The sequence below is a fragment of the Vicia villosa genome, linkage group LG5, assembly GCF_029867415.1.
Source record: "Vicia villosa cultivar HV-30 ecotype Madison, WI linkage group LG5, Vvil1.0, whole genome shotgun sequence".
NCBI classification, from domain to species: domain Eukaryota; kingdom Viridiplantae; phylum Streptophyta; class Magnoliopsida; order Fabales; family Fabaceae; genus Vicia; species Vicia villosa.
In genome coordinates this window covers 150,632,886-150,704,974 of record NC_081184.1, presented here as the reverse complement: position 1 = coordinate 150,704,974, position 72,089 = coordinate 150,632,886, and the positions used below count along the sequence as shown (strand labels likewise).

The 72,089-nt window shown below is 31.6% G+C and overlaps 7 protein-coding genes across 8 annotated transcripts; 1 reads left to right on the top strand and 6 right to left on the bottom strand.

Annotated features, from left to right (window-relative positions):
• Positions 1-30,542: 30,542 nt before the first annotated feature.
• Positions 30,543-31,912, bottom strand: LOC131603177 (2-oxoglutarate-dependent dioxygenase 19-like). The gene is made up of 3 exons (XM_058875451.1): positions 31,367-31,912; positions 30,961-31,288; positions 30,543-30,875 (listed from the first exon to the last, which is right to left on the bottom strand). The coding sequence occupies exons 1-3, from the start codon at positions 31,885-31,887 to the stop codon at positions 30,630-30,632; spliced, it is 1,095 nt and encodes a 364-aa protein (XP_058731434.1). The 5' UTR covers positions 31,888-31,912; the 3' UTR covers positions 30,543-30,629.
• Positions 31,913-32,170: 258 nt separating this feature from the next.
• On the bottom strand, positions 32,171-33,501 carry LOC131603178 (E3 ubiquitin-protein ligase RING1-like). Its single transcript, XM_058875452.1, has one exon. It carries the CDS (start codon positions 33,359-33,361, stop codon positions 32,339-32,341), a length of 1,023 nt encoding a protein of 340 aa, XP_058731435.1. The 5' UTR covers positions 33,362-33,501; the 3' UTR covers positions 32,171-32,338.
• A 3,861-nt stretch (positions 33,502-37,362) lies between these two features.
• On the top strand, positions 37,363-38,735 carry LOC131607776 (uncharacterized). Of its 2 annotated transcripts, XM_058879735.1 has the most exons (5): positions 37,373-37,709; positions 37,788-37,850; positions 37,998-38,080; positions 38,201-38,403; positions 38,537-38,735. In XM_058879735.1, exons 1-5 carry the CDS (start codon positions 37,504-37,506, stop codon positions 38,636-38,638), a joined length of 657 nt encoding a protein of 218 aa, XP_058735718.1. In that variant the 5' UTR covers positions 37,373-37,503; the 3' UTR covers positions 38,639-38,735. The 2 variants fall into 2 exon arrangements, with proteins under 2 accessions (XP_058735719.1, XP_058735718.1); XM_058879736.1 differs by lacking the exon at positions 37,788-37,850 and having other exon boundaries at positions 37,363-37,709.
• Positions 38,736-38,805: 70 nt separating this feature from the next.
• Positions 38,806-39,517, bottom strand: LOC131607777 (classical arabinogalactan protein 1-like). The gene has a single exon (XM_058879737.1). The coding sequence runs from the start codon at positions 39,312-39,314 to the stop codon at positions 38,949-38,951; it is 366 nt and encodes a 121-aa protein (XP_058735720.1). The 5' UTR covers positions 39,315-39,517; the 3' UTR covers positions 38,806-38,948.
• Positions 39,518-50,730: 11,213 nt separating this feature from the next.
• LOC131607775 (classical arabinogalactan protein 4-like) lies at positions 50,731-51,144 on the bottom strand. The gene has a single exon (XM_058879733.1). It carries the CDS (start codon positions 51,090-51,092, stop codon positions 50,814-50,816), a length of 279 nt encoding a protein of 92 aa, XP_058735716.1. The 5' UTR covers positions 51,093-51,144; the 3' UTR covers positions 50,731-50,813.
• A 5,689-nt stretch (positions 51,145-56,833) lies between these two features.
• On the bottom strand, positions 56,834-57,512 carry LOC131603175 (classical arabinogalactan protein 1-like). Its single transcript, XM_058875449.1, has one exon. The coding sequence runs from the start codon at positions 57,413-57,415 to the stop codon at positions 57,005-57,007; it is 411 nt and encodes a 136-aa protein (XP_058731432.1). The 5' UTR covers positions 57,416-57,512; the 3' UTR covers positions 56,834-57,004.
• Positions 57,513-60,955: 3,443 nt separating this feature from the next.
• On the bottom strand, positions 60,956-61,638 carry LOC131603176 (classical arabinogalactan protein 1-like). Its single transcript, XM_058875450.1, has one exon. The coding sequence runs from the start codon at positions 61,541-61,543 to the stop codon at positions 61,136-61,138; it is 408 nt and encodes a 135-aa protein (XP_058731433.1). The 5' UTR covers positions 61,544-61,638; the 3' UTR covers positions 60,956-61,135.
• Between the last annotated feature and the right edge of the window lie 10,451 nt (positions 61,639-72,089).

Below are 72,089 nucleotides of genomic sequence, written 5' to 3'. Positions count from 1 at the left end.
AAAATAAGAAAGAAATTTCATTTATAAAGATATGTAAAGAGAATATAATAAAAAATTTAAAACTCTCTCAAGTCTTAAATGAACATCTCTTTACCTCATTATCCTTCTTAAACGCTTATTTTTTTTTCTTTGCTTTAGTTGGCTTTTGGAAGTTCCAATACTTTTGCCACCCTTTTGCTTTTCTCCTTCAAACCATCTATGATGTGGTTTCATGAGCATATTCAAGATGGGAAAAAGAGTGAGAGTGAGTATATTTGAGAAATAAGGATGGGTCACTCAAATGAATTAATGGACTAAAATTCTGAATAACCGTAAGATCAAAACTTATGTTTGAATATAATTGTGAAAAAATTGTAAATAAATAAATTTTAATTTATTTAATTAAATTGTTTCCAAAAACTTATCTTTTTCAAGAATATTTTTTGTTTATTTTAATAAAAAAATTGAATGGAAATTATATTTAATTTGATATCTCCATCTTATTTTCTTCATAACAAATAATTATTAAAAATTGTTTTTATATTTTTTTTCATGAAATTTATTCAAAAGAAAATAAAAAAAAGTCATATATTAAATTATTATGTTTTTATTAATTGAATAAATATAAATGTTTTTTTATAATTTGAGATGAAGGGAATATGATATTGAAAAATCATATTTTTCCACTACTTTGTACATCAAACTACACTCAATTAAAATAATTTAATAGAAAACTTTATATGAATACAAATAAATGAGTAATTGAAAAAAATCTCGGTCTTTCAAGCCTACATAGGTTATAGTCTATTGTTCAAAATTATCATATATATATATATATATATATATATATATATATATATATATATATATATATATATATATATATATATATATATATATATATATATATATATATATATATATATATATATATATATATATATATATATATATATATATATATATATATATATATATATATATATATATATATATATATATATTCTCAATGCAATAAATTAATTATATTCCTCATATTTCATATATATATTTCATATATAAAGACAAAGATAATTAAATAAATAATTGATGTATTTAATTTATAAATAAATGAGTATATCAATTATTCAATAAATTTAAAAATAATATTTGTTTATATATGAGAAGGAGGATTATATATATATATATATATATATATATATATATATATATATATATATATATATATATATATATATATATATATATATATATATATATATATATATATATATTTGTAGTAGTTTTTAAAGTATTCATTAACCTTTGTCTATTGTAATTTGTGTATTTAAAATCTAACTTCAAAAATTATACTTTCAACAGAAAAAGGCATATTATTTCATCACTCTTATATATACATGTGTGTTAGCTAGAACTCAAAGTTTTATATTCATATTTTAATGGTCAAACTCAACAACTCATAAAAGTATTGAACACAATAAAGACAACATGTATGTTGGAAAATAGACCGTCAATCATGATTTTGAACTCCAAAAATGCTTCAACTCAAATAGTCACTCATAACCTATATACACTTTGATGAAGAAGAACAAAATGGAAAGGTTTCATGCTTACCGTACGTGCATTGATTTACACGGAGAAGTTTTTGATTCTTGGTGTAGAGGAATGATATAACTTTAACGTGATAAAAAAGGATGATGTTCTTCACAATTTACTTATTGATTGAGGATGTTCCATTATATGCAATGCAAGAGTTCAAATGAGCTGAAGAAAAATGTGAGTAATTGCCGTTATGACTGAATTTTTTTTAGAAAGAAAGAGAAATGAGTTTTTCAAGTTTTGGTGTGAGTTATTTAAGAGATATAAATACATGGTGAAAAAAAAAAGGAAGATTTAGAAACAAGAAAATGGTAATTCTCACAAGGATGAATGGAGACTTCTAGATAGAAGTTGAGAGAAAAAAAATATTAATGATGTCTCAATATTCATTTTATTTAATATGAAATACGGACACTGATATTAATATGCTGAAATTTGATCTTAAAAATGAATAAATTAAACATAATTTCACATGTGAGTGTTGGTAACATGATACTAATAAAAATACACTTTTACTCTTTTTTTTTTAGAAGTGTCGTTGACAGAGAGATTAAATTGTACTTTTATCAAATGATTAAATTGTTTCTTTATAAATTTTCTTATCTACTCTTTCTTAATATGGCATGTAAATATAAAAATATTCTAGTGTTAAAATTATCCTCTTTTTTTTTTTAATTCAAAGATTCATTTATTCATTCAATTTAGAATTTTATTAATTTAATATATAATTTGTTTTATTGTTTAATATTAAATATAATTTTTTTAAAATGAAATTTTCTCTTATAATTTGTTTTATCTTTCTCACTAACTATTATTTTTCTGTTCTCGATTTTTAGAATTTTAAAATAATAAAAAATTACAAATTTTTGTTTTTTTTAATTATTGTAATATATATTATGAAATAAGTTTTTCTATTTGATCTTAAGCCTAATATCAAAATGCTTTATTTTACAAAAGTTTTACTCATTCTATTTTTTAATTCAATAAAAATATCCATTGCAAATTTTGATAATAATAATAATATTAATAATAATAATAATAATAATAGGAAATTTTTGAAAATTAATTCAAAATTAAATGAAGTATTTAGATAACGGGATCAATGTATTCTTAATAATTTTATAACAATTTTTAAGATAATTATAGTAGAAAAATTAACGGATCGAATATTTTTTTTTAAAATCATATATTTATATAAAAAATAACATAGTTTTAAATTAAAAAATAAAAATTATTTTATATAGTGATAATTCATATAATAATACTACATATATTTATTTTTGTCAAAATTCTAAAAACCGAGAACAAAAAAACTTTCCTAGAATTAAGTTCTTTGATATTATGTGTAAGATTAAATAGAAATTTTATTTTCTTAATATACATTAGAATAATAAAATAAAAAACAAAATTTCTAATTTTTTTGTTTAAGTTAAAATTCTAAAAATCGAGAACAGAAAAATAATAATAAATGAGAGAGATAAAACAAATTCAAAAAGAAAATCTCATTTAAAAAACAAATTGCATTTAATATTAAATAAGTAAACATATTATATCATTAAATTGAACAAATTCCAAGTTATATGAGAATGTGAGAATTTAATAACAATGATTAGATTTATATTTAATGGTAAGAATTAAAAGATATTTTTAAAATTTGATTAATGATTTTTCTTTGCTTTTAATTGCACATGATTTAGTGAAAACAATAATTTAATCTCAACATTTTCTTTTTAAATTGGATGGTTCTTATTCATTTTCATATTCTCATTTAATTTATTCATTTTCACCAAATATAATATATATATATATATATATATATATATATATATATATATATATATATATATATATGAGGAGGGATATATTTATTCCAAGAGTCCAAATCTGGACCATTGATTCTTCTCGATCTAATGGTTAAAAATAATAAGTAATTTTTATTTTAAAATTTAATGGTTCAGATTCATTCTCACATTCTCATATAAATATATCATTCTCATATGATATTTCATATATATATATATATATATATATATATATATATATTATATATATATATATATATATATATATATATATATATATATATATATAAGGAAGGATATTCTTACTCAAATAGTAAATTAATATAAGTTATTACACATCTTTACCATTTATTCATTTTAATTTAATGGTTAAAAATGATAAGTAATTAAATATGAAGGGAGAAAGCGATTACTTAATTTCAAATATTAGATTAAAAAAAATAATTGTTAAGATGTAGGGTAAGTTATATATATATATATATATATATATATATATATATATATATATATATATATATATATATATATATATATATATATATATATATATATATATATATATATATATATATATGACTCTTATTTTAGCTAATAATAACTTATTACAATTAATCATGCTTTATAAATGGACAAAATGTATAATTTTCTTTTACACGGTATGTAAATTTCTCTTATTTTCACTCATTAAATAATATTTAAGTATATTAGTCATATTTTTATTGAAAAATAGTAAAAATTACACCTTAAAAATTATACCTAAATTTTGTCCTTTTACGATTTGAGTTGTTGACGTTTTTAAATAATGATTTATAAAAACTGAATATTTTTTGCGTGAAATTAGAAAAATTATTTTTTTTTGGAACCGAATGAGATCACAACAGGTGGCAGAGTGTTTTCTAATTTTTTTTAATATAATAATTATAGATGTTTGGACGTTGGTTGTTTTGGTACTTGCTCATAATGATAGATTATTGGACTGTGGTTGTTTTGGTACTTGCTTATAATAATTTTGTCAATCGAGCTTATGTGAAATTATGTATTATTAGAGAAGTATGATGATTGGAAGTTTATACTTTTCACTTGATGAAGAGACTTGATGTCTAGTTCCCTTTTCATTTGGTCCGTTGTAGTGGGAGACAAGAAAAATAGTACCAGCCTATAACCTAAAAACATAAAATTAAAAGTTGATTAACCCTACAACCTTTATATTACTGTGGGCACAATATTTAGAAACAAGCTTTGGACACACATCCATAAAAAAAACAAATTTAAATTATATATATTTTTAAATATTTAAATAATATTTAACCTTATGTGAATATACCTAAACACTACTAGAAAAATAGTATTTAGTGTCGGTCGTACATCGACACTAAAGGGATAAAAATTGACACTACAAGTTGTTTAGTGTCGGATTAGCTTCGATGTCGGGGCAGGCTAAACGGTTCGAAGTTAACATGTTAGTGTCGGCCTGTAAGGCCGTGCCTAAGTTAGTGCCGGTTAAACCGAGTCTACATTGAGGCTAATCTTCAGTCCACACTAAAGAACTAAAGTCCACCAAAACATTAGTGTCGGCTAGACGGAGGCTAGAGTCAATTTTTCAAAAGTCAACAAAATCGATAGTGTCTGTTAGATCGAGGCTAAAGTCAAATTTACAAAAGTCAATAAAATGCTTGGCTTTTGCTTGGCCGAGGCTAAAGTCAACTTTTCAAAAGTTAACAAAACCTGTAGTGTCGGAGTTTTCGAGGCTAAAGTCAAATTTATAAAAGTCAATAAAACTTGTAGCTTCGGCTCCGTTGAGGCTAAAGTCAACTACCTTTAGTGTCGGCTTGGCCGATGCTAAAGTCAAATTTATAAATGTAGCTTCGACTTGATCGAGGCTAAAGTCAACTTTTCAAAAGTCAATAAAACGCACAGCTTTAATTATCCATATATGCTTATCCATATAAAAGGCCAAATGTGATAGATATTCCTAAGAGGAAATTCAACACAAACTATATTATCATGTGATATATATGATCCAGTGAATCTGTGATACAAATTTTTGAACATTTGAAACAGATTTTGATTAAGGTTATGATATATGATAATTTATACCCTTTTCTCTTGCATGTGAGCAAGAACTAACTAAATATTAAATCTTTATGGAGAACAATACAATCTCATCGTGATTATTAGAAAAAATGTTTAAAAAATAAGAAGAACATGTATTTTATATTAACTTAATTGTAAATAAATATTTATCTTTGAATTATATGAAAATAAATGGGTTACCTATTTTTTTACTTAAACTTCACTAAACAAATACAAAGGTTAATTTTTTTATAAATAAAAAAAATTCTTAGGTACCCATAGTAAGTACGGTATCGATACAGACAAATTAATTAAATTTTGAATTTATTCTAAAATAAAATAATGCAAAAGATGACATTACACTAAATAATCTTGTTTGATTGGATGGGAATACAGATACCTAACTAAATTCTAGCTTCAAGTATAATCAATTCTAGAGACAGAATCAATTCTACTTTTGTCAAACCAAACATCTTAAAATCACACAGAATTGATTCTACACCTCTAAAATTGCTTTTGGTCTTTTCAAAAGCCAAACTAAACATACACTTAATATCGGAAGTTGAACCTACAACTTTTTGTATTCAATTAACTATTTATTTACTACTTAACCTTCAATGACTTTCTCCTATCTGTTTTATTAATTTCAATTATATATATAAAAAATTACATTATATTTCTCTAAAATATTATCCATTTCTTACTTCAATAACACTTTATAATAACAATGATATTTATAATAAACCCTTTGCACGGGTAATTTCCAAGTGTTTTTTTTATTAAAGTATACAGTATTTACAATAATTTTTTATTAAAACTATATACAACTAAGTGACTCTGGGGAACCAAGCGAGAGTGGTTGTAGATATTATGAGCACATTCAGTAGGGCTTCTCATGAAAATATTGCCTAATATTTTCATCTGATAGTGAATTATTAATATGTAAGGATGCAGAATATTCACTTGATAAGTCACACTCATTTGGATCTTCTCTTTTGGTGCTTCCGTTTGGTTGAGTTACATTAGATAATTATGGTATATAGAAAATTTAGATAATTATGATATCTTCTAAAAAGAAATGTAACTCATGATGATAATTCTATATACATTGCTTGTAAAAATTGCGGATCGACTTCAAATCGACGTCACCACGTAAATGAAGTATTGTTCGCTTTGAATCTTTGTATGAATTTTCATACTTTTTATAAAATATTTTTAGCCCACATTTTTAAATAATGTTGAAATTTTAAATAATGTATAAACTTTGTTATTGTACCCAAAGAAAATGTATTTTATAACTGGAAAGATTATGCCAAGTTTGCCAACTAAAATTGTACATATAATGTTTTGTTGTATCTGAGATTGATAACATTATCACCAATCTGTCATGTGTGTAAGTAAGGACAATAAAGTTTTTTGATTAGATATTAAATAGCCACAACTCAAAAAACCAACTGCATGATGCTTTTGTTTCCTAACAGCAATGCGGATAAGAAAGGTAGGGTAGGTATGAGAGAACAGCCTATTATTACATTATTCATCAATATACGCATATTATATTATCATAAGTTTACAATAAAAACAACTATTGTATAGTAGTTTTTTAACGACTAGGGGTGTTCGCGGACCGGTTTGCTTTGGTTTTAGGAGTATTTGATATATAAATCGATTAAAATTAAATGGATTGGATTTGAAATTTTTTGCGATAAAGCCCTAATCGAACCGATTTGAGAAACAAAGGGTTGGTTTGAGTTGGATTGATCGGGTAGATAAAAGATGCAAAAATATTTTGATCGGGTAGAGAATTGAAAATCCGATGCCTGAATTAATTGTCATTGAATTTTATTGGTTTGGTTTGTTCTTGCCCGAAATGGAAAATGTCCAACCCAAACATTATGGTTTGGTTCAGATTATGGTTTGGTTCGGATTTACCCGAAACAATGAACACTCCTATTAACGACCAATGTTATCTTGACATCAATTTTGACACTAAATATTTATACTGTATATGATGTTTGCTATATTTATATGATGAACAGTATATTTTTATTAATATAATTTTTTTAATGTTTATTTTTAAAATTTATTTTATAATAAAAATATATGATTGTATCGCTAACCAATTTTATAATTATATTAATTATAAAAATATATCTCATTAATCACCTTTACTATTCCATTGACTAATAAAATATATAGTATTAACCATGTTAAACTAAATTATAAATACATTAATCGATTTTTAAATTTTATTAATCAACTTTATTTTACTATTTTATATTTTTGTATGTTTGCTCATTAACCAAGTTATAAACTGTATTAACTAATTTTATACAAACTACTCTCTCAGTCTCATAATAGGTGTCCTCTTTGAAATTTTCACATTTTAAAAAATGATTAATTATGTTTATTTCAATGATAAAATGAATGTCATTTATTAAAATAACCTTATTAATAATTGGTAGTGCAGTAGTTAAATGAATCAAAACACAATAAATAAGGACAAGTTAATGGAAAAATATAATAAATATAACATTGGTATTGTAAATGAATAAATAATTTGAGACAAATAAAAATAGAAAAAAGAACATCTATTGTGAGACGAAGGAAGTATTAACCAGAGTCTAAAACGTTATACATATTAATTTTTTATGTCAGAATATATATTAATCAAATTTTAAACTGTATTAACTTAATTTTAATATTTTATTAACCAAAATAATTTTAAAAATAAAATAAAAAATATATTACAAAAATTAAAATAATAATAAAAACATCGTTCACATATTTGTGAACATTATATTGCATATAAATGTAAAAAAGTTGTGTCGATATCATTTCTCTCGTAGGAATATGGCAAGGTATGTGAGTTAGGTTCAAAATATTTTGTACTATGGTTAAGAGGTATTGTTCTTAGTTACAGTAGGCAAAAACATATCTGATTTTTGGATGAATTTTGGTGATAATGGGGAATATGCTCATGATGAGTTATATTTTTCGAAATCAAATATTTTGGTGTCACAAATTTATTTGTTGCATTTATGCATTCAATATATTTTTTTATAATTAGATTAAAATTGAATAGTCTAAATTTATAGATAAATTTTAATTTATATTAAATAAAAAATATTTAACTTAAAAATATAACTGTTTGAACTTGATTCTACTACTGAAAAAAAAGGCAAAATACCCTTTTAGTCCCGTATCTTTAAGGCGGGGTTCATTTTGGTCCCTCAATTTTAAAAATGACCGTTTTGATCCCTCAACTTTTTAAAATGTATCAGGTTAGTCCTTTCCGTCCAAATTTTACTAACGACGTCAATTTTTTGCTGACGTGTAACCTTTAATTATTGTAAGAGACTTAGCAACGGAAAAACAGACGCTACATTTATTTTCTTGAGTTTTAATTTGACTCTTCATCTTCTTCCCCAAAACTAAACAGATTTTAAATCTACATATTACATTACCAACTATTATTAAAATTCATTGTTCATTACCAAATGCAGCCTCGAGTTCAATATTCCTTAGAAGTTCGTTTGCTTCTTCATCAGTTTCAACAACAATAACTTCTCCTTGTTGAATTCATATCCAATCTCTATAACAAACAAACACATTCACTTCAATTGTCAAGGAAATACAAGCGAAAGCAATAGCGAATTTTTCATGCCCAAAAAGCACAGTATGTATATTTCATACCCAGGTACACTATTTTTCATTCCCAAAAACACCTATGCTATACCCTAATTCTTGATTCAAACGATTTACCTAATTTCAAATTAATTAGTTAATCATAACTTAAATAAATTCCTGAATATTCAAGATCCGGTGCGGCTTTCGTTGCTTTTTATCAGGGGATTCTTCATCTCTGAAATGGATCTTCCACAACGATCTAAGTTTGATGAGGTTTTTAAGCAACTTAAGATTTAAGCTGAGGGGCGCGAATGGAGGAGTTAAAGAAATCGAATCTGGATTCTGGTGGTTATGAATATGAGGAAGAATCAGGTTTTATGGAAAGGAGATGGAATTGAAGGGAATAGGAATGGCAGTGGATCTGAAGGGATGGAAGGAAGATGAATGATTGTTTTGTTTGAAGGACAAAGAAATAAAGGAAGCGCAGCTTTTCCATTGTAACCTGATTTCATATCACTTTGAGAAGTTTTCGAACCCAAAAGATGTTGTTGGTGTTCTTTGAGAAGTGCAACTTTAGATAGATGATGTTGGTGGTGTTAGTTGATGATGTTCTTTTGGATTTTATTTCAGTTGCTGTTGATGAATTTGTTATGGGTTTCAATGGGTCTGTATTTAAAAATTTGAGGAATAAGATGAACAACACTAATTAAAACCCAGAAAGTATTTTAGCGACAGATTTTTCCAATGCTAATTCCATCACAAAAATTGGTCAAATCCACCTGGCATTCCACGTCACTGCCACGTAGTTTATTAACAGACTTTGCCTAACAGAGTAGACGGAAAGGACCAATATTTTTCTGTTTGTATAGTTAAGGGACTAAAATGGTCATTTTTTTAGTTAAAGGATTAAAATGAACCCTGACTATAAGTTAAGGGACTAAAAAGGGTATTTTGCCGAAAAAAATTAAGGGTGTGTTTATTTGAAAGTTTCAAATTATATTTCTTGGAATAGTATTCTCGGAATTATTGTTCCTAGGATTATTATTCCCACTTACGTGTTTGGTAGAAACTAAGGTTTCCTAGAAATAATTGTAATTTTATTTAATTTAAAATTATAAAAAAAATAAAAATAAATGTGATTAGTAGTGAAAAGTTATAGTTAGGTTGAAGTTATTCCTATGAGAATGTTATATTTCCACCCTTTAAACCTTGGAACAATGAAAGAGATGATTATTCTAAACTTGGGTTGAATGCTTTTTGTAGTTGGCAAGAATGGTTTCTGGCACAACGGTATGGTACTAATGTGGAGAATAGGTCTCTCATTCAAAGGTGGGAACCACCGGAGGAAGGTAGTATCAAATGTAACGTGGATGCGGGTTATAATAATTCTCGAGGTACTACTAATCGAGGCTGGTGCATGAGAGACCATATGGGGAGATTTATGTTTGCAGGTGCAGCTTGGGATGTTGGTCATTATCCGATTCTTGAAGCGGAAGCTTTGGCTCTTAAAGAAGCTATTCAAAGAGCCATTGATTTGCATGTGCAAAATGTTATTTTTGAAAGCGATTCCCAAAGAACGGTACAAGCTATTCGTAGTAACTACCAAGGTGTCTCAGAGTTTAGCTGCATAATTTCTTCTATTCATAGTTTGTTGTTTAATTTTCCTAACTTCGAGGTGAAGTTTGTTAAACGCCAAGCGAACTCGGTTGCTCACTCTATAGCAAAGGCGGCCGATTCTTGGACTAGGCGTAGTTTATTTGATATGATACCTCTTTGTATTGAACAACTTTTACTTCATGATATGAATTGATTTTCTGTTTGTCAAAAAAAAAAACCTAGGAATAAAAATAAAAGAATCATGTGTAGATAAGATTTCTTGGAATAAAAAGTTCCTTAATATAATTGGTTTTTTCTTTACCCATCTCCCTATGGGGGTCATCCCATCGAAAACCCCATTTTACCCCTGCTTCGGAAATGCATTTCCGAAATTTTTTTTTTTTTAAATTTTTCCAGACTTCGGAAGTGTATTTCCCAAAAAATCCCAAAAATTGAGATTTTGATTAATTCGGAGATTCATCTCCGAAAAAACAAAAAAAATCTATAAATCCCAAAAATTAAATTTAGGATATTAATTAATTCATATATCATAAATTTGATATAATTTATGAGTAATGAATAATAATAATTATATATTTTGATATAATTTACGAATAATAATTATTATATATTTCTATTCAGATTCATATTTTAAGATTTAAAATAATTTTAATTAAAAAAATTAAAATAATTTCACTTACAAAATGAGTTATAATTTTTTATTTATATATTTATATATTTATAATAATTATTATATATTTACAAAAAAAATGAGTGTTTTAATTTATATATTTATATAATAATTATAATGATTATTATATATTTATAAAAATTATTATATATTTATATATTTATATAATAATTATTATAAATATATTTATATAATAATTATAAAAATTAAAAAAATGAGTGTTTTAATTTATAATAATTATTATATATTTATATATTATATATTATATATTTATATATTTCACTTACAAAATTAATAATTATTATCATATATTTATAAATTTCTATTCTGATTCATAATTAAAAATGAGTTATAATTTTTTATTTAGTTTAAAAAAATTAAAAAAAGATTTTGTCTTAATTTTAATGAATAAATTTTATATTTAATTCTATATAATTCAAAATTTACTTATGAAATTAAAATGTTTTTGATTTATATAAGTTAGTAAAATAATTTTTAACTTTAAAACTGTTTAGGAAATTTTAATTCACCTTGATTTTATTGATTCACCTTGATTTTATACCTATTAATTGTATTGATTCACCTTGATTTTAATTTTTTAATAACTATTGAATTCTTTCAGAAGTGTATATCCAAAACATTCCAAGACCAATTTGGTCTTGGAATATTTCGGATATGCATCTCCGAAGACACCCCTCTCCCAAAAGGATGTTTTCGGAAATGCATCTCCGAAAACCCAAAAAAGGGGTGTTTTCAGAAATGCATCTCCGAAAACACTTTTTTTTCGTGTTTTCGAAAGTGCATTTCTGAAATAAGACAAATTTCAAAAAAAATAAAGCGTTTCGGAAATTCATTTTCGAAGTAAGGGTATTTTGGGTTTTTCACCAGAGATGACCAAGAAAATAAGGAGGTGGATAAAGAAATTCTCAAATAATTTTTTTAAACTTGAGCTATTGTAGTGAAAAAAAGCCAAATTAATTATTCATAATTACTATAATCATTTTATACTATTTGTTATTTTGTTTCTATTCTCAATACAAGACTTAACTTTGAGAAAACAGTCACTTTATTGAAAGCAAATCGATTTAAGTGTAACGTGTGGATAGAGAGGAATACAAGTACAAATTATTGATGATGGATGAAAATTGGATGTTGTATCTGCCAACTGTGTTCCACACGTTCATTTGCCTATTGGCCAAACATCGTACATTGATCCGAGTTGGGATCTCTCCATTTCTCAAAAGAAATGGAGAGGTCCATTACTAATGTTTTTATTGTATAAAAATCTAATTACACAAATATATGTCACACTTTTCAAAAATTTATGTATATTATACATCAATACTTTAGTAATGGAGTTCTCCATTTCTTTTGAGAAATGGAGAGGATCCCAACTCCATTGATCCCTTCACTTCAAGATGTTATGAGTTGGGGTGGGATTTGTCGTCAACTAAAAACATTCTAAAAGATGTTGTGACTCATGAGAAATGCCCGATTTTTTTACCTATATGCCACCTTTTTGAAACAAAAATACCACAATGTCACAAGTTGAAAAAAATTTCCCAATGTGCCACCTTTTTTCTTTGATTCGGCTAAGGGTTGGTCGAAAAAGTGTTTTTTTTTCTCTAGTTTGGGTTCGGCCAGGGGTTCCTTAACTAGGACTTTTTTTTTATTATTTTTTTTATGTTTTTGAATTATTAATTAATTTTTTAATATTAATAATTATTTTTCTAATCTATTAAATGATTAAAATATATTATTAAATATTAAATAAATTTAATAATAAAATAAATAAATGGAATAATATTTTTTTAAATAAACTAATTAATAAATTATTTTATTAAATTATTTTAATAATTAAATAATACGGTAGGTGCATCTATTGGCCAATCCGTTGAAACAAATATACGAGTAAGACATAAGTTGGACGACCGAATAAAGAAGATGCATGAATGTGTATGTTCGGCCAATAGATGGCCGAGCGCATATATTTTATATATTTTTTTTGACAAGGAATTACATAAATAACTCGTCAACATGGGTAATAATCTAATTTTATGCATAATACATGTGTCAATTACTCTTTGTCATGTGCTTGACATATTTTGGCCGAACATACACATTCACGAATCTTCTTCATTCGCTCATCCAACCTATGTCTTATTCGTATATTTGTTTCAATGGATCGGCCAATAGATGCACCTACCGTATTATTTAATTATTAAAATAATTTAATAAAATATCTTATTAATTAATTTATTTAAAAAATATTATTTCATTTATTTTTTAATTATTAAATTTATTTAATAATTAAATAATATATTTTAGTCAGTTAATAGAATAAAAAATAATTATTAATATTAAAAAATCAATTAAATCAATTAATAATTCAAAAAACAAAAAAAAAACAAAAAAAAAGTCTTAGTTAAGGGTCGGCTAACCCCTGGCCGAACCCAAACTAGAGAAAAAAAAACACTTTTTCGGTCAACCCTTGGCCGAACCAAAACAAAAAAGGTGGCACATTAGGAAACTTTTTTCAACTTGTGGCATTGTGGTATTTTTGTTTCAAAAATGTGGCATATATGTAAAAAAATCCTACAGTTGTCTATAATAGAATCATGTTATCTTACGTTGGAATTTAGATTGTGCCCATCACTGACAACTTTTATACAATCTAGCTTGAAGATGAGTTTTGTAAGACATGATGTCAAGATAGTACATTGAAATGTGTTAAAAAGTCCAACACGGAATAATACTGTGACTTAAACATGTGTTTATAAGTGAGACAATTCTCATACAGCTTTATAGAGTTGAGTTAGGTTCAACCATATTTTTTAGCATGGTATCAAGAGTGTTGTTTAAGATCCGGTGGGCCACCTATTATGGTTTCCGTTATTGGGTCACCCATCATTTATTTTCACGCTCCAATTGTCTAGTCCTAGGTGTGATTATAAGTGGTGACAATTTTCACCCTACTAATTGATTTTGTAGAGTTGAGTTAAGCCCAACAACATTTCTTAAGAAAATGTTTGATACAATCATTAAGCTTAACTTGAGTCGAAGATAAGTTTTGTAAAACATGTTGTCAATATATTAATCATATAAATATAAACACAAAGTATTTAAAAGCGTTTCTCAATTCTTTTAAATATCTCTAAAAATATTTCAATTTTAAGAACAAAGAATCATAAGAACATTCTCATTTGTCTTCCAATTTTGATGATAAGTTTCTTGTCTTAGAAAACTCCCAAGTGGCGCTTGTATATATGTAAGTCATACCCAAAAAAAAAGTTGAAAAATGTTTTTTACAAGTTTTGGGAAAAACACATTGCATTTCTTGAAATGCATTATGTTTTGACAAAAAAGTTTGAACACATGTGCTTCCTGCGAACACATTAGGTTCTACGTAAAATAGTTCGCGAGAACTAAGTGCGTTCGTAGGGAATATGTTCGTCCAAACTAACTATTTTTTTTTAGAATTTTAAAGACAAACTCCATAATTCTCCACCTTTATTTTAAAATGAATGGTGATGTCAATTTACTCATCCACCACTTCGGTGCTCTCTTCAAAGTTTGAGTAAATATTCAACAAACTTGATCAAGTCCAAGAAATACTTGAACATTGACCTAAACACTTACATTCATTTGTATTCAATCACACTTTCCTACTTAGGTAATCTCACAAGTTCACAAGCATAGTTCTCCATCACTTGATTCAACTCATAACTTATCTTTGTAATTAAATTATTTGCTTGGTGATGATACATGACCAATAACAATAAATAGCGTATCCGATTTTATATAGTGTAGCTTTAGACAAGGAAATAACAGTCAGTGACTCATTTAGGAAGGAGGAAGGGGACGTGGTTTGGATCAATAGATGGGTGACTAATTTGAACGAAGACAGTCTAAGATTAAAGGAGAAAATCGGACTTAAGATACAAAACTTGACTTTGAGGGAAATTGTGTCAGATAAGTGGATTTGGGCCAAAAATGTTTATACGGTTAAGAATGCTTACATGGCGATAGTGGATGGTTCTCTCAATTATGACAACAAAGAGAGGAAGTTGGCGGCTGAGTGGAGCAAAGTTGTACCGTTAAAAGTGTCAGTGTTGGTATGGAGGACTTGGCAAAACAAAATTCCATTCGAATGTGAAAAAGAGAAAAGTGTGGCCCACATCCTTTTTGAATGACTGTTAGCCTCATCAACGTGGAATAATATTCTGAGATGGCTAAATATTTTTGGTGTTTTTCACAATTCTGCTATACAGATTTTTTTCCATTTTGCAGGGCTTTGCAATGGTGGAATGAGCCTAAGGGAGAAGCTTCACGTCATTTGGTATGTGTGTATTTGGACTATTTGGAGGAGATGTAATGGTAAAATTTTCAGAAACAACGAAAGCCGTGAAGATGTTCTCATCAACGATATTCATTTGTCATCTTGGAGGTGGTTAAAGAGTAAGGTTAGAGGGTTTCAGCTCTCCCTTTACCAGTGGATTTCTAATCTAAAAAAATGTTTAAGATGATTAAACTGATTGGGCTCGAGATGATTTCATAGTTTAAAAAATTGTGGACGAGTTTTTTTTGGCTATTTTGGCGTATCAGTTTCTGGCGGATAGGCTGTTTTGCAAGGGTTGGATTGCTGAGTTACATGTTGTTGGTTTATTTTGTGGCTGTTGTGACATTGTCGTTAGTTGCTGTTAACTTGCAAAATTCATCGTCGTATAAATGGTGTGAGTTTGGCTGGTCCTGACTGATGCAGACTCTGAATAGGCTACATTTTTTTACTTTTCATTTGTGATCTGCTTGTATGACTTTTTTCAATATGTGTTCAGTGTAAGAGGTGGTTGTATTGTCATTATAGCAATTGTGTGGCTTTTGTTGTTCTGTAGTAGTGACTGCCTTGTTTTCTATTGGTAACATAGGTTGTAATGCAATATGGACCTGATGTGTTTTGGCTGAGGCATCTCTTATACCCTCTAGTTGTTTATAAATTTAATACCTTTGGCTAAAAAAACAAATACCATTTAAAATATGTTATTGGTTGAATATGGTTAGCAAGAATCTATATTGGGGTTTGTAATAGAACCCAAAAAAAATTGAAAACATTTTAATCCAAGTAAAAGCATGGAGAATAACTTTTTTTTGAATATATGCTCTATTTGTTGTTTATTGTACACTCCCAAGAACCATAAAATAGTGAAGTTCAAACGATATGCAATCAAGTAGTTTAATTTTATTTAGTTCAAATGAAATATTCAAATTTAATCAAATTAAATCACAAATCATATAAGATAAAACTATTAACAAGTTTGTGTAAATATAACTTCATTTAACCAATCATATATGTTCTAAATCACATTTTTCTATGAAAGTGATAAATCCTAAAGCATGGTGTTTCTATGCTAAAAAGTAAAGATGGGGAAGATATAAGTTATATAACATTTATTCTGGTTCGAGACCTCTCATCCTTGCAGTAACACTTAATTTAGTCTTTGATGAGAATTAATCAGATAGAATGTTATTCATTGAATAAGATTCAAGATGAGTGTAGTAATAATGAAGATTAGAGAATGTATCTTTCTCTTATGTGTAGACTAATTTTATAAATTATATTAAGTAGAATGGATTTGAGATGAATTAGACCTTTGTCACTTGGGTCTTTGGCCAGGCCAGGATAATTCTCCCAAGGCTTTGTTGGGCACTAAAGCAGCTAGAGAAAGCCTTAAGTGATGTTGGTCATCTTCTGAGATGTTGTCTGATGTAAAATCAAACTAAAACGTCTGAAATATGTTAAAAAATAGTGGGGAACGAGCGTTAAATGCAGCCCCATCATTGAAATATTTTGTAGTCTTCTTCTGACACGTGTGTTGAAGCGACATGTTCGGACGCGGTTTGGTTATAGTATACTCGAATGTGCTCCCATTTGCATGTATCCACAACGGAAAATCTAGTCGTTGATCATGTGACTTCTTTCCCTAATTGGTCTGAATTTATTAAGTGCAGTTGTCTATAAATACGAGGAATTGAGCGTTTGGAATTTTTTTGTGATTTTTGGCATTCAAATTTACGGTCACTTTCCCAGGAAACGTCATCATTCTCTCTTCTTTGAGATTATTAATTGAAGTGATCCACAATGCTTTGCTCAAAGTCTTTGACTTTCTTCTTTTTCTCTGGTATATCAATATCTCGCAGCTAGATACCTTCCTCAACTCAACTTTTCTTTCAACATTTCTCATTTCCTAGACATGATGGGAGTGTTAGTTGGGATTTTCGACATACCTCAAATCTCAGCATAACAAAAAGAAGATTGAAGAAACACTTTGTAGAATTTGGATAATTCTATTGGTGCTTTTCGACAGACATGTTAGAGAGTTATCGACATGATTTTTTTAATGAAAGTGTCAAAGTTCATATGCATGTAGTAGTTTTTGGAATGCGGAACATGGTTAAATAACTACTGTTTGCCCTTATCTGCATTGGAAGACACGTGAAAGTAAGTTTGAAGGAGAAACACATGTAAATGAAGACGTATCAATTTTTGGAGAAGGACCGTTCGTTACAGTTATTTAGATTTCTGTATAAATAGGGATTAATTTTAATGTGTTGAATTTACTACAGAACTCGATATACTCAAAGTATCAGTGTGAAGTGAGAAACGAGTTTGATCGAGTGCAATGTATGTATGAAAACACCATTTTATTTATTTCATAGTCTTTTACCTCAAAATTACTTTTTTGCATTTACTTTCGGCCCTTTTAACTCTGACCGCTATCGAAGCCTTTTTACAGTTCCTGCACCTTTTATTTTATTTCCTTTATTCTTTTCTCAAGATTTCGCATACATTGAAATTTTTGTCCTTTTATACAAAATCATACAAACTCCATACGACTTTCGCACATATTCCTAGGATCATCTAGTTTCCTAGAAAGCGTATGAGTGGGGTCAAAGCATGCTGAAAAAACCCGTGTTGGTTTGCGGGGTCAGTCGATAATCCTGAAAGTAGTATGGGGCATTACATATATCACAACCTTCCATTTTGAGAATTATAACGGTCATATTTATTTAAACTAATTGATTAGATTAATCAATTAAATAGTTAATGAGGACAATGAATTATTTCCTTAGTGAGTGATCTTAACTAATATATAAGGGGTGACTTCTTCCCTTGAAATCACGCCACTTTTCAACATTTTCATATTTGTTTCGTCTCTTTAAGTTTTCTCCTTCTCTCGCTAAAAAATTTCTTTCTTCACTTATGTTGCCTTAGTGTTTTGGAGTGAAAATTTAGTTGTGAGGAAAATATCATTTTGTAAGTGATTGTGTTGGACATTGATAGTCTTAAGAGTACGATACCTTTAAGAAATTAAATTGTATTTTTGAAGTAAGTAGTTTTAACCATAATTTTAATTCTTTATTCTCCCTCCTATAATGTTTAAGCATTGGAGTACTAACTTTGTCGGTCAACTCCCTCTCCACCGTGTTGAAAGCTTAGAACCACCATGATTCTAATAGTATAGTAATTTTATTATTCGCTATTAAACTAATAGAGTTCTATTAAGAGAGCACCTCATTTATTCAACTTTTTGTTAGACGTTCTATTAAAGATACTATTATCTAAACATAATTAGTTTAATTAAAATTAAGATGATAAATGTTTAATTTAAATATGTTTTAGCATTTACTCTATCCATCCCTCCACACATGTTATACCGTTTTTTTTTATTAGGCTAACACATATATGTATTTTATGAAACTTTTGATATACTTCATAATAAATCTCTCTCTCTATTTTTTATTGCCTTAATGTTTTAGAGTGAAATTTTATTTGTGAGGAAAATATCATTTTGTAAATGATTGTGTTGGTTATTGGTAATCTTAAGAGTACTGTTATGAATTCAATGCAAATAACGAAGTATAAAACAAGGAAAGAATAAAGAACAAGGAAGAAGAAGAACACAATAATTGGTTATAACTGCTATTCTTTTACTTTCTCTTAGAAAACAAGATTACAAGTTTACAAGAATAACAAATAACCTCTCTCACCCTAAATTAGGATTTGTAGTATGCAATGATGAGAGACTAGTATGTTATTTATAATAAAACCTAACATACTAACTAATGGGCTTTTCCCACAAGGCCCATTACACAAGCTAACTTAATATACAAGCTAACTTAACAAATTAGGGTTTAAACACTAAAACCTAATTTAACATGATAACAACTCTAGCATCTTCGACACCTGCATGCTAGACCCATCTTCGACTACAACATGCACAATTCGACACCAGCATGTGAAAAACCTTCCGACTTCATGCTTAACCCTGTCGAATTGTCGAACCAGGAAGCTACCCTTCGACCATACTAAAGTTTGATCCAATATCTCACAATCATGCTAATCTTATTTTTATGCTTTGAATGTATTTATAGGGTTGCAAGACTCATAACTAAATACATCCAAGGAAGCACTCAAAAGCAAAAATAAGCAAACATGGTTGGAAGGAGTGAATGATGAAATGCATTCTCTGATGAAGAACCATAATTATGAGCTTGTGATACTACCTAAGAAGTAAATAGTGGTTGGATACAAGTGGATCTTTATAAAAAAGGTGTTCCAGGGGTTGGAGAGTCAAGATTTAAGACAAGAATTGTAGCAACATGAGTTACTGAAGTGGCTTGACTGATTATTATAAGATCTTTTTATAGGTGGTAAAACATTGTTTTATAAGGGTAATTATGGAAATTGTGAATCAATATGATCTTATGAATATTAAAATAACTTTAGGTTGATCAATTGAAAAACATTTTGGACGATTTTCTGGATGCAAACTATATAAGTAATGTGAACACTAGAAAATTTTTATCAAATTTTTTGTTTATGTTATTTGGAAAAACTATAAGTTAGAAAAAAAATTAACAATTGATAATCGCTTTAATCTATAGTAAAGTGGAATATATTTCCTTTGTTGAAGGGGTCTAAGAAAACATATGGTTGTGAGGCATGATTGAAGATTTAGAGATCACTCAAGAATATATGAAAATATATTGTGATAGTTAAAATGTCATTCATTTGGTAAATCATCAATGGAGAGCTTGTTGTGCATGATCCTCCAAGATAGCAAAGACTAAGAAGAAGCAATAACATGACTCCACATTATGTCTCCCCAACTGCTGTTCTGTAGAACTTGCTCATGAAAAAGATAGGGATTTTTAAAGTTGAGATCACTTGAGGAAGAATGGTTCCAGAAGTTGATACCACCTTAAGGATATCATTTTGATTCTCAAATGAAAGAAACGATGTCATCTTTATTCTCAAATAAAGATTTGCTGCTAACATTTGTACCTCTGCAGCAAAAGATCATGATATCATCTTGATTCTCAAATGAAAGAAACGAAAATACTTTTATCCTTAAGCCATCTAAGGATTCAAACCTTGACAGTAAACAACTATGATGTAAACATACTAGTTTAGAACTGTAAGTATCAGATATGCCTAAGAGGGGGGGTGAATTAGGTACTTTATAACTTTTTCGATTTTATGGTGTAAAGTGATTATTTTTATGGTTTATGGTAATGTTATTAAAGGATGTAAAGTGCAGAAAAATAAATGACACAAGGATATATCCTGGTTCCCCTTACAAACCGAGAGAACTCCAGTCCCCTTACGCAGTAAGAGATTCTAATATAGTTGGTATCTTGTACAAGCCTAACCAAACACCAAGAACAATCCTCTTGGACCAAGAACAATCCTCTTGGATTTTTCACTAAGACCACTTATGAGAACAATCCTCTCAAAGTGTCTAACTTGTTTCCAACAATCCTGGATAACAAGAATACAACAAGTATTTGATTTTGTATAAGAGTTTGAATAGTAGAACAATGTATCAATCACTTGATTGATCTTCTCTTTCACATAAAACAATTCACAAGGATAAGTTAGTGCTCAATGTATATGAATGTATGAGAATATTTTTCTGAAAAGATATGTAGCAATGCAGAAAATTTCTCAATGAAATTTGAACAAAAAGGAACACTTTGTTTGAAAATATTTGAGAGATAAAGGTTGTGAATATTATGAAAGAGGTAAAGAATAAAATCTGAAAAGTATAGAATATATAGGTGACTTTACACCTTTTAGAATGGTTGCATATTGATGAAACAATGCAATGATTAAAGACTTGAAAGACAAATTCGTTTGGATTCAAAACAGCCTGAAAAAGTGCCACTGGTTCAGATGTAACCGGTTACCTAAAGCATGTAACCGGTTACATGATTACGTTATGCCCAGAAAATTCAAATTCACGACCATGTAACCGGTTACCTAAATGATGTAACCGGTTACATCATGTTGAAAAACATTAATAACAAATGTGAAACGCTACTGCCAGCAATGTAACCGGTTACATGTTTTTGGTAACCGGTTACATCATACTAAAGATGTTTAAAAACATATTTTAAAAGGGCTAAGACTTTATGGTATGCATTTGTATGAAACTTTGATAATGCATTTGTATGAAAGTATATATTTTGAGCACTAAACGATATCAATGTAAAAGAGTTTTAGTTTTGTACCAACATTTTAAGATCAATCAAACCAAGTCTTTAATCTTCATGAAAGTTGTAAGTCTTGATGTTCTATCCATTTATCTTTGCTCATCCTTTTTGAAATATGTTGTCTTCATCAAAACTAAGTCTTTAAGTAATTATGGAGAAGCTTGAAAATACATTCTCCCCCTTTTTGATGATGACAACCAATGTGTTTGACAACCAATGTGTATTTGAACTTTGTATATTTTTGGTCATTTGTACAAGCTCCCCCTATCTTGATAGCTCCCCCTATCTTGATAGCTCTTGATAGCCTTCTTTTATATAGGGCTGCATAATTTTATGAATACAAACAATATACAACAAATACAATATGTCTCTTCTCCCTCTTTGGAATTATCAAAAAGGATGGGGAAAAAGATCAAAGTGAAGAGATAATTATATAGAAAACACACAACTAATTGATATAGAGATAATTATATAGAAAAACACACAGCTTATAAAGCAAGACAAAGTCATACATAGGAAGCAAGAGTACTATATTGTTTTTGAACATAAGAACTTAAAGATAGATATACGACATAGAACATAATACGAAACATAATATAAGACACAAAGAAATTTTCCTAAGCTTGATCTTCATCCATTTCTTCTTCATTGTCTTCCTCATTTTCTCCTTGGTTTTGGTTTTGGTTGGCAAGAGCGGCAAGGAATTCGGAACGGAGATTGTCAAAGCGAGTGTTGAGGTTGAGGTTGATGCGTTCTTCCATACTACGCATAGAATGGTAAAGAAACTCATTTGTGTAACCACCTTCCGGAATAGGATTTGGATTTGGAACCATATTAGGATGAGGAGGAGGAGGTTGCTCAATGTGCTTATAGATTCCATCAATATCCTTAAAAATTCTCATTTTCTTGTTTGCGGCCTTGACACTTATTTCACAAGCTCTAGCGGTCATCTCAACAAAAGGTTCTCGATTCAATGGAACCTCACAATATTCCAAAATGCGGGAAATAAGATGAGCATACGGAAGACTACCTCGAAGATTTCGTTGATGAAGCATGTAATGCATAACCACATACGCCCAATTAACTTTGATGCGGTTTTTAATTGCAAAGATGAGCTGCATATCAATATCACTAATTTGGGAATGGTTAGAGTGTTTTGGGAGCAGAATATAGGCAATCAAGTAGTGTAGCATACGGTCACTAACGGAAAGTGTAGCGGAATAAAGATGAACACGGTCCGAGGACGCGTTCCGACTTGCTAGTTCCTGCTCAGAGACACGACTAATGGTGAAATAGTAAGCATACTTTTCATAATTTTCAAACCCTGCTTCATCACATACAACATTATGTCGAATACGGACACCTTCGGTGGGTAAGCCTAGACAATTTCCAAATTCCTCTAAGCTTAAAACAATGTCAGTTTTCTTAACGATAGCAGTTAAAGTGCAGTCCCTAGAGATTGAAAGTTTAGCATAAAAGTCCTTGGCTAGGTCAGGATACACAACAGCAGAGGTTTCAATAAAGTCCTTAATGCCTTGAAACCTTAGTAAAGGATGAAAATGGAAGCTATTGGAAGGAAAGGATTCAAGGTTACCGTATTTTACAGAGGTGAGAGCTCTATTCCGGAATGGAAATTGGATCCTCCTCTGCATCAAAGTGGGTTGAGGAGCTTCTTCATCCGAATTGATTGGAGGGTTTGAAGTACCTTCTCCCATTTTTGCTTTGCCTTTGGAGTCTCTTTTTGAAGGTGCCATTGATGGAGCTTGGAGGAGTTAGGGTTTTGGAAGGAGGGAGAGATGTTTCACGTTTTGTGTTGAAGAGGTGTGAAAAAGTGATTATAATTGGCTTATTTGGTAAAGGAGTAAATAAAAGTGATTATATAGTAGATAAATATAAGTGGGTAATTTAAGAGTGATGTGGGTATTTGGTGAAATGTGAGTGGGTATTAAAGATATGTTGAATATTTGACCAATGAAGAGGAGATGAATGTAAGACCAAACAATAAATGTATTTAAACTAAAATTAAAAAAGCAATTAATAAAATACATGAATTCTGCAGAACAAGGAAAACAAAAACGCAGTGATGTAACCGGTTACCTACTTCATGTAACCGGTTACATGATGTCAAACATGAATAAAAATAAAAAAGAAAAGAAAGTTTCAGTAATGTAACCGGTTACCTATTTCATGTAACCGGTTACATGATGCAAAAATGTGTAAACAGAAACGAGAAGGAGTAAACATTCAGTAATGTAACCGGTTACTTACCTGAGGTAACCGGTTACATGAGCAAAAAAGCTAAAAATTCTAATTTTGAAATTAGTTTAACACATGTAACACATATTTAAATCATGTAATATTTTCACATAATGAATTTGTGAAACTTTTTAAAAGTAGAGAGAGTTGGTAGCATGCACCTTGAATGATGATCTTGATTTTAAAAAATTTCAAATGTCATTTTCGTCTAAAATGCCTAGATCCCTTCGAATCTTGAAGAACGATTCTTTTGCAAGTGGTTTCGTAAAGATGTCTGCTAATTGATTATGAGTATCAACAAACGTGACTTCAACATCTCCTTTAAGCACATGATCGCGAAGAAAATGATGTCGAATGTCTATGTGTTTGGTTCTTGAATGCATGACCGGATTCTTTGTAATATTGATAGCACTTGTATTGTCGCATCGAAGAGGAATGCATCCGAGATCAAGTCCGTAGTCACGAAGTTGTTGCTTAAGCCAAAGAATTTGTGCACAACAACTACCCGCTGCTATGTATTCTGCTTCGGCCGTGCTAAGAGCAACACATGCTTGCTTTTTACAAGCCCATGATACTAATGCATTTCCAAGAATGTGACAAGTGCCACTTGTGCTTTTACGATCAGTTTTACAACCTGCATAATCCGCGTCAGAATAACCAATTAAATCGCAGACACTACCTTTAGGATACCATAAGCCAACGTTGGTCGTTCCTTTGAGATACTTCATGATCCTTTTAACCGCCATAAGATGTGATTCCTTTGGATTTGCTTGAAAGCGAGCACAAAGACAAACACTAAACATTATGTCAGGACGGCTTGCCGTCAAATACAATAAAGAACCAATCATACCTCGATACTTGGTAATATCAATTGGAGTACCGGATTCATCTTGATCAACATATGTACCGGATCCCATTGGAGTATTCATTGCTTTACAATTGTCCATATCAAACTTCTTCAATAGTTCTTTACAATATTTGGATTGATTGATAAAGATTCCATCTTTGAGTTGCTTAATTTGTAGTCCAAGAAAGTAGTTCATCTTTCCCATCATAGACATCTCGAATTCTCCTTGCATCATCAATGATAATTCCTCACACATTTCTTTGTTAGTCGATCCAAAAATGATATCATCAACATAGACTTGAACCAATAAAGTGTTACTCTTGATTTTCTTAATGAACAAAGTTTTATCAACCTTACTCTTTTCGAAACCCTTTTCACACAAAAAATTGCTAAGTCTATCATACTATGCTCTAGGTGCTTGCTTTAAGCCATAAAGAGCCTTTCTCAACTTATAGACATGTGTAGGATTCTTGAAGTCTTCAAATCCCGGGGGTTGTTTGACATAGACTTCTTCATTGATGTAGCCATTCAAGAATGCGCTCTTGACGTCCATTTGATAAAGCTGAAAATTTAATGAACATGCATAAGCAAGTAAGAGACGAATAGCTTCTAACCTTGCAACCGGAGCAAATGTTTCTTCAAAGTCGATTCCTTCTTCTTGATTGTAACCTTGGGCCACCAATCTTGCTTTGTTTCGAACAATTATACCATTCTCATCAAGTTTGTTCTTAAACACCCATCGAGTACCTATGATGTGTTTATTATTTGGTCTAGGAACAAGTTCCCAAACTTGATTTCTCTCGAATTGATTTAATTCTTCTTGCATTGCATTTATCCATTGATCGTCTCCTAAGGCTTCATCAACTTTGGAAGGTTCAATTTGAGAAACAAAAGCCATGTGTAAGCAAGCATCTTTGAGATTTAATCTTGTTGCAACTCCTTGGCTAATATCACCAATAACTTTATCAATAGGATGATCTCTATGAGTTCTCCATTCTTTTGGTAGATCATTGGTGTTAGATTCTTGTTGTACACTTTCTTGTTGAATACTTTCTTGTTGAACTTCCGGTACCTTCACAATTGTATCATTTGAAGGTTCTTCCGAGGGTAAATCTAAAGGATCATCATCATCACAACCAACTATTTCCTCTTTGGAGGTGTTAGTCTCATCGAAAGATACATGCATGGATTCTTCAATAGCTAAAGTTCTTTTATTATAAATTCTATATGCTTTACTAGAAAGAGAATAACCAAGAAATATACCTTCGTCGGATTTCTCATCAAACTTACCAAGGTTGTCTTTGTCATTGTTGAGAACAAAGCACTTGCATCCAAAAATGTGAAAGTGAGCAATGTTTGGCTTTCTTCCTTTGAAGAGTTCATATGGAGTCTTCTTTAAGATAGGTCTAATGATTACTCGATTTCCAACATAACATGCCGTACTAACCGCATCCGCCCAAAAGTATTTAGGAAGATTTGCATCACTAAGCATTGTTCTTGCAAGTTCTACTAGAAACCTATTTTTCCTTTCAACTACTCCATTTTGTTGTGGAGTTCTTGGTGCTGAAAAATTATGAGAGATACCATGTTCTTCAAAAAATTCTTCAAATGATGCATTTTGAAACTCTCCACCATGATCACTTCTTATGGATACAATCTTTAATGATTTTTCATTTTGGATTTGTTTTGCATACTTCTTAAAGGCTTTAAAAGCATCACTTTTCTGCACAAGAAACAAAGTCCAAGAATATCTAGAATAATCATCAACAATAACTAAAGCGTATACATTACCTCTGAAGCTTCTTGTCCTTGATGGACCAAATAGATCCATATGCAATAATTGAAGTGGTCTTGTTGTAGTCACCACATTCTTTGGTTTGAAATATGATTTGGTTTGCTTTCCCTTTTGACATGCATCACATAATTTATCTTTGACAAACTTTATCTTAGGTAAGCCAATAACAAGATCATGTTTGGTTAACTTATTTAAATGATCCATATGAATATGGGCTGCTCTTTTATGCCATAACCATGATTCATTATTGTTTACCAAAAGACATTTTTCTTTCAAAGATAAATCATTTAAAGAAATCATAAAAATGTTATTAATTCTTGTACCTTTGAGCTTTACCTCATTGGTGACTTCATCGATGATCAAGCATTCCTCCTTAGTGAATTTGATCTTGAAGCCTTTGTCACAAAGTTGGCTAATACTTAGAAGATTATGCTTTAGTCCTTCAACATAAAGAACATCTTCAATTGATGTGAAAGGTGGTGCACCAACTTTGCCTTTGCCAAGAATTCTTCCTTTATTGTTGTCTCCATAAGTGACAAAACCCTTGGCCTTTAACCTTAGATCTGAAAATTGGTTTAGGTCACCCGTCATATGCTTTGAACAACCACTATCTAGATACCATAGGTTTGAGGTGGTCTTCAAGCATGCCTACAAAACAAATTAAGTTTTGTTAGGTACCCAAATGGCTTTGGGTCCATCATAGTTAGTTCCTTTCTTCACCCATACATAATGTCCACTAGGAACACTAAAGTTCCTTACATAACAAGCATTGGGTGTGTGACCAATAATACCACAATAAAAACAAGTAGGTTCAAAGTTACTTCTATATCTAGGAGGATAAGATTTCTTCTTAACAAAGTTCTTCCTTTTAGGATAATGTTGCATTACTTTAGGCTTGATCACTTTCTCTTGAATTGGTTGGTTACTAGCCTTGACAAAGATAGTCTTGTTGGATTTTGGTTTATCAAATTTAGAGAAACCAAGTCCGCTCTTATCATTGGAGTATCTTTGTGTGCTAAGAACATTTTCCAATCCAATTTGCCCTTTTTCATATCTTTCTAAAACACGTTTTAATTGGACAATTTGGAAGGAAAGTGATTCACAATTCTTGCATGCAACATTATCTTCTTGAACACTAATCATTTTTTCTTTGTCATCTTTATGTTCTACTTCAATTATCTTAACCTTCTCTTCTAAAGATGATATTATTTTCTTTTGAGATGAGATAGTTTTATAGAGAATTTTACATTCTTTTAATAATTCATCTATTGCACCTTGTGCACCATTATCAAAAAGAGAATCATCATAACTAACCTCGCCTTCTTCATCGTCGGAGTGGTGTGATGCCATTAGTGCTAGGTTTGCACTTTCGTCACTATCGGAGTCCGATGAGGAACTTACTTCATTATCTTCCCATGCTATGTAGGCCTTTTTATTTTTGAACTCCTTTTTGCCTTTGAATCCATTCTTCTTCGAAAGTTTTGGACATTCCGGCTTTATGTGTCCTTGTTTCCCACATTCATAGCATGTAACTTCTTGTGATGAAGTGGATGCTTCTTTATCCTTATGCTTTGAGAATTTCTTCCTTTTGACAAAGTTAGCATTATCAATATTATTTTTATTACCAAAAAATTTGCCTAACCTTTTTACAAGAAGCATGAAGTTTTCATCTTCATCCGATGTATCTTTCATTTTGCTTTCCTTTGAATCTACCTTTAATGCAATGCCTTTGGATTTCTTCTCTAAGTTCTCATGCTTTTTCAATCTTCCAAGTTCCGTCTCATATTCTTGAAGTTTTCCAAATAGTGTTGCGGAAGTAAATTTTGATAAATTTTTCTTTTCGGATATCGCCGTCACTTTTGGTTGCCACTCCCTTGTCAAAGATCTGAGTACTTTAAGATAAAGTTCTTCGGTAGTAAGAGTCTTACCAAGTGCCTTCAAGTGATTTGTCAAATGTACGAATCGTTTTTGCAAATCGAGAATAGTTTCTCCGGGCTTCATCCTAAACAGTTCGTACTCTTGGCTTAAAGTATTCAATCTTGATCTTTTAACTTCAGTGGTACCTTCATGAGTTTCTACAAGAGTATCCCATATTTCCTTTGATGTTGTACATGCCGATACTCGGAAGAATTCATCCATACTAAGAGCACCTTGAAGGAGATTGACCGCCTTTTTGTCAGCAAGAACCCTCTTTCTATCGTTATCATCCCATGACGCTTTAGGTTTATCCGATCCAACACCGTTAACGACAGTTACAGGAACATGAGGACCTTGTAGGACAGCCTCCCATACTTCTTCTCCTTGTGCTTCTAGATGAGCCTTCATTCGGATTTTCCAAAAGTCAAAGTATTCACCACAAAACAATGGAGGCTTGTTGTTAGAACCACCATCTCTGAAAACCGGATTTTGATTTGCGGAAGCCATTCTGGATCTTTAGGAACAAGTTACCTATAACTTGCTCTGATGCCAAATGTAAGTATCAGATATGCCTAAGAGGGGGGGTGAATTAGGTACTTTATAACTTTTTCGGTTTTATGGTGTAAAGTGATTATTTTTCTGGTTTATGGTAATGTTATTAAAGGATGTAAAGTGCAGAAAAATAAATGACACAAGGATATATCCTGGTTCCCCTCACAAACCGAGAGTACTCCAGTCCCCTTACGCAGTAAGAGATTTTAATATAGTTGGTATCTTGTACAAGCCTAACCAAACACCAAGAACAATCCTCTTGGATTTTTCACTAAGACCACTTATGAGAACAATCCTCTCAAAGTGTCTAACTTGTTTCCAACAATTCTGGATAACAAGAATACAACAAGTATTTGATTTTGTATAAGAGTTTGAATAGTAGAACAATGTATCAATCACTTGATTGATCTTCTCTTTCACATAAAACAATTCACAAGGATAAGTTAGTGCTCAATGTATATGAATGTATGAGAATATTTTTCTGAAAAGATATGTAGCAATGCAGAAAATTTCTCAATGAAATTTGAACAAAAAGGAACACTTTGTTTAAAAATATTTGAGAGATAAAGGTTGTGAATATTATGAAAGAGGTAAAGAATAAAATCTGAAAAGTATAGAATATATAGGTGACTTTACACCTTTTAGAATGGTTGCATATTGATGAAACAATGCAATGATTAAAGACTTGAAAGACAAATTCGTTTGGATTCAAAACAGCCTGAAAAAGTGCCACTGGTTCAGATGTAACCGGTTACCTAAAGCATGTAACCGGTTACATGATTACGTTATGCCCAGAAAATTCAAATTCACGACCATGTAACCGGTTACCTAAATGATGTAACCGGTTACATCATGTTGAAAAACATTAATAACAAATGTGAAACGCTACTGCCAGCAATGTAACCGGTTACATGTTTTTGGTAACCGGTTACATCATACTAAAGATGTTTAAAAACATATTTTAAAAGGGCTAAGACTTTATGGTATGCATTTGTATGAAACTTTGATAATGCATTTGTATGAAAGTATATATTTTGAGCACTAAACGATATCAATGTAAAAGAGTTTTAGTTTTGTACCAACATTTTAAGATCAATCAAACCAAGTCTTTAATCTTCATGAAAGTTGTAAGTCTTGATGTTCTATCCATTTATCTTTGCTCATCCTTTTTGAAATATGTTGTCTTCATCAAAACTAAGTCTTTAAGTAATTATGGAGAAGCTTGAAAATACAAGAACCGTGCAAAGCATATGAAGAAAATCATTGTGTGAAACTTATTTATACATGTTATCTATTGTTTGGCCTACTACTTATAGCAACACTTGAGATGATTCAGAATCAGATTTTCACTTTGTTAAGCACAGACTTCCCATAAAGCTGGTTGCTTCGTTGAAGTTCCATGTAATCTATGTGTTTCATCCCAACATATGCTGCTGGATTGCTTTCACTGTCTAGTAGCTCTGAAGCTGGTTCAACCACAGTCTCCAACGATGGTGCAATAACCGTTGCCAGCGACATTCTAGTAGCTCCTTTGCTCACAGTTGCTCTATGTACTACACTTTTGTACTTGCCATTGCTCATAATCTATTGCAAAACCAAAACGGCAAATAAGATAATAAAATATTCTAACAGACACAGACATTAGACACGACACTGTCATGTATTGTACCTCAAGATGATCAGACACAAGGACCAAGAAACAGTTTGAAGTGGAGCTGACATTGATCCACTTGCCCTTGTGAAGAACTTGAAGCCCACTAACTCCGTTCTGTATAAGTAGGTTCAAGAGGCCGTGATCAGAATGCGGGGGCATTCCCATTGCAAGTTCCGGTTGAGGACAAGGAGGATAAAAATTTGCTGCCAACATTTGTAAACCAGAATCTAGATTCATTTTTCTGTTTAAATAGTTGAGTTCCAATCCTAAGCTTTCTGATATTCCTTTCAGTAGTTCCTTTCCTAATTTCCATGTTCTTCTACTATACTCTTCAGATGTTTCCCTTCGACGACAAAAGAAATTAACTTAGAAAACAAAATACCATGTCCTAATAAAAGTGATAGAGAGAATAAGCAAAAACCTGAATCCGGAAGGCTTGATCGGTGAGTGAAATTCGGGGTGAACGATGATTTTAACGAAATCTCTCCAGAACAAGACTCTATCCTCTGAAGCATTGAAGCTGGTTCCATACCTTATTGGATCGAGTACATCCTTACCTGCATACTCTTGTTTCTCTTCCTCTCTAAGATTAAAGAAAGCAAAAACTTGATCAACCATTTTCTCCACGAGGCTCTTTGAAACAAAGTGATTAATTAGCATGAAGAACCCCCACTCTTCACAAGCCTTGCCTATGTCATGAATAGTTTTGGTCCGTTGATCAGGTGTACCGGTGGCAAGGAGGGAATAATCAATAACTGGAATTGGATCATTGTCATCTGGTTCTGCTACTATTTCATTTCTGTCATGTGGGCTGGTGGTGAATTTGTATGAGGATGGAATAGAGTTGAAATCTGGTGATTCTGATAATGCTTTCACACTTTTGAAACTAGTTTTTCTATTTTTGGATTTTTTGGTAACTTCAGGAGGAACTGATGAAGCCATTTAGAGTAACAGATAAAGAAAAGACAAGTGACAAGACACTATTATATAACTAAGCAACAAAAGATGTATCCATTTTTGTGTTCTCTTCCTTACTCGGTTAAGGTTTATCTAAAACGCGTATATCAATCTAGCTAACTATTAAGGATTTGGATTTTGTACAACGCAGATTTTTTTATTAAAGATCTAAAATACCGACTTTTTAGTCTTTTAACCACATAGTTCAGATGTGACTGACTGCATGCAATTATGCGAGTTACACGGATAGTACCTACAAATCAAAATCTAACCATAACTCACGCGTTCATATTTATTGCTCATGATCACATTACACTACTTTTTGTTTATGATAACATTGATTTATTTAATTCATACATAAAATTCTCAAACTCTCATAATCTTGTTGAGTTAGAAAGAAAAAAAAACACTGTAGTATGCAAGAACAAGAACACAATCAAAAGCTTCTAGGTGGAACATTTGACTTCTTCTGGTTGCTGCTATACAAAGATAGTATATGTTTTCCATTGAAGGATCTTGACCTATCCATTGAGCTAGGAGCACTATGCATATTTCCCATATTGCCATTTCCACCAACCCTCTTTGAAACAATTTGTTCATTGACTTCACCTACCTCTTGCTTATTGGAAAGAGCAAGATTGATCTTAGCAGCAGAAGACGAATCAAAAGAAACTGATCTTCTTGGCTGCACATTTACCATCTCTAACCTTGAACTCTCATTTTCCTCAACCTCTTCATCTTCTTCTTCTTCTTCTTCTTCACCATTTCTCAATTGATCATCATCAACAACACTATCTTCAATTCCAATTCCATGTTCACCGTTATTTTCCGAATCTTCTATCCGAGAACTTTCGACAAAAACATTAGGCTCCATAGAAGGAATCCTTAAAGGATCAACAACAATAGGAGCTCTACACATAGGACAACTAGTGTGTGATCCAAGCCAAGTATCAATACAAGGTAAATGAAAAGCATGGTTACACTTAGGCAAAAGTCTAAGATTCTCATCTTCTTCAAACTCACTCAAACAAACAGAACAATCCGACCCATCAATCAAGCCTTCACCTTTCTTGAACTTAACAACAGTGATTGCATTAATAACGGCTTGTTGAAGACCAGGAGTTCGAATATACCATATGGGGTGGTCAACAACAGAACCATCATCATGTTGTTCATCAACAGCAAAACCATGTTCCGTTTGTTGCCTTGTTAACAAGGTTCTCCTTCTTGAACTGTTCCTGTGGGAGAAAAACTTGACATAGATAGCATAGCAGCATAAAACAATGAAAATAGCTGCTACAATAGAAAAACTTATGATCAAGTAAGTGGTGGTTTTGTGTTTGGAGTTGTTAGATGGTGGTGGTGGAGGGAGGACGCTATAACAGTCTGTGGAACAAGGCTCTACATCATCATGACACAAGACTTCACATGTTATGAGTTTTCTGTGATGAAGTCCCATGGTTTGGGTTAAGGGAGAGAGAAGAATAATCAAAATAACATTGATAGGTGAAGAGGAAGGAGGTAGGTAATGGATTGGATGAAAACTTGGTTTTTGTTAGGTTGAAATTTTGACTTTGGGGAGCTATGAATTTTCTTTTTCTTTTTTTTGGAGTTAGCTTAAATCTTAATCTTCTAAGACTATTAATTAAATGAAAAACAAATAAGATAATGTCTATACCTAATAGTTGAAAAGTAGGTTGATGCTTATATCTTAAATCTTAACCATGCATAGAAAAATAATTTTACACTATTATTCCATAAAGATTCATCAATCACCTATATCACACAACTAATTTAAAAATATTAAGATAATTTAACATGAAACATGTGGTGATTGGTTGACAGTGTAAAATATTAGATAAGATTAACAATTTGATTCACTAATAATAATGTTAATTAAAATAATAAATACTATAAGTCGTGATGAAATTAGATAGAGGTATTGTCTTGAATGGGGTGACAAGGTGTGCGTATGGTGGAAGCATTTGTATAATTTTTTTAGCAAAGGAGGTAGAGAATTGGAATTAAAATCATCCAATTTGTATGGTTGGGAGTGGGATGGGTACTTTATTTTTGTGTGATTCATGGTTGAAACGAAGTGTATTGTGTAATAGATATAAGAGATTTTTTACCTATCTTTAGATAAAAATGTTCCAATTGCTTAGATGTGTAGGTTGGGGCGGGCACTCAATGGAGGAGGTAAAGGTGAAGGTGGAGACTTCTTCCTTAAAAAATTACTTCTGAAATGTTGTGTGTTGTTTGCTTTTGTAAGATAAATGTCATGATAGATAGGTCTGGAGATTTTTTCTTCAGATTAGGAACTAATTATAGAATGTTATGTGTTGCTTGCTAGTTAATTCTGATTTGAAAGACAATTGTCATGATAGATATGTGTGAAGACTTTTTGTTTGGGATGAGAAACTGATTACAGAATGTTGTTTGTTGATTTAAATTTGTTTTGAAAGATAATTGTCATGATAGATGGGTGTAAAAACTTCAAGGTAATGGAAAATACTTTGTTAAAGGCGTTTATCATTTGTTAACTAAGAATATGACTTTCGATCCATTATTCTCTAGTAATTTAGACTGGAATAAAGTGGTTTGTTTGGCGATAGTTGAAAAATAGACTCTCAACTAAAGATAACCTACCTCATCGTTGAATCCTTAATTCAGATGCCTTGTTGAATTGTGGTGGATAAAATTCTGGCACAACATAAAAGAACAAATGTCGTATACGATGTCAAGACACTAGGATATCGAACGCAATGTCAAATGCAATGTCACGACATCGTAACACCAAAATAATAAACCAGTTGAAGTAATTTGCAGGAAATAAAAATAACACAGGTCAATTGTTAACCCAGTTCAGTGCAACATCACCTACATCTGGGGGCATCCAAACCAGGAAGAAAATCTACTATAATAGTATTAGTTTGAAGTTCTAAACAACCTCTGATTTTAGAAACTTCGTACCTAATCACTACCCGTGCTATTTCTATCTAAGACACTCCTAGATATAAGACTCGTCTCACTTTCATTCAATCACACAACGTGTGATAAACAACAATGACAATCAAAGAGGGGGCACACTCCAATAAACAGAATCCACTCTTGCTTAAAAGCTTATTATTAATTCACAATTACAACATAACTAACAGTCCAACCCTAGCTAGCAACAAACGATACAAGAGTGGCTCACAATAAACAATGAACAGACGAAGCCCTAATAATTGACACTTTTACATATGCGGCTCGTGCTCTTCTTAGGTTTAGAGACTTCCTTTTTATGGCCACAGAAATGCTTGGGCTTGATGTTCAATTTGGGCTAATCAATCAACAAATCAAATAAAATATTCCACATAATATTTTGGAAGAATTTGACGTTCCTTTAAATATTTCGACATCTGTAACACAATCTTCTGCACAAAATCAGGAAAATAATATAATGTTTCCTTAAATGTTTTGACATCCAATATTGAGAAAGAAATCATCAGATATCTCATACTTGAAACAAATCTTTACAAAATCAAATATTCATTTAGGCATCTTGGATCTTGTGAGTGATGTACATCAAGCATTTCAAAAGAAATAAATAGTTTAATTTTTCAATCAGAAGAAATCATAAACGACACAAATTATAGATAGAATTAAGTTTAATTCTTGGTAGTGGTTTCAAACGAAAATTCTAAGTTATTCAAATTTCAAACAGGGTGGAAGAATCCTTTGAGGTGTCTTATCTTATTTAACTTTTATGAATATTGTGTGTTGGCTTGAACAATATTGTATTTTGAATGTTATCGATTCTAATATATTTTTATTTTTTATAAATGAAGCTTTAAACTTAAATTTATATTTTTTTATTTTATTCTTAAACTTTCATTTATAAATTAGGGGTTAGGTTTTCAAAAATAGCTTAAGTTTTGAACACCAAAAAAGTTAATCTACGCGTTGAAATATTGACTTTTGGCATAGATATCATTTTCAATGCAGCTGGTGTAGGAGGATTTGGGCTTATATTACTCCAGCCCACTATCGTTAAATAGACAATGACACTAAAGAAACCATCTGAAAATGTCAAAAATGATACTCCCTCCGTCTCATAATAAGTGTCCCATTTGCATTTTTTCCTTGTCTCAAATTAATTGTCCATTTACAATTCCAATGCATCAATCATTATTATTTTTCCACTATTATACCCCTATTTAGTAACTTTCACGTTATTCAACTACTATTAATAGGGGTATTCTAGTAAATGACATTAACTTTTTTACTAAAACCAACACATCCAATCATTTTCTTAAAAACCGCGCATTGCTCAAATATGACATTTATTATGAGACGGAGGGAGTAATAAAGTAGCTCAAAAAGTCAATTAAATACTTTTTTTTATCTAAAAATAATTGTAAATCTAATGAGTTGCTTGCGACGTGCATGTCACATAATTTAAAACGTACCACAGCAAATGGTGACAAAGAACTTTGTTTACCCAATCAACATCAATCAACATGTACCTTAAGACACAACTGAAAATCAAAATTGTAAAAGACATTGAAAGAGTTATGCCACTATTACTAGTCCACGTAAATTTTAAAAAAATTTATTATTAATTTCTTTTTCTTTACAATTTTTAAGAGAAAAATAATTAGCTGTTATTTATGGACTTAGCAACACAATTTTTTAATATAAAAATAAAGTTTTCATCATTTCTAATTTTAAAAAGTGAAATATATATCATAATTTAAACAAGCAATCTCAAAAAGTTCATGTTTCATCTCTTAGGCTATGTTTGGATTAATGGAACATAACGGAGCAGAGTGGAGCGGAATATGACGGAGCGGAGTGGAGCGGAATGGAATATAGATCACATTCCATTGTTTGATTAATTTTTTTAAAATCTTTCATTCCATCTCATACACCCCAAATTGGATGGAACAAAAAATAGAGAATTGGATGGAATAGGATGGAATTGATTCCATCATGTTCCATTTCATTCCATTGATTATTTGCAAAACCAAACAATGGAACCTCGTTAATTACCACTACATTCCATTCCATCATATACCACCAATCCAAACATACCCTAAACTTGCTTCCAAGACTCACATTCAATATACTTCCCTTTCACGAATCAATGCTTGCATTATTTCCCGGTTCAAAACATGCGTTCAACCCACTTATGATGTTCTTGTTACATACTGTATTCTAGAAAGGAACAAATCAAGATGACATAAGAAAATGTATAATTTCTACAAGCAACATAATAGATCAGAAAGGATAAGGAAATTTCACAAACATTGCCTTCAAGGAACATCATATCCAACACACATGACATACCCGATACCTAGTTAGCGTACGTTTTCCTTTGCTTGTAGTAACCAAATTCATATCCAAAAACATTAACTTCATTTTATTTTCCACACTTCGTGTTAACTTTCCATGCTTTATTATTCAGCAATTTGTTTGGAAGTGTAACCAAATCCCACACGTAACTCACAAAGTAAAATTGAATAATCAATATAAATAAACTAGGAAAATACCTTTGACAAGTTCATATCATATTTTTCTAATTCCAGAAATTGAAAGCTTGAAACTTTACAAAATATGTCAACAAAAAGCTCATGGATGACTCTGAAATTCAGAGGTGTTGTTGATGTGATTCGTGCTAGCAGATTCCAACTAAGCCATGGTGGTGGATTCAAAAGAAACACTCCAATTGTGACAGTATCTAAGGTTGGAAATAGTTATTGGATGCAACCTGGTATACAATTCTTCAGCACCAAAAGAAACACAAGCACTCACGCAAATAGGTTAGATTTAAATATCATCTTCAAATCAAACGGTTGAATTTAAATGCTGAAATGTGTTTTCAACTTGTAATTGATCAGATTAAAGAATGATGAGGCTCAACCTGAAGCTCCGGATTCTAAAATTTTCGCCTTTACTTCATGGTATGTAAAACATGTATCTATATACATTTATGTAAGACAAACAAAATTGTTCTGATAAAACATAGCAACGTTTCACAAATTTGTTTCTTGTCATAAAATATGATAAACAATTGCATTCTTGTCATAAAATATGATAAACAATTGCAGGGTTAAATGGGTTTTGTGTTCTTTACTTTCTTTCATGCTACCTTTCTGGAGACAAAATTGGGCAAAACTACAAAGAATAGAAGGTATAGTCAAATATTTTACAAGACTGGATTAATATCTTAATTTAAAAATTAAAAAAAAAAAAAAAAGACTAGATGAGAATTACACATTTGTTAATTGAGAATAAAAATTTGAAAATTCAGAAGAGGCAGAGTTTGTGATTGAAGAGGCTGAAAAAGTTGCAGAAGTAATAGAAAAAGTGGCTGAAGAAGCAGAGAAGGTAAGTGAAAACATAGCAGAAAAGCTTCCAGAGGATGCAAAGTTAAAGAAAGCAGCATTGGTTGTTGAAAATGTATCAAAACAAGTTGCCCATGATGCACAGATAACAGAACAGTTCATACACAAGGTAGCTTTCATTCCTATGAACATTAAAATGTGTAGAAAAACTCGTTCTTAAAGTGATTAACATTATTAATTTTTGCTTATATTTGATTAAAAAAAGTGATTGTGCTTAATTTTTGGATTATATAAAAACACAGATTGAAGAAGTTGCTGATGACATTGAAGATTTAGAATCATTTGTGGAACCAGTAATTGACAAGATCGTAAAGAAAAAAGATACTGGAAAGAATTCTTGTTAAATTATATAATATTTTATATGTACAGAATTGATTTAATTCAACAGATATGTAACGAATTTCACAATGGTATGAAAGTGTTGAATACATTTCAAAGCAATTATCTACGATGCAAATAAAATAAAATAAATTGCAAGGAAATAACAACTGAAGAGAAAATAATATATCACTCATTAAAATAATAATTAAATTACACAATAAGAGAATAAAGGAATCATCGAACAGATCGATCCAAACAGAGCAAAATGTAGGTAAGGTTCACGATCCATAGTTAAAAACTAAATAAATTAAATTAAAAGGTAAAATTTAATCTCTACATCATCAAAGCAGCAGCGAAAAGCACGACAGCGGCAGATCCGGCGACGGTGAATCTGTTCAAAGCGGCGCTGTTTTGGGAAGGTGATGGTGCTTCAGATGGTGAAGAGATCGCTGATGGAGTGACAGCAGGAGTGGCGGCGGGAGAAAGAGGAGGAGAAGGTGGAGAGTTGACGACGGAAGGAGAAGGGGAAGGAGCATTGTTCACAGGCACAGAAGGAGAAACCGCTGGAGACGGAGACTGGGAAGACTTAGGTGGAGATGCAACCGGCGATCTGGTCGGAGATGAGGCTGGAGCTTGAGCGACGGTGGAAGCAACCAACAGTGTAGCCATAAGAATCAACAGAGCTGTGTGCGAGGCCATGGTAGAGGGGTGAAGAAAACGGGTAGAGAGATTTAAGCAGCGAAAACAATTGGACGATTGTGACTGTGGTGAAGAAGGTATTAGGGTTTGATGGGTATTTATATTATAAGTGTAACGGCTTGAAGACGCGTTTCTAGGGTGAGTCGTTTCCGCTTTCAAGGGTCCGCAACTAGGGTTGAAAATAGTGATTACTATTAAGTAGTCATAACTTAGTCACTGAATTATGGGATACAATCCAACCCTAAACATTCTACTAAGAAGATCAAACGGGTTATAACGACTCATCCTAGAAACGCGTCAAGCACTAATTTCATAATGTAATTTTTAGAGAGATTCAAAATTTAATTTTTCTGGTATATAAATTTTATTAGGCAAACGAGTAATTTAAATTTGAATAATTTTTAAAGTAAAGAGATTTATAAATTATAAAAAAATAAGAGAAGTACCGATCGTATAAAATAATGTATACGTTTTTTTATTGAATAATAGAGTAAAATTGTTTTATATTGTTAATGTATATTTTTTAAACTTATAAATTATATGTTGTCGAAAATTAAATTAAGAGAATTTTAAATATTAATTAAAAATTAAATTTTTAAAATTATTTAAATTTTGAATATATATATATATATATATATATATATATATATATATATATATATATATATATATATATATATATATATATATATATATAATATGAATTCTATTAAGGTCTAAAGTTGTCGAAATGGGTCGATCTATCGAGCTAACCCACAAGCTCTATTTTTGATGTGGATCGTGCAAAAAAAAACCTTAAAAATACATGATTCTTTCTTTTGACTCAGCCCACCTGACCTATATTTTTTATTGTTTGAATCGGGTCGGCCAAGCGGGCTTCGGACTAGCATATTAAAAACAAAGGTTAATACCTATTTTTACCCCTACCAAATGGGGTTGGTTTGAAAAAGCTCCCTGCCAAAAAAAAAGTTGCAAGAATGTCCTCAACAAATTTCAAAAGTTTCATTTTGGCCCTTTATTTGGCCACATCATCAAATAGTCTGATGTGGCAGTATTTTTGTATCCAGAGGGAGAAGAAGAAATGGGTGAGAAGTGAGGGGAAGGAATAAGAAGGAATGAAAGTGAAGGAGAAGCTTATAGGAGGTTATGAGTGTCCTACTTTTGTATTCTCTGTTGCAGAGGAGAACCGAATATACCATCCTTGGATAAGAGAGGTGACAGTCAAGTTACTAGGAAAAAAATTTGCTATAAGGCTTTTGAAACTAGATTTAAACAAATGTGGGTGAGGAAAGCAGTGATAAATATAATTTATTTGAGCAACGATTACTTCTTGGTGGCCTTCCCTCATGAAAAAGACAACAATGTTGCAATCTCATATGGGTCGTGGTTTATATATATGATTAATACCTTAGAATTAAGGATTGGAGTCCAAATTGACACAATTAGAAGTTAAGTTTGTAGAAACCAAAAGGAAAATAGAATCCCTAAAGCAATCTATTGTAGATAGTCAAATGGATAAGAAAGAGGATGATGAACCGTCTCGGTTCAGTTGTGAAATTTATCACATTTGGCAAAAAGAGTCTAAAATTCTTAAAGTCAAATTGGACAAGAAATTACAACCAAAGATTACTTTTTTCATTTATCCTTTAAAATTTGAAAAACCTTAGAATAAATCTTGTAAAAATCATAGCTTGGTTAAAAAGGATCCAAACTACAAAAGTAAATCTCATCATAAGTTGACTTGTCACTATTGTGGCAAAAAATGTCATACTGTTGAAAAATGAAAATTTATGAGCATTTTGGTTCCTAAAAATGCAATCATATTTTCACTCTCTCCAAAGGATCCAATGAGATTTCGCTACATATCACCTATGTTTGATCTTGTAGGTTAAATGTCTTGGCTCTATGGAGAAGAGATGGATTCTCTATAATGGGTGCTCAAGGCATATGACATGAGACATTTCCATATTCTCGGACTTAAGGGCGAAGAAGAAAGGCTTTGTGTCATATGGAGATAACAGCAAAGGTGCAATACTTAGAAAAAGTAGTGCAGGTAATCCCTCATCTACTACTATCTTCGATGTTATGTTAGTTGAAGGCCTTAAACATAGTCTTCTTAGTATTAGTCAATTGTGCGACAATGGGTATAAAGTATCTTTTACAAAAACTCATTGCATGATTATACACAATAAAAAGAAGGATTGTATGTTCAATAGTGAGAGGGTAAACAACATCTATATGCTTGACTTGAATGATGTGTCATTGTCTAGTGCTAAGTGTCTAGTTATAGTGAGTGAGGATTCATGGCTATGGCATAAACGCCTAGGTCAAGTCAACTTTGAGCTACTAAATAAGGTGGTGTCAAAAGATTTAGTAATCAGTCTACCTAAAATAAAGTTTTCAAAAGATCACCTATGTGATGTGTGTTAAAAGGGGGAAGCAAACAATAGTACATTACAAAAACATTGTTTCAACTTGAAGACCTTTTGAGCTTCTTCACACACTACTACAAAAAAACACGTCTAACATCAGACGTGAAATGTGTTTGACGTTGGATACAGAAGCGAGGTAATGTAAATCGTCATGAAAAGCTACCCATTATCACATCGGTTATTGAAACACCGAGGGGTAAAGATAACTGCACATGGGTTCGATTCCCATCATCAGTATTTTTATTATTTTTAGAACTGGATGGAGAACCACAACAAAACGAACAATAATGAAGAACAACAAGGACAAAATTAACAAGAACAAGAATAACATCAATGACACAACTCATTGGGAACCTACAATGTACACGTAATTACATCAAATTATGCGTAAGAAGGAGTGAGAGGAATATCAAAGAAAGGAAAAAGAAATTTGAAAAGAAAAAGAGATGTAATCTTTCAACAGCTCAATGTAGCTAGTCTACCAGAAGATCTTTCCAAATTCCAAAATAAGAAAATATGGAGAATTAAAAAGGCAATAATTAGAAGGAATTACTAGTAATTGACATGCGAGGAATCTTTTGGATTTTAGAATTCCAAAGATCGAAGAAGAGGAAGAATCAATATAAAAATGAAAGAACAGAGAAATAAGAGAAGAGGAAGAATCAAAATGAGTACTTCTGCTGAACTTTTATCCAAAGAAATAAAAAAAGATGTCCAAGTCATGAAAGAACCATAACAGAAACTGTGTGCTTCATCCAATGCTGAGAGAGAGAAGCTGGCGTGGACGTAGAGGTCCAAGTCATTGAAAGAGACCATGCTGCTACCGAACCTTTGAGACCCAAGAGAGCTGTTAGGAAGAGGAGATCAAGAAGAAGAAAGGTGAAAAGGCCAGTCATCATTGATTCTAATGATGATGATGGAGAAAATTATACTTGGTAAAACTTTCTGTCAGCCAGAGGATTTATATATGATTAATAAAAAAATGAACTTTTTGTAATTTTACTTAGTGAAAGTTTTATTCTATGGTTTCTTATCTGTCAGCTTAAGGTTACAACTAATTTAGAGGTTTCATCCTATGGTTTCATACACACTAGTCTATCAGCTTTCATCCTATACTAAATTTGAATAAAACTAAAACAAAAATAAAGAAAACGCTTCATATTTAAAAATTATAACTTACAGTAAATTATCTTGGAGAGGTCCAAGTATTTCCCATATTCAATGATTCTTTAGGCATTTTGCACGTTAACCATCCAAAAAACCTAAACCTAAACCTAAAACAACCCAAAGTAATGCTTCTCAACAATAACAACATGCAAGAAAAATTGTAATGGAGAACAACAACAACAAGAAGAACAATAGTAATGGCGAACAATAGCAACAACAAGAACAACAATAATTGAGAAAAACATCAATAACAAGAACAACAGTAATGGAGTACAACAACAATAACAACAAGAACAATAATATCATACCGGTGAGAGAGTTTTTTTGTTCGCTATGACTCCTTAGAGAAGAAGTGTTCTTTCGTTAGGGCTCAAAGTCAAAAATTGATTTAGGTAGAAACTTAAGGAATTAAAAATATAAAGAGTATTTATCTCGGATAATCTAAAAAACTGAGGTAACGAACCATCACATAAAATCTACAAAAAATAAAGGCACCTTTTTGGTTGCAGAAAAAATATAGAGTTTTTATCTCGGTTTTACATAAAACTGAGATAACATATCCATCGTAAAATCTAAAAAAATTAAAGGCGTATTTTTGGTTCCATATAAAACATTAAATAAAAGGAGTTGGGAATCGAACATCAAACCCTGAGCATATATTTATGTCGGTTTTATTTAAATTTGAGGTAACTAATCTATTATTTTATTTTTTAAAATAAAACAATGCACTCCGGTCACATGTACCTGCGGTTTTTTACCTTACATGGTGAAAGCTTCATCATAAAAAGTGTTATTTGTTGTAGTGACGTGGATCTCTTTGGTCCCTCACGGACAAAAAACCTAGGTGGAAACTACTCGGTTTTGTTATTGTAGACGATTACTCTAGATTTTGTTGGACCATCTTTTTGTGAGCAAAGATGAGACATTTTTGGCTTTCACACATTTTGAAAAGTCATCCCAAAACAAACTAAATTCAAATGTTGTTGCAATCCGAAGCGATCGTGAAGGTGAATTTGAAAACCACCTCTTTAAGAAATATTGTGATAAGTATGGCATTGAACATAACTTTTCAATTCTTAGGACTCCACAGCAAAATGGTGTGATGAAGCGTAAAAATCGTATTTTAGATGAGTTGGCAAGAACAATGCTCAATGATAGTTGTCTACCTAAGTATTTTTGGGTCGATGCTATTGGCACAGTGTGTTATGTCTTAAATATGATACTTATTTGTCCTATATTAGACAAAACACCTTATGAACTCTTAAAAGGTAGAACACTAAGTTTATCACATCTTCATGTTTTCACATGCAAATGTTTTTTTATAAATAATGGTAAGGATAACCTTAGAAAATTTGACGCGAAAGTCAATGAAGGTATCTTCCTTGGATACTCTCGATCAAGTAAAGCTTATAGAGTGTATAATAAGAGATTACTTATTGTTGAAGAGTCAGTACATGTTATTTTCGATGAGTCTTATCCAAAAAATGATAGAAAAGGTATTTCTTTTCATGATACAGTTGCATCTACAAAAGTCATACTCAAGCACACCGAAGAAGGAATTGATCAACCTAGGTCGGTGAAATCTGAGGAGTAGGAAGATGATGATCCTAAAAAGGAGAAAGGTGAAAAATAAAATAAAAAGGATTATCTTCCCTTGAAGTGGAGAACTTCCAAGGATCATCCAATCGACAACATTCTTGGAGACATCACAAAAAAGTAACTACTCGCTCTAAGGTAAGTAATTATTGTTATCACTTTGCATTCAAATCCCAAGTTGAACCTAAAAACGCAAAGAAAAAAGCCTTACTTGATGAGCATTGGCTTATGGTTATTCAAGATGAATTAAATCCATTTGAAAGGAATGATGATTGAGACCTTTCCCCTCATCCGCGAGATCATCAAGTCATGGGCACCAAGTGGGTTTTTAGGAATAAACTACACGAACACGAAGTGATAACTAGGAACAAGGCCCGGATAGTGGCTCAAGGATATAACCAAGAAGAGGGCATTTCCTATGAGGAAACTTTTGCTTTGGCTGCCTGCCTTTAGGCTATAATCCTTTTTCTAGGTTTTGCATGCTCTAAGAATTTCAAATTATTTCAAATGGACGTGAAAAGTGCTTTCCTTAACGGATACACTAATGAGGAATTGTGTGTTTCACAACCTCCTGGTTTTGAAAATTATGAATATCCTAATCATGTTTACAAGTTAAAGCGTGATTTATGTGGTCTAAAATAAGCCCTAGGGCTTGGTATGAGTGACTTAGCAATTTCTTACTTGACAAAGCATACTTTAGGGTCCGTTTGGTTGGGAGTAGATGGAGGGGATGGGAGGGGATATTTATAAAAATATGTGTTTGGTTCATTTTTTATCAGGGGAGGGGAGGGGAGCAAAATCCCTCCTAGACTCCCTTTTTGCTCCCTCCAAATTGGAGGGATTTGGAGGGGAGGGAAGATTCAATAATCAGAATTTTATTATTTTTCCTATTTTAACCTCAATTATTTTTTTAATTTCAAAATCGTCCTTATTGAATTATTAAAGACTAGATTATTTCTCTGTATTATTTCACGTTTATTTTTTTCTATTGTGCGGTTGTTATTTGTGCGTTGTTGTTCTCAGATGAATTTTTTTATTTTTGATTTTGTTGAAGTTCCCTTTTTGATATTAGGTTTTTTATTATAATAATAACATACTTATACTTATATCTGTACTTATTTATAATATATGATAGTAATAACCTTTTTTTATTATACTATTAATGATAATAATAATAATAATAATAATTATTATTATTATTATAATAATAATAATAATAATATACAAAATATGCAAATATAATATATTTATGTTATAAACAAAAATTTTAACTTTAATATTATTTGTTCAATTTTTTTAATATTCTAACATTATTTTATTTATTTTTAATTATAAAAATTGTTTTATTGGGTTAGATGAATCATATGATCAGATAATGGTTTAATTTGCGTTGAAGATATATAGTTCAACTAATGTGTGTTGTTGTTTACGGTTATATTATAGTTTATGAATGAACAAGTTTTTATTTGGTGAAATTTACTCAATACTATTGTTATTTAGAATTATTTTTACTAAGTACAAATAATAATATTTATAAGGATAAAAAGGTAAATTGATTTTAAAATCCATCCCCTCCCCTTGTGAACCAAACATACTTTTGTTAAAAATCCCTCCCCTCCCCTCCCCTTCCCTCCTCTTCTTTGAACCAAACATATATTTAGTTAAATTCCCTCCCCTCCCTTCCCCTTCATTCCCCTCCCCTCGATTAAATTCTCTCCCCTCCCCTCTGTTGAACCAAACGGACCCTTAGAGGGAAGGTAGATACTACACTTTTCATTAAACGTCAAGGAAAACATATACTTCTAGTTCAAATTTATGTTGACAATATCATATTTGGTTCTACTAACATGTAATTGGTGAAGGAGTTTTCTAAGCTAACGCATGAGGGATTTGAGATAAGTCTAGTGTGGGAGTTGAATTACTTTCTCGGACTTCAAATCAAGCAACTCAATGAAGGAGAGTTTGTTTATCAAACAAAGTATTATCACGAATTGCTAAATTTATTCGGCATGGATGAGGCAAAAATAAATTGACACCCCTATGCAATAAATGGTAACTTGGATAAAGATGTTAATGGTAAATATGTTGATGTCAAGAAATATAGAGGTATGATTGTATCTCTTTTATATCTTACTACGCCAAGGCCTTGGTATTATGTTTAGTGTTTGTATGTGAGCTCAGTATCCTTAGATACCTTCATGGTACATCTAAGTATGGGCTTTGGTATTCCAAAAGAAGCGATTGTAGTTTGGCTGGTTACTCCAATTCTGACTTTGCCGATTGCAAGTCGGATAAGAAAAGTACTAGTGCAACTTGCCACATATTTTCAAACTCCTTAGTTAGTGGGCATAGCAAGAAACAAGTTTTCATTGCTTTGTCAACGACCGAGGCGGAATATGTCGCAACCGATAATTGTTATGCTCAAATTTTATGGCTAAAACAATAATTACTCGACTTCAATCTTAAACTTTCACGTATTCCTATTATGTGTGATAACACTAGTGCTATTAACCTAACCAATAATCCAGTGTTACATTCTCGCACTAAGCATATTGAAATATGTCACCACTTCCTACGTGACCATGTTTAAAAAAGGGATGTTGTGTTTGAGCATATTGATAGTAAGAATCAACATGCGAATATCTTTACCACACCTCTTGCAATCGAACCATTTTTCAACATTCGAAGAGAATTGGGGATACTTGATATCTCAAATTATTCCTAAATATAATTGATGCGTGCATTTTATATACATTTGGCCAAAACTCTCTTGTGAGAGTCTCATATTAAGCGGGTGCATCCTCTGTTCTATTCATCTATGAGGTAATATCGTTCCATTTTCTCCTTGAAAGTAAGCTTTTTACCATTACAATGTTCCTTAAGTTTCAAATGTTTGATATACTCAATGTATGGTATATTTCATGAATGTTCACTTCCAAATATTTCAATTGACAATCATGGTATGTTTTCAATTTATATGCTTATAGTGATTTTGTGTTATTGATTCTTTAACATTTGAAGTATATGTTCTTGGTGTCTAGTCATGTTATGTGCTATCTATTTTAACATGAATTAAATTGAGTATGTTAGTGTAAGTGTAATTCTTGATGAAGCCATGTCATATTTTGTGCAACATCGAGAGCACCAATGTGAAGAGTTGTATAAACATGACGTTTTTAAAGCGACTCAAGAGTTTACCATTACATTACATTCATCACCTTTCATCTATTTATGTTTCTTATTGTGTTGATTTGTAGCGCCTTTTATTTATGTTTAATTTTTGCATCACTCCATGTATATGGGTATATGCGAGTGCTTGTTCTTACTATTGCAAAATGTCTATGTGAGATATATTCGTATTTGTATGTTAAATGATACTTCTCATGGATTGCTTTGTCTCTTTTTGATGTTGTCAAAGGGGGAGAACCATATGCGAGAAGAAGTTGGGATGCACATATTCATGAGAAGCCTTCATGAAGACACAAAATGCATCGTCGCAAGTTTTTCCATCATCGAAAAGGGGGAGTATGTGAGTGCACTTGTTCGTTATATGTTTTGCATGATGACAAAACTAGGAAAACTTTATCATTTCTATACATTGAACAATATCTCTGAGTCCGTATAAGCACATATGCATTAGGGATCATAAAATGCACTTAGAACAAGTTTGGAAAAGGATCATGCATCAAAAGTTAGTTACATGGCAATAAAAATCAGTTGCATGCTTTAAAAATTAATTTTTGCTCAAAACACAAGTCTATGTGTCGGCACATAAGTTCTATGAGTTGACACATATGATGCAGTTTTAAATACTGTAGTTTCTATTTCTCATAAGTCGACACATGACCTAATATGTGTCGACACATGTATTAACATGAGTCGGCACATGACTTATATGTGTCGACATATGCTTTAGTTTTTTTTTAAAAAAATGTATTCTTTTTCAAACTTCTAGGTTTCCTTTTTTCCTTCAACTTGCACACTTATAAATACATCATACATGCATCATTTTCAATTTAGTGAAACTATAAACATATACAAAGATTGCTCATCATCTTCAACCTTCAATCTATTTATACACGCAAACAAACTACACATAATTATTTTTTGTTTGGGTACCATCTAGACTACGTTGATAATGTCTCATTTAGGTTGGTATAACCGATGTATTGGGTTGAGAATCTTTGGGAGTTTTATCATAAAAACTTTGAGGGTTTATCCTCCAAGATCAAGTTGTTGGTTTGAGGGTTTTGACAAGATCTTTGCTATTCGGATTCGATCGAGTAAAAGCATTGAAGAATGAGAGGTTCATGCAAAGGAATAACATGAGACGGTGAATCATTTGGAGATCTTAGGTCACAATAATTTGTAATTTGGATTCGACTGGGTGAAAGCTTAGAAGAACGGTGGTTTCTTGCAAAGGAGTAGCGTGAGACGGTGAATCAATTGGTATTGTTGGGTGACTTGATCAAACTCAGATCAAAGGAGGAGAAGTGCAACGACCAACATCAAACATAGAGTTTGTAGGGTTGAATAACTACATATCTCTTGTAAATAATTTTTTGCATAATAAGGTTGATATCTCAATTCTAAATTGAAATTGGGGGCAGACATAGCCGTAACGAGAACGATATAAAATTCCAAAATAACTCCTCATATCTTCTATCTCTCTATCTCTCATTTAAATTGTCATAAACAAATTATTAAATACATTGATTAAGTAATCAATTCATAGTGATTTTTCATTGATGATTCAAAGCTAAATTAGTTTATTGATTGTCTTACACAAAAGTGAGTATATCATATATTTCTCTGTTTTTAGTTGAATATTACAGAAATTTTCATTGTTCAGTTCACAATGAAATTTGATTATAGAAATTGGGATGATTTGAATACATTAAGGTAACATTCTCCATCTAACTTTTGACTTAAATGCCGAACCAATTACAAATGTTAAGAATTACATGGAATGGATGGAACCTTTCAACATTTGTATAATTATTATTGTGGATACACCTCAGAATGCTCATATCAAACTAGCCAAATTGTATCATATTTATAAACTTCCTAGCATTTCGAATCTTCCAATATAATATTTAATAGTCTTTAATTTTGTTAAATAGTATTTTTTTTTTTAAAAATATTTTATACTAAATAACTCTACCCAACTTTTTGTGTTAGATAGATAAAAATTCACCTATTTAGTATGTTAGCTAACTTGCTTTATGTTTCCAATATATGACTTCTACCATACAAAAAAACAAGTGTATGTAACTTCAAGAATGAACATATGCTTCAATTTTTTAAAACTTATAGAGCATTTTTTTTAAAAGCTTCAATTTTTTTTAAAAATGCTTTATAAGTTTATTACAAACAACATTTTATTAAAATTAAAATAGATGTATTTGTTAAAAGGGACAACTTCTCTACCCATCACAATAAGTTGGATAGTGTACCTCCAACCAATCACATAATTTCATCTCATTTAACACATTTAATTATTTATTAAAATACTATAAAAGTTTGTTGTTTTCAAACTCTTTTACAAAGAAGTAACTTTATCCAACATTTTAAGATGGTTAGATAAGAATTCACCTTGTTAAAAAATACATAAGCCCAACCAATCGTTAGTTGGTCCAGTGGTGATTGGCGCTGGACTTAGTAGGGAGAACCAAGTTTCGATCCCCCGCAGCTGCGATCGGGAGGGGGCTTGACCCACTTGATGCCAGAGCTGATCCCCCGAACCGGACTATACCGGTGGTGATAAACCAAAAAAAAAAAAAATACATAAGCCCAACTACTTAAATTTCCAATCCATGTTTTGTTAAGCGTTGAAAACTAGTTATTAGTTATGACTAATTTTATTGAGTATGGATTCGAACGGTTCAAAACAGAACCCAAGGACTAACTATATGATTAATTTTTTTTTATATTTAACTATATGATTAATTTTAGCATCTACTATTAGTTAATATAATGACATAAAGGATTTAAGATCACGAAACTTTTGGACGTTATTATTATTATATTAAGTAGTATTTGCCATTATGTCTGATTACGAATAATATCACAAAAAATAATCGGCAGTGCAAATATAAGAAAAAATATTTAAAGAAAATATCAGAAATTGAAATAACTAATTGTATCACTTACTTAGATAGTAAATAGATTACAGAATGAAATATCACACAGAAACAAAAGAAAACAGAAGCAAAAGAAAATGTGTTAAAAAGTTAAAGATCAATGTAAACTTATAACTAAAAACAAAATAAATCAAACTAAAAAAGAAAGAGTAGCTCTCTCTCTACATCACGAATGCAGAAGCGAAAATCACGAAAGCCGCAGATCCGGCAACAGTGAATCCGTTCAAAGCAGCATTGTTTTTGGATGGTGATGGCGCTTTAGCTGGAGACTTCGAGACCGGTGCCGGAGTGACGGCAGGAGGAGGAGTGGAAGGAGAAGGTGGTGTGACGACGGTGGATGGTGAAGGAACTGGAGGAGTGACAACTGGTGGAGATTGAGCAACGGTGAAAGTCACCAACAATGCAGCAACTAACATCAACACAAGAGAGTAAGAAGCCATTGCAGAAAGATGAATAAAAATTCAACAGATGAGAGAGCTGTGAAGAAGTGAGAAATTGTTGTGAATAAAATATTAGGGTTCGGAGGGTATTTATACAAGAAACGTAACCGCTTGAAGACGCGTTGATCTATTTTAAATTACTCCTATCTTTAATTCTTTTTGGAATTTTATCATGTGTACTACTTGGCAATTCGTAATTCTGGTGTATTCAGATAAAGACGCAATAAATAAATATTCTTCGTTAAACGAATATTCGGTAGAAAAATTAAAAAAATTGAAAAAAAAAAATTGAAAGAAGAAATAAAATATACTATATATGTCTATTGTTATTTGTATCTATTTAATTTAATTTTATATTAATAGCTCATAATATAATATTGATGATCTTTTTTTTAATTAACCATATTATTAATGATCTTTAACTATATATAAATGACATATAAAGATTTGATATAGTTTTTTTACTTTAAGTTTATTCTTTATTTAATTTATATTTTTCATTCCAAAAATAAACTTAAATACACATTATTTTCTTTATTTTGACCGAATTCAAATTTAATCTTCTACTTTAAAAATTGAATTTTTCTTTTTTATAGTATTTGTTTCTTTTTAGTCGTCCTCGTTTTGTTTTTGTTATTTGAGAGTAATGCAGCACAACTTAATTAATTAAAGATTTTGAAATTAATGTTTTAAAATTGAATTGAACCTGTTGGTTGAATCGTTCTATCTCGAACGGTAATTTAATCTGATTCAGTTTAGACCAACAAATCACACTACATCTATAAAATCAGGATAAAATCATTTCAAATGCAAATAGTCAAACTAATTTTGCAGAAGTGAGACCGATTTTGCTAGACTATTTAAATTTTTTTTTTATGTTTACTTCCTTTTATTGTTTAGATTTGAAAAATTAATTATAATAAATTTTTATGGTATAGATAAAAGATAAAGAATAAAATTGAAACACATGAGACAATGTAAATGCAAATAAAAAGATAAAAAAAAAATATATTCATTGTGAACATGGAATAATTTAATGTTGGTCTTAAAAGAAATAAGAAAAATTATGTTAGCTTTAAGATAAAATATTAGAATAAATATATAAATATTCATCTTTAATTAACTTTTTGATTTGTTATTGGCCTTACATTACATTTTTTTTATTTTGTAAGTTTGTTTATTAGAACTATATTTATTTAAAAAATTTATTTTATATATTATGTTGGTTTAAATTTAATATGTGGTTCAACCACTATTTAATCGGTTCAATCATAGTTTAATCAATTAAGTCGATTAAACGTTGACCCGCGTGTTTTATCGATTTATTCTTCGGACCGATTTTTAAAATATTACTTGAAATAAAACTATATTATCTATAAAATTAGCATCTCAAATTCAACTACTATAATTTCTAAAATAGTAAAAAGATCATTTTATTCAAATATATCATTTTGTGGTGTTTAAATAGCTAAATCACGAATCATGCAACATGTGGTTGATGGGAAGATGATTTTTCTATAATTCATAATCTGAAGAATGTTGTTGATGGCATTGTAAAATGGAAATTTACTTCTTTTGACCAAATCAACAGAATTAAATCTGAACTGATTAGGAGGCTTGATGGAGTTCAACGCAAGCTTCAGCTCCATGATAATTGGGGAGGAATGCGAAAACTTGAAGTAAAGCTGCAAGGGGAGCTGAGCAACATTTTGAACCAGGAGGAATTAATGTGGTACCAAAGATCTAGAAGCATGTGGCTATCTGATGGAGACAGGAATACAAAATACTACCAGATGAAAACAATCAAAAGGAGGAAGAAGAACAAGATCCTGATGTTGAAAGATGGGAATGGTGATTGGATAAATGATCACGAGGCTTTGAAGATTCATGTCACGAATTTTTATAAGGACCTCTTTGCTCGTCCTAAGCAGTGGTGCGATTGGCAGAAAACACAAGTGGGCTTTCCAAGCCTAGAGCCAGATAGAATTCAAATGTTAAATGAAGACATTAACAATGCAGAGATTAAGGAGGCTTTATTCTCCATGAAGACGTGGAAGGCCCCAGGCTTTATACATGAGTTAGCATTATTCTAATATTATTAACAACACATTTTTATCGATAAACTCTATTAAAAAATTAAGTATAGGTTTGCAATTTAAGAGGGTCGATTAGGGTTATCGAATTTTTAATTGTTTTTACATGTTATTAGCAAGATTAAATGCATAAATTAAAGTGCGTAAAACGTAAATGACACAGAATTATCATAGTTCGCCTTATCAACCAAGGATACATCTAGTCACTTCACACCTTGAAAGATTTTCTACTATGTTAGATCTTTGTACAAGCCTTACATCAAGATCCTATCTTACAATTTTCTAACAAAATAAAGAAGCACATCACTTTCTTGATTTCACAAGCACCTAACCTACGGTGGACTTTGAATCGTCTTGATTCAAAGAATCTTTTACAACAATCACGAATACACATTGATGATCACACCAAAAACTATGGGGTACAAACAATACAAACTTTGAATAGAATTTGAATAATCTTTTCAACTTTGCTTGAGTTTCAAGATAAACAGTTTTGCTCTTCCATTCCACTTGAATGCAATTCAAAGTATAATACTTTAAGAGTTCTTGACAATAAATGAAACTTTTCAAAGATATGGAATTTTATGCTTAAAGTTTTATGACTTAAATAATGGACAATTCTAAAAACTCTTTTGAATTGTATGTAAAAATGATTAATGAAAGATGTTAATGAAAAATATGATAAAGGTGGCTAGACTCTTAGTTAGGTAGTATATAAAGTAGATGGTATATTTGTTTGTAACTAACTTGTTCACTTGTATCATTTCATTGTTTTCAATATACAAATTTCTTAAGCTTCTTCTCTTTTTCCTCTAATATCATGATTTCTAACATGGTATCAGAGTCAAGGCTTCCTCCTTGAAGCCCAATCCCGCTTCAATTTTTTTGAGAAAACTCAACTCTCCGTTGTTTCTCTAAATGATTCTCTCTGTTTTCAATTTACGATTTCGCTTTATCATAATCTTATTTGTTTATTTTCTTCCCTAATTTCCAGGGTTCCAATATCAGTTGGTTTGATGTGTTTCATTTCTTTGTTCAATTTTCCCGGTCAGATTCCTTTTTCGTTTAGATTGTCTCCCAATTTTGTCGGACTCTTTACTCTAATTCAAGATTGATTGTTTCTTTTGTTCACTCGTTATCAATTCTTTCTCTTCAATCTATTTAATCCTTTTTTTTTGCACTAAAAATGTTAAGCCTTCTACAACTATTAATAATATTATGCCTCTATAAAATATAGTTGCCCCCTTTTGCTCTTTCAAAACAATATATGTTAAAGCCTTCTACAAACTATTAATAATAGGAACGGTGAAAATGAATCCCATTTTTCTATAAGATTGCTCAAATCAAGCAAATCTTTAGGAAGATCACCTCTTTGAAGATTGACAATTTAATCACAACTGAGCCAACTATGATTGTTGATCACGTGGTCTCTCACTTCACCAATTTTTTGGCATCAATAATATAATTTATGAAAATGGCCTCGTTGAGGAGGTCATCCCTCCCCTTATTAATGAGAGCACCAACATTCTCCTTACCCTACTGCCTTCTAGAATTGAAATCTGAAATGATTTTTTCTCCTTGAATAAAGATAGAGCACATGGCCCTAATGGATTTGGCGCATTCTTGATTCAAACCTATTGAGAAATTATTAAAGAGGATGTCTTTAATGGACTTCATGAGTTCTTCACTACCAGAAGTATCATGCCCAGCATGAATGCCAACGTAATTATCTTTATTCCTAAGACACCTAATGCAGATACAATTAATAACTTCAGACTCATTGCCATGACTAACGTCAAGTTCAACAACCTCTCCAAGATTCTTGTAGACATGCTAGCTCTTATCATGCCAAATATAGTTTCCAAAGAGCAAAGAGGTTTTATAAAGGGAAGAGACATTGGGCAATGTATTTGTCTCACCTCTCAAGACATAAATTTGTTGCACAACAAGTCTTTTGGTGGAAATCTTGCACATTGCAAAGGCTTTTGACACTATTGATTGGGGATTTTTAATTAAGCTTCTAAAGACTTTTGGCTTCTGCAACACCTTCTGTGACTAGATCAAAGTTATTCTTCACTCTACCAAATTCTCGATCTCTGTCAATGGGAGACAACAAGGTTTCTTTTCTTGCTCTAGAGAAGTCTGACAAGGTTACCCTCTGTCTCTTCTGCTTTTCTACCTTGTAGAGGAGGTGCTCAGTAGACGCATTGCTAAGTTAGTGAACACTGACAATATCAAGCTTATCAAAGGTAATAGAAATGCCTTTGTGCCATCTCACATTTTGTATGTTGATGATGCCATTCTTTTTTGCAAGGCCAACTCTTCCAACACCCAAGACCATTCATCTTCAACCTGTTTTGAATAAAAATCAAAATTAGGTTAGCTGCTTGAAAAGCTTTAATGATGACTTTTGCTGGTAGGGTGCATCTTATTAAGAGTGTTGTGCATGGAATGCTCATTTATCATTGCATTGCAGTTTCTTTAGAAGAATTTGGACATGGTTCCAAAATCTAATCAAGCACACCATTGATCTTACTTATGTCAGCTCCACTTTTGAAATTTGCAATAGAGACTGGAGCCCTCAATGCAAGATTGTTATTTCTACTGTTGTTGTCATGATCTACAATTGGATTTGGCTCTTTAGGAACAATGCAAGACCCAAGAACATTAATCCTGGTTACCAAAATGCCATCTCCACCATTGCTGCAAAGGTGCAACTTTCAGGCAATCTTACCAAAGAAGTCACGAGCTTCTCCATCCAAAAATTTGAAATTCTTAAGCTTTTAAGGTCACCATTCACCGATCTAATTTTCCCAAAATCGCCCATGACCGGATGGACAAAATGCAATACTGATGGCTTAACCTTAGGTAGCATTGGTCCTTTGGTGAGCGCAAGGGGTGTTTTGCAGCCAAACAGCGTGTCTCCACCCCTGTATGTAGAAGCCATGAGAGTAATCCTAGCAGTGGAGATTGCCTTCATCAACAACTGCAATTATTTGTGGGTTGAGTATGACTCAATATTAGTCACTCTTGTTGTCAATTCAATTATCATTATTACGACTAAGCTTCAAAACAAATGGAACAACTGTCTCGTCAAGCTAAAACCCTGGATTTTTTTGCCAATTATAATTAGAGAGGGTCTGATCAAAAATAGGCTTGACTTTCTTTGTATAGACAAAAAAAATTTAACATTTATCTTGTTATGGGGATGAGGACTTTAAAATAACGAGAATATTTTTCATAAGCTCATAATATAGACTATAATTTATTTTAAAAATATTAGAGAAAATCCGATTTTTTAAAGCAAATTTCACACCCTATTTAGTGTCCAAAAAATACAAATTTTTTATATTCAGTGTTTCTTTTAACAAATTATTTAATTTTTTTATAATTTCATTATTTTTTTTTGCATAACTATTACAAACCGTAAAGTAGCGCAGCAGAAATTTTATAGAATCAATGTTGAAATCAAGAGTTGATTCCCAATAAAACCGTTCAACTATTTTTGTCTTGGTTCAGTTAAACTAATTAAAACAAACAATTTACTGTCCTGTGGTTCTATTTATCCTTGTTGTTGTTGAAGAGATGCACGTACAATCCAAAAAAAAAAAAAATTACATAAAATAATTGCAAGGAAATAAGAGAAGATGAGAAAAATAAAAGTATCACTCATTAAAATAAAAAATACATCACAAATTAATTAAATGAATGAGTCATCACACAGATCGAAACAACACAAACAAAAAAGTAAAAGTCACGATCCATGTACATTCGTGATTAAAATCAAAATAGATCTAATTAAAAAGTAAAAGTATCTCTCTACATCATCAACGCAGCAGCGAAAATCACAACAGCAGCAGATCCGGCGACGGTGAATCTGCTCAAAGCGGCGCCGCTATTGGAAGGTGATTGGGCTTCAGATGGAGGATTAGAGATTGCTGATGGAGTGACGGCAGGAGCGGTGGCGGGAGTAGCTGGGGAAGGGGAAGGAGGAGATGGTGGAGAACTGGGGGTGGATGGTGAAGGAGATGGAGCGTTCTTCACAGGGACAGGAGGAGATGCCGCCGGTGAGTTAGCTGTGGGAGAAACAGCTGGAGATTGAGACGGCGAAGAAGATTTGGGTGGAGAGGCAACAGGTGATTTGGTGGGAGATGAAGATGGAGATTGAGCAATGGTGGAACTTACCAACAATGTAGCAACTAGCATCAAAACAACGGTGTAGGGAGCCATAGTAGAAAGATAAAGAAAAGAGATTCAAAGAAATTCAACAATTAAGAGAGAATTGAAAGATTAGAATGTTTGAGACTGTGAAGAAAGAGTTTGGGTTAGAAGGGTATTTATAGAATGTAACCGCGTGATGACGCGTTTCTAGGTTGGGTCGTTATGAGCCGTTTGATATTCTTTTTTTAAAAGATAAATTAATATTAGGTCTATATTTTTTTTTTGGAAAACAATAATTCGCAATCTTCATGTATGTAGAAAAAAATATTCCGTTACAGATGGAAAATCAAATCGAATCAAAATCAAATCAATTTTCATTATTTGTTTATCTCTTTATATTATTTATTTCTATATAAATTATAATTTAATTTAATTTTGCTTTTAAATTGGAATCAAATCAAAATTAATAACCTAATTTTAATTTAAGTTTTAAAAAAAATTGATTTATAAACCAATTTTAATCAATAATTATTTTATAGATATTGAACAGATCAAATTTAAACTCTTAAAAACAAACTTTTAACATTGTTGAACACATTGAACCGATCAAATTTAAAATTTAAAAAATATTGATTTATTTTTCATTTGAAAGATAAATATGTTCAATAATAAAATTTGAGTTAAAAATATTTCACCGACTTCATCTAAAAAAAGAGAAAAAGAGATATGCATTGTAACATGACAAATTTAAGAATTTTGATTGGTTGTATGTGTAAAATTAATTTATATGGTCAGTGCACTACCTTTAAATTCTTTAAAAAGATAGACAAATTAGCATTATTAAATTCAAAATTAAAATATTAACATTCTAAACAACAAAATAAATATTAGAGTCAATTTTTTTAGAGTTAGATTAATATAGACACAAAATTAAAATATTAAACATTCAAAACATTTCTTTAAACGCTCTTTGAGTCAATCACTTAAATTATTTTAATAAAAAAACACAACAAAAAATAAAATAAAATATAAATTATTAATAGTTTCAACGTACAATTTTTAATACAAATTTTTTATGAGAAAAGGGGTCATGCACTGACAGTGTAAAATAATTTTACACTGTCAATCAATCACAACCATGTATCTAATTTCTCCACACTTTTATTTTAAAAAAATTTAATGACATGGCATACTCCTTATTTTTTATTGGATGACAGTATAAAATTATTTTACACTGTCAGTGCATATCCATTAAACCCATTTTTTATATTCAATTTTTAAATAAGTTTGAGTATACACAAATTAGCATTATTCTAATATTATAAATAACACATTTTTAATAATAAATTATGTTTATTGAATCATATTTCATAATTAATTGTTAGCATTTTTTTCTAAAGAATATTTATAAAATTGAATAAATAGTACTTAATTTATAAATTTATGATCATTTCGTTTATGTACACTTCTAGAGTCTTGTTGATTTCGTCTTCAAAAAATCTATTCATCATTCTCTGATATTCAGTGTCTACAGTTTCATGCATAGGAATTTATTGTATTAGTAATTGACGTTCTACAGTTTCATGCATAGGAATTTATTGTACTCAAAATAGGCATTCATAAATGACAATAATTTACACCAAAATGAATTATCCACCAATTTATTGATGTTGGGAAGAGGGTATGAATCTTTGATGTAAGCCCGACTTAGGTCATTATAATCAATGCACACCCCCATTTTCTCGATGCTTTTTGAACCAAGACAATTAGAAAGCCATTTAGTGTATTTCAACACGGAAATGAAATTGACACGGAGTAGACCCCTTAACTATGCTCCCAATGGCGTCACCCTTTTTGGAGGACTATTGTCCCTTTCTTTGGAAAACGTATTTGGTAGAAGGGTCGATATACAATTGATGACAGGCTATATTGGGATACATATCGGGCAATTCTTCTTATGAGGTCATTATGTCAATTGTCAACTAGGTTGGCCCATATCTTAACGACCAAAATCGGGTTATCATCGAGCTGCACATTTTTGAACTCTCTCAAACCACATTCCTCGAAACAAGGTTATCTCTTAGAGGTAATTTATTTTGCAATACTCTCCAAATGACCACTGAAACATAAGTGAGATTAACTTATTCTAAACAATTTTACTATAACAAAACTATGTGGCACCGAACCATTCTAATAATAAGGGTTGTCTTCTATGCTCATCTATGTTAAGTAGAAGATTATAAATTCATTGGCTCTGACCCCAAAGGTCCATTTCTCTAGATTAAGTATCATGTTATACTGCCAACTCGGTCGAATATGTTGGTGAGGTGTTTGTCGTGGAGTTTTTCTTCCCTATATTTTACCACCATATCGTCCATACACGTTTCTAGAGTCTCGCTGGTTTCTTCTTCAAAAATCTTATTCATCATTCTCTAATACTCAGTGTATATATTTTTCAAGCCAAAAGACATGACATTGTATCAATAATTGGCGTTCTATATGTTTTATGCAAAGGAATTTGATTGTACTCAAAATATGCATCCATAAATGACAATAATTCGTACCATGACGAATTATCCACCAATTTATTGATGTTGAGAAAAGGGTATGAATCATTGGTTCATGTTTTGGATGAGGTCATTATAATCGATGCACATCCCCCATTTTCCTGACGCTTTTTTAACCAAGACAACATTAAAGAGTCATTTCGTATATTTCAACTTAGAAATGAAATTGGTTGATGATAGGCTACACTAGAATACATATCATGCATTTCCGCTAGTAAGATCATTAGGTCAACTAGGTTGGCTCATTTCTTAACAACACTAATCGGGCTATCATCGAGTTGCAAAGTTTTGAACTCTCTTAAACTACATTCCTCAACAGAAGGTTATCTATCCTCTTTATAGAAATTCTGTATGTGGCACAAACGGAAACGGTGCTTTGTTAACTCACTTAAAGGCTGAATCTTACAATTAGAAGAACAAATTGCATTTGTTAAACCCTAATCCTAAACTAGTGAAAGGAAACCTTAGAGGCGAAGACGAAGGAGAAGCAGGTCATTGAAGCTACTTGCTGAAGGTACTTGGAGAAGACGAAGGCGTAATTATAGCTGACGAAATCGAGACATTGAGGTATGTTATGTTCTGTCTAACTTAACGATTCATTGCATGTGGTTCTGTTGTCAATTTCTACAAGTCTTGCTCCCACTCCATAAAAACAGTTAAACCTTTAAAATTAATTAAATGGTGTGATTCCAACTTTGCAGTTTATTCCATCTAACAACTCTTGTTGAAATTCACTTCAAGCGATTGACTAGTTTAAAAATCTTATATCAAATACAGGTTTTATTTATAATTTGATACAGATTTTATTGATAATTTTATAGAATCATTGTTGGTCGGTTCTTTAACGAGATTAATAGCAAGAACTGATTCCAAATAAAACCATTTAAATAATTTGACGTTAACAATTTACTGTGCTAGTTAAGTTATCAGTTCTATTTCTCTTCTGCTATGTGTGAATATTAACTTTTGTTGTTGTTGAAAAGACTATACAATAGAAAACAAAATAGAACACATAAAACAATTGCAAGGAAATAACAGAAGATGAAAAGAATAAAATGTACCACTCGTTAAAATAATAATAATTAAATAAATTACAAAATTAATCAAATGAATAAGTCATCATACAGATCGAAACAACGCAAAAAAATATAAAAAAAGTTCACGATCCACGTAAATTCGTGATTGAAAACAAAATAGATCAAATTAAAAAGCAAGTAGCTCTCTACATCATCAAAGCAGCAGCGAAAATCACAGCAGCAGATCCGGCAACGGTGAATCTGTTCAAAGCGGCACCGTTTGCGGAAGGTGATTGTGCTTCAGATGGAGGATTAGAGATCGCTGATGGAGTGACGGCAGGAGTGACGGCGGGAGTAGCTGGGGAAGGGGAAGGAGGAGATGGTGGAGAGCTGGGGGTGGATGGTGAAGGAGATGGAGCGTTCTTCACAGGTACGGGAGGAGACGCCGCCGGTGAGTTAGCGGAAGGAGAAACAGCTGGAGATTGAGAGGGAGAAGAAGACTTAGGTGGAGTAGCAACGGGAGATTTGGTAGGAGATGATGATGGAGATTGAGCAATGGTGGAACCAACCAACAATGTAGCAATTAGCATCAAAACGACTGTGTAGGAGGCCATAGTGGAAAAATGAAGATAATAGATTCAAAGAAATTCAAGAGTGAATAGAATTGAAAGATTAGAGTGTTTGAGAGTGTGGAGAAAGAGTTAGGGTTGAAAGGGTATTTATAGAAGATAACCGCGTGAAGACGCGTTTATAGGATGAGTCGTCAGAAGCCGTTTGATCTTCTTAGTATTTTTTTTTCAGAGATTAATTCGGGTTTATATTATTTGGAAAGTAGTGATTCGCAATCCATATGTATTTAAAAAAGAAATAAAAATATATATAAAAGAAAATCAAAATGTCGTTTAGTTTTTTTTCCATATAATTAACTTAGTTATTTATGTACATAACTAAAAAAATAATTTAATATATTTTTTCTTATTAAATTTGAATCATATTAATTAAATAAAGGGTTTTTCTAACCTATGCAACATTGCATAGGATAAGGGCAATTAATAAACTATTTCTTTCCATATAAATTATCATATTAATTATTTTTCTGTTGAAAAGTAATATTTTATATTTGCTCTCTCCTACCCAATTAATAGATGAATATAAATAAATATAAATATGGTAATTTATATTTAAAAAAATGGTGTATTAATTGTCTCTTATCCTATGCAAGGTTGCATAGGTTAGAAAAATCCATAAATAAATAATTGATAAAATTTTAAAATTAAAAAAATCTAATATTTCCATACATACAACTTAGACGATAACTTTAAAAAGATTATATACTAATGTGCTGATTTAAACAATATTTTTTACTATGAACTTCTTTTTCATATTTTTTACATAGTAGTATTAATTTGTAAATTTGTAAACCTTATAAACTCTTCATAACAATACCCATATAATAATCTTTTCCATATAACAACTTATGATAAATAATAAATAAATATAATAAAAAAATTGAAATTATAGCTGTTCATAACTATTAAAAACATTTATTTATATAATAATCCTATATTAATGTGGTTAATTATAGTATAATAATATCATAAAGTATAATAATGAGATATTAAAATAAAATATTTATTTGGCAAAGAATAAAATTGGATAGTCGAATAATTTATTTCCATTTATTGTAAAGACAAATAAAATTCTAAAAAGTAGGGGTAGTATAAAAAACATTAAAAGTCAAAAGAAAAAGATACATTGAGTTGGCGTGAAGAGGCAGCACGCGGTAGAGAGAGTAGTCCAAGCTGGTACAGCTGTCTTTTGAATAACAACAGCATCGTTGAATGTTTGTTAATCTTAGTTAGGAAAAGTCGTAACGGTCGGAAACTTTTCCAAAATGGGGACATAAACTCTGTTACCAGCTAGCACCAATATGGGGAGGGACTACTTTCATTTTTTTTTTTACCAACTTTCATTTTTTATTCCTTATAAAAAGTTGTTTTAAAAATTATTTCTTTATAACAAAAATACATCCAAATTATGCTTTTAGGCTAATCACTAACTTTTTTGTGAACGTTGTTAATGCTTGACATTTAAATTTAAGCCGTTACAATATTTATTTACTAATAGCTTTATATTTACCTACCTTTACCCAACAACAACAAAAAAAACAGCTTTACATTCTTTTAAACATATTTAATTTATTTTTTAAAATGAAATCAACATGTAATGACTAATGGCTTCACTAGATGTTTTTCTTTTTATTCTCTATTCTTGTAGAATACGATTGGCTGCGCAATTACTATCCTCCTTCTAAATATAATTAACGTAGTGGCTAAGGTTACCTTAATGAAGGCAAATCAATTTTTACATAAAATCAAATATTTTTAATAAGTGTGAAAAATAATATAGTTGTCTATAAATTAAAATGGACATTCTTAGGATAAACTGGTCAAACCCTCGAAAGAGATTAAGTTTGTAATTGTTTATTTTTTGAGTTTGCATAGCGGGATGGTGGTTTTAGGTCCTTTTATGGCAACTATTCTTAAGTTCTCGTCAGAAGGCAAGTGGAGATGGTTAGTAGCCAACCCACACCGGTTTCTCGTCTGTGTCGTTCTTATGTTCACTTTTTGCAAGTAGATGTTCTGAACATGTGCCCAAGATCCAACTTGAGTCTAAGACATGACTAAGTCAAGTGGAAAGGTCTTGCAATCGGACCCCATGTTTTGTATAACTCGCGTCGCACGACGCTGACGCTTGGTATACGCACGCACCATTCTTTTTCCTGGTCTCTTCTTGCCCCGGTAACATGATACCGCGGTTAAGAAACTTTTATTTCCCACAGCGTGACAGCTTGGTTCTTGAGAGGGATTCACTCCTCTTGTCTATGACTTGATCTCCCTATAGCTGTTTGGTATGATGCTTGGTTGCTTGTCTATGGCGGGACCCCCCTTTCTTACTACTTGGCCAGCGTCTCGTAGATGTGTGTTTTACGAGCGACGCTCGTTTGTATGGTATTGCTCTGTGTTGCTCCTTGCCGTGGGATTATTGCTAGTCTTAGCGTAGTTTCAACTTTGCATGCCAACTTAGGTAGAAAATTCCCTTTAACACTAGGTTCTTATTTCATGCATCTTTAAAACACAAACTAAACTCTTTCTTTTCCTTTTGTCTCTGTGGCGCTTAAGAACATGTTATATCCTTCATACCCCCTACGCATAAGTCTCCAAAGGTCGAGCTGCCATAGGATGCGAATGTAACTGTTCAACTAAAAAACACAAAATAAACATAAGCTTTTGAGCCGAGATACGGTAACTATGATTCCTCCAGAAGGATACTTAGGCAGCGGGGTAAGTCTCGTGCGAGTATAATTCTTTCTTTTCCCTACATTTTGCATGCATCCTAGTTCAGTTTTAGGCATAGATTCTTTTATGCACCCATAGATTAGACAACAAGTGTGGATCTCATCGAGTACGATGAATGTGAGGGGTGCTAACACCTTCCCCTCGCGTAACCGACTCCCTTACCTGTATCTCTGGGTCGCTTTGACCATGCTTATACTTCCCTTAGGTTTATTCTGTGTTTCCTTTCCCTCTCTTAGGATTTAAACATGGATGGAGACTCTATTTCTTGCGCCACTTTCGCGTTTGTACTTGGATGAAAATCCCAGGAGCGATAGTTGGCGACTCTGCTAGGGGAAAGAATATCAACCCTGGGTTGAAACGAAACTGAATATCAACTATGGATTGAACAAGAAATATCAACTCTGGGTTGAGAAAGAAGAGAGAAGTCAACTCTGGGTTGAACAAGAGATAAACATCAACTTGGGGTTGAGAAGGAAAATGAAGGTCAACTCTGGGTGAAGAAAAAATAAACATCAACTCTGGGTTGAATGATAAAAGGGATGTCAACTCGGGGTTGAAAAGAAGAAACCATCAAATCGGGGTAGAAAATGAAGGTTTAGTTTATTATTTCGGATAGGGTTAAGATTCAATTCGAATAAGACTAACTCTTAGAATTTAAGAGTATTGTTTATCCCATTTTAAGTGGTGGAAAAATATTTTAAAGAAATTTAAAATTATTCTTTAAATTTCAAATATGTATTTCAGAACACATGCTAATCACACTAATACACATCTTAATTAAGTCTCATCTCTTTTTTTTTTTCAAAATTTAATTTGGAGATTCATATTCAGACCCACTCCATGCAAGTTTTTCCTAAATCATCAATTCAGTGATAAATTCGAAAATGTACTTATGGATTTGGGAACCAGAAATTTGAAATATGTCATCTTTGCATGTCAGTGACAAATCCAGAGATGTATTTTCAGAATTATGAAGTGAGAAATTTAATAAAACAACGCCATGCATGTTCTTTTTCTTCGCGATCAAACTTCCATTTTCTCTCAAAACCCTTAAAAAAAATTCCATTCATAATCAACTTTTGCACTCCAAAACTTTGTTCTTGTGTTTCATCAATTCAAAAAAAGAAAAAGAAGTTGTAATTTAAGATAAAGTTCATGTATTTCATTCCTCATTGCTCACATTAATCTAGTTTTTGAGCTGAAAAAATCATATTGCATCCAAAAATGCATTTTCTGATCAACGTGAGTTTATACAGAAATGCATTTATGGAATAGCTCATAGTTCATTTTAAGCGATATTTTTATTTTTTTTTCTTATTTTTAGCCTTAGATAGAGTGCACATTGATGTTATCTCCAAACCTATTGTGTCTACAGATGTCAAACAAGTTGAAGTCGAGGAGATAGATGTTGGAAACTAATTTACAAATGGACAAGAGTTTAAGGTTTGTAATCATATGCTTCAATGGATTCGCACGGGGGAATCCTAAATGGGGTTTGGCATTGTAATCAGAAGGTATAATAATGGTTCAGATAGAAGACTTGTGTTTGTGACACTAACATGTGAAAGAATTGGCAAGTACATAACTCTTCTCTGAAAGTTCAAACGAGATGACACCGGTTTGAGAAAATGTGAATGTCCCTTTAAGTTGTGTGGTTATCTTTTGGCAAATAATAAATGAAGATTATCTGTGGTTTACATAATCATGACATGTGTGACAAGTAAGCCGGTCATCCCATTTCACGTCGTCTTATGCCTGAAGAGAAGTAAATCATTTAGGACATGACATTGAATACGGTGCAGCCCAAAAACATAATTGCAACCTTGAAACGTAAAAGACACAAAAATATCTCAAAGATTAAGCAAGTATACAATATTCGTGTCCTTAACAACAAGGCTATATAGGGGTTTAGAGTTGAAATGCAACAAGTGTTGAAACTTTTGGATGATAACGATTATGTATCTAAGCACCGAACGTGCAAGGATGGAGTAATCGTTTGAGATATATTTTGGACTCATTATGATTTCATAAAGTTGTTAAGCATGTTTCCTACTCTACTTATCATTGATTCAAAGTACAAGACCAACAAGTACATGCTTTCACTATGGGAAATTGTTGATGTTACCTTTACCGAGAAGATCTATTTTGTTAGGCTTTCATTTTTTAAGAGTCAAAAAGACGAAAACTTTACTTGGCTTTAGAAGTAAGCTTGACAATGTTGAAGGACAGAGATAACATGTAGACCAGGTTATACACCTTGGTAATACAACAACTAATCGAGTTGAGTCTACCCATTCTACACTGAAGAATTGGTTGGGAAATAGTAAGGGTGACTTGTGTAGAAATTGGAACCCTGTGAACCAAATGATCCAAAATCGGCATAATGAGATACATACATCATTCGCTGCAGCATCACAATGTTGGAACTTATATTCAAAGACAATAATCTCTATTCACAGTTGGTCATTAACATATCTCGAACATGATTGAATTTTATTTTTCACGAATCCAAACGAGCCCAGAATGTAGGTTCTGACAGCTCAAAGTGTGGTTGCACACTTAGAAATATGGATTTATTTGCTTGCAAGTACAAAGCTTAAAAACCCACAGAAGATCCATCTAAAATTTTGATGACGACAACGATTACTAAAGCCGATGGCAAAAAGCTTTCCAGCCTTTATGATGATGATCTAAAAGGAGACTCAAGATTAAAGTGCTTATAAGATCAGAAGCAATCTAACAAAGAATCTTGAAGCCATGTGAAATCTTGCCAAGTCTTGTCTGTCCGTCTATCCGAGTGACCTGAGTGTTGTAAAAGTAAAGGAGTAGATTAGAAGTACTAATGCAACTCACTCACACACATCTAAACATATCTTTTCAAATATTTTTATTGTAAAAAAATATATTTTAAGACAAGCCAAGTGATTATAGAGTTGTTCAACCCTTTTGTAAACTTTTTTTAACTTACCAATTGATTGGTAAGAAGTGTCAACTGATTCACAAAACTTTTCTGAGCTAGCCAATTGATTGGAGAAAAGTTAATCAATTAATCAAGAACTTATGACAGCATAGTAATGACTTGCAATGACTCTATATCAAATATTTCCTTTTTGGGCTTGCTAATCGATTACAAATGAGCTGGTCAATCAATTGACTCTTTAATTCGACCCATGGATTATTTCTATTTTTAGATTTTCCAACTCCTATATAAATGAGGCTCGCCTCCAATTTATTACACACTACTTTCCAACATTTTACATTTTCTTTGGAATTTCTCTCTCCCTCTCTCTAAAAAATATTTCTTTCACTTGATATTGCCTTAGTGCTTGTAAGCGAACCTTCGCTTGTGAGAAAGAATTTTGTAAGTAGTCATGTTGTTTGTTTAACTATTGAGAATGTGATACTCTTGAGAGGATTAAGTTTGGTTCGTGAGGTAAATGACTTGCTATTTAGGACTCCCCATAAATATGAGACGCACAAGCACTTTCTTTTTCTATCAAACACTAACCTCTAGTGTTTAGGTTACAATCACTAAACCCTAGTAATCAACTTCAATCAACAAGATAAGTGATCTTGAATTTACAACTCAACTAGATAAACCTACAACTATGCCAAGTTACTGAAACATAGTGCGATGTATATAAAAAAACAAGGACTCTTGTAAACCTATCACTCTAAAATCTTCAATGTGAATGCTTGAATTCCAATGCAGGTTATGAGCTCCTTATATAACATAATAACTCTAGATTTTTCTTTATGGATATTTGATTTGATTCCATTCAAAAATAATGCAGAATCTATTGAATATTATTTGTTCAATAAATCTCTCCAACAATATATGATTTGTTACAATTTAAATTCAAATTTATACCTCCATTTAAATCTGAATTAATCTTCTTACAACTATCAAATTAATCACCTAATCATATAGATAAACCAATAACAATAAAATCTAATCAAATCTTTGATAAGAGAATATTCCAAAACGTAGCAGCATTTATCTGTTGCACAAGGCTCGGATGTCATACCAACATGATGGAACATCATCCTGCATGCATCTCTTCTGCACCTCCATACAACTTAAGCAAGCTAGAATAATCTTGAACATTTTGAACACTTCTCCATGTTATTGTTTTGTAAAACGCTGCCAATCCAAAAGACCAACCCACAAGGAACTTCAGTCCCCCCCCTTTTAAAAATTGTGGCAAAACAACTATTCAAGATATAACAATCATTCAGGCAAGAACAAGTGACAAAAATATGAGCACTGGACTATCAGAGAATACAAACAACACTAGTAACCATCTTCTAATCATCAGAGTTAAGCACCAACAGTAACACTAGAAGTCAGTAGCATCAGAATATATGTCACAAAAATAATCCATTTAGTTTCTCCAAACCAAATAGATAATCAATCATGCAATCATTCACAAACGTGGTCATGCATGAACCCAGTCAGCACATAGTTAGTAGCATACAATCTTACCAATTAATAATTATTAGTATGCAATTATTCATATACTTAGTCATACATAACACAAACAATTATTAGTTAATATGAGGATATGAAAAAAAACTACTAAAATAAAAGCTCAATAAAAGGGTCAGATGTCTTGCCCGATGCTCCAACATATGAGCACATCATTACTCCTTACCAGAAAGTTAGTACTAAACAATTACATGTTATATGTTTCAGAGATGCATCACCGAATTTTCCTGTTACTGTGATTTTTTTAATAGTTTTTCTATTTTGGTTCGTATTAGATATGGTGCACTCAGATATGTTTCCCAAAGCTTTTGTAAGTAATGATGCACAACCTGATAAAGTGAAGGACGAATTTAAACTGGATGAGGTGAAAGACGAGGTTAAACCGCATGAGGTGAAGGACGATGTTATACTGGATGAGGTGAAGGAAGATGTTAGACGAGTTGATGTTGAGATAGATGTCGGTCAATAATTTACAAATGAAAAATTGTTTACTGTTTGTGAGCATATGCTTGAATGGGTCCACATGGTGGCCGAAAATTGGGGTTTTATATTGTAATCGGAAGGTCCGACAATGGTTCTAGCCGAAGGCAAGCATTTGTAAACATGAGATGCAAGAGAAGTGGCACGTATGTTCCTCTGATTCGAAAGTTGAAACGTGATGATACAGAATCAAGAAAATGTCAGTGCCCGTTTAAATTGCACGGATACTGTAAGGCGGATGATACATGTAAATTTAATGTGATTTATGGTTTACATAACCATGCCTTGTAATCCAAGCAAGTCGTTCATCCCATCGTATGTTGCCTTAAACTGAGGGAAAAGGAAATTGTTTCAGACATGTCTTTAACTAACGTGGCGCCTAAAAACATACTTGCATATTTGAAATGGGAAAACTTTAAAGTTTTTCATATATCAAGCAAGTATACAATATGTGTTATCGAAAAAATATGGTGATAAGATGTCCAAGATCCAAAATGCAACAACTTTTAAAGCTTATGGATGACCACCGTTATGTTTATAGGTACATAGTTTGTGAAGATAAAGTCATTATTCGTGACAAATTTTGGACTCATCCCGAAAGTATCAAGTTGTTCAACACATTTCCCAGCGTTCTCATAATTGATTCAACGTATGAGAACAAAAAGCATAGGCTTCCGCTTTTGAAAATTATTGGTGTTACAGCTACAGAGAAGACTTTTTTAGTGGGGCTCACATTTTTGAAATTCTAAAAAGAATACAACATTACATGGGCATTGGAAATGTGCAAGACCTTATTAAAAGACCAAGATAACACGCAGAAGGTAATTGTCACAGATCGAGACACCACACTGATGAATTTGGTTGCAAAGATGCTTCCTACATCTTACGCATTACTTTGTCGATATCACATTACAAAAAAGTGAGAAGTCGGCTCAAACACTTGGTCGGAATCAAATAAATCAATGGTGAAGATGAAAAATGGTCAAATCAGGTGTAGTGGTGGAAAGGATAATGGATGCATGAAGTGGTATATTAACTTCATCCATGAAAGACTTGTATGTTGCCTTTGTAATGCATTTTAGAAGTGTGTGTTCCAAATATGCAGATTTCTTGAAATACGTTGAGAGTACTATTCTTGACCAAGTGAAGGAGAATATTATTTGTGCTTGGACCGGTCAAGTTAGACACCCCGGCAACACAACAACCAAAAGAGTCGAGTTTGCACATTCGACACTGAAGAAATGGTTGAGTGATAGTGAGGGTGGTTTTGTAGAGAGTGGGACGTCGTGAGCCAAATGCTCCAAAACCAACATAATGAAATACAAATAACTTTTTGTCGGAGCATTACCATGTTAGAACACAGATTCAAAGATAACACCATTCGCAGTTGATTGGCAACGTATCTCGAGCGTGTTTGAATTTCATTTTTCATGAAGCGAAGCGAGCTGCGAAGATAGGTTTGAATAATTCTAAGTGTGAATGTAATCTTATGAAGAATTACAATATTTCATGTGCTTGTCTCATTTCAAAAAGGATGAAGCTTCATTCCCTGAAATGTATGGATGAAATCTACAGTCACTAAAAAAAGACTCTAGTTTGATGATGATGGTGGGATGAAGGGTGGTAAAGCAGGAATAACAATCATGATTGACTGGGAAATAATCCAAGATAGATTTTCTAAAGCTGATGACACCATGAAATTGCACATCAAAGAGCACCTGAGAAAGATTGCCTATCTATAAACCACATATTTGAAACCTCTTTTAGAACTGGTTAAAACCAAAGGTGCCCTTAAAAAGGTCAAACTAACATAAGATGACAATTCAACAAAGTAGTCTCCTTCATACTTTGAACATGTTGACTCACATTTCTCGGATTCTCCAACTCCAAAATCTTTAAAAAGTGTGTACAAGGGTGCTCTCATTAGCAAACCACCTCCTTCTCTGCCGATGTCGAAAATAATCTTCATTGAAGAAATGCCGTTTTTTATGCACAAACATATTGAGATGATTGTAAAAGTTAAGGATGATGGTAATTGCAGTTTTCACGCCGTATCCGGCTTGCTTGGTAACAGAGAGGAGAATCACTTTCTTGTCCGTCAAACTCTTTTGAAAGAGTACGTCGCATAGGGAATTCAACATAACATTATATAGGAAGTGCATATGACAGGGTGTGTATCGATCTGACATCATATGGTTTCTCTGAGACTCTTTTTCCACTTCGGAGTGGTCCACTTAAAGATCATTCTAGATTCATTATATGCATAGGGATGCTTTCAAAATCCCTACATTTTAGTGAGGTTTATTTGAAACCAGGGTTTCTTATACCAAGTACATCGTTGGAGTGGACGACACATTCCAAAAAGACACAAAAACTTGTTCGGATCAATTTTTAAAAAGGATGGAAGATTTCACCAAATTGAGCAAGCTTGAAAGAGAATGCAATAAGCAAAAGTCGAAGGAGGAACCGGTCATAGATTTTTGCGATGATGCATTGTAGATTGTATCCGATACACTTTTTGAATGTATTGTCGTCAATGATGTAATCTTGATACGATTTAATGCATAAGTAATATATATTAAGTAATTATGGCGCAAATGTCAATTGTTTTTTACTCATTTCATGGTTTGCAACTTCTATTTTATATTTTCTAAGTTTCTAGTTTGGTTTTGGTTTATGGTTTATTTCGAATATGCATATCTAAATAAACCCCAATTTAATTAAAAAAACAGGGATATTTTCGGATGTGTATATCTGAATAAATCTATTTTTGTAAAATATAAGGGTTTATCCAGAAATGCATCTCTGAAAAATTCCCTGATGACAGGATAA

Coding starts and splice junctions, on each gene's coding strand:
- LOC131603177 (XM_058875451.1), bottom strand. CDS start 31,887: ATGGCTTCATCAGTTCCTCCTGAAGTTACCAAAAAATCCAAAAATAGA. Junction 31,289..31,366: donor ATCAAGCCTTCCGGATTCAG/GTTTTTGCTTAT, acceptor TTGTCGTCGAAG/GGAAACATCTGAAGAGTATA. Junction 30,876..30,960: donor TTGTGTCTGATCATCTTGAG/GTACAATACATG, acceptor GTTTTGCAATAG/ATTATGAGCAATGGCAAGTA.
- LOC131603178 (XM_058875452.1), bottom strand. CDS start 33,361: ATGGGACTTCATCACAGAAAACTCATAACATGTGAAGTCTTGTGTCAT.
- LOC131607776 (XM_058879735.1), top strand. CDS start 37,504: ATGTCAACAAAAAGCTCATGGATGACTCTGAAATTCAGAGGTGTTGTT. Junction 37,710..37,787: donor ACAAGCACTCACGCAAATAG/GTTAGATTTAAA, acceptor GTAATTGATCAG/ATTAAAGAATGATGAGGCTC. Junction 37,851..37,997: donor ATTTTCGCCTTTACTTCATG/GTATGTAAAACA, acceptor AAACAATTGCAG/GGTTAAATGGGTTTTGTGTT.
- LOC131607777 (XM_058879737.1), bottom strand. CDS start 39,314: ATGGCCTCGCACACAGCTCTGTTGATTCTTATGGCTACACTGTTGGTT.
- LOC131607775 (XM_058879733.1), bottom strand. CDS start 51,092: ATGGCTTCTTACTCTCTTGTGTTGATGTTAGTTGCTGCATTGTTGGTG.
- LOC131603175 (XM_058875449.1), bottom strand. CDS start 57,415: ATGGCTCCCTACACCGTTGTTTTGATGCTAGTTGCTACATTGTTGGTA.
- LOC131603176 (XM_058875450.1), bottom strand. CDS start 61,543: ATGGCCTCCTACACAGTCGTTTTGATGCTAATTGCTACATTGTTGGTT.